The sequence below is a fragment of the Neltuma alba genome, unplaced genomic scaffold, assembly GCF_004799145.2.
Source record: "Neltuma alba isolate B1F8T4 unplaced genomic scaffold, ASM479914v2 tig00011740_pilon, whole genome shotgun sequence".
Classification (NCBI taxonomy): Eukaryota; Viridiplantae; Streptophyta; class Magnoliopsida; order Fabales; family Fabaceae; genus Neltuma; species Neltuma alba.
In genome coordinates, this window is record NW_021636368.1 from 1 (window position 1) to 64,939 (window position 64,939).

At 34.4% G+C, this 64,939-nt stretch overlaps 1 protein-coding gene, 1 long non-coding RNA gene and 1 pseudogene across 3 annotated transcripts; all 3 read right to left on the reverse strand.

The window, feature by feature from the left end:
- Positions 1–11,773: 11,773 nt before the first annotated feature.
- LOC114717508 (probable WRKY transcription factor 20) lies at positions 11,774–17,960 on the reverse strand (annotated as a pseudogene).
- A 9,719-nt stretch (positions 17,961–27,679) lies between these two features.
- On the reverse strand, positions 27,680–29,459 carry LOC114717509 (uncharacterized). Its single transcript, XR_003737717.1, has 2 exons — positions 28,470–29,459; positions 27,680–28,106 (listed from the first exon to the last, which is right to left on the reverse strand). It is a non-coding gene; the product is annotated as an uncharacterized LOC114717509 (long non-coding RNA).
- Positions 29,460–39,610: 10,151 nt separating this feature from the next.
- On the reverse strand, positions 39,611–42,979 carry LOC114717518 (truncated FRIGIDA-like protein 1). 2 transcript variants are annotated; one of them, XM_028902675.1, is made up of 4 exons: positions 41,801–42,979; positions 40,903–41,066; positions 40,473–40,824; positions 39,611–40,379 (listed from the first exon to the last, which is right to left on the reverse strand). In XM_028902675.1, exons 1-4 carry the CDS (start codon positions 42,720–42,722, stop codon positions 40,201–40,203), a joined length of 1,617 nt encoding a protein of 538 aa, XP_028758508.1. In that variant the 5' UTR covers positions 42,723–42,979; the 3' UTR covers positions 39,611–40,200. The 2 variants fall into 2 exon arrangements, with proteins under 2 accessions (XP_028758508.1, XP_028758507.1); XM_028902674.1 differs by having other exon boundaries at positions 39,611–40,824.
- Positions 42,980–64,939: the final 21,960 nt, after the last annotated feature.

Below are 64,939 nucleotides of genomic sequence, written 5' to 3' on the forward strand. Positions count from 1 at the left end.
TTTTTTATAACATACCTTATTTACAATTTGGCAATCTTTACAGTCTTTTTTTTAGCGGTTTTTCCATTTCATTTTCATGTCAAAGCTAATTACAACCATGATTTTGATGACATATGGTGTTACATACCATTCATCAACAAGTTAGCATTCGTATTAAGCACTAACATGCAATAAGCATCTACATGAAAATAGAATTTGTATTATGCAATAAACTCATATGTAAATAAGGATCCGTTATATGCAAGTAATCTTTTGTCATATGCAAATGAGCATCTATGTTACACAATAAACTCATATGTAGGTAGGGATTCATCTTATACAAGTAAGCATTCGTTATATGCAAATCAACATCTATATACACAACAAACTCATATGCAAGTAGAGATCTATCATATGCAAATGATAATCTATTATATGTAAGTGAACATTTGTTATATGTAAATGAGCATTTATATTATGTGATAAACAAATATCTATCATATGCAAGTGAGTATCCATTAAACATTAATGCAAGTAGACATCCGTCATATACAAGTGAGGATCCGTCATATGCAATTAGCATCTATTAGGGTAATATGACCTTTTCCTATCACACTTACTATTGCTTGAAAGGTTCATACTTTTACATTTATTGCAGGTCCCATTCCCAAATTTAACCAATTTTTTCCTTTTAAAATTTCAAATTTTAAATAATTAGTTATATGATAAAATACTAAAAATATTAAAATATTAAAAATCTAAGCATTTACAAAGAGGGATAGTTGTTATAAAGTTCAAAATAAGGAATATAATTGTTAAAAGTTTTAATGATAACAAAGTAGCCTTTAATGACAAGATTCAGGATAGATAGTAAATCATAACTGCTTATCAATTGCTCACTTGTTATTGGAATTTATTGGTAATCATTTTTTTTTCTTGGGACTTCATTGTAATTTTTTCTTACAAAAATGATTTAGTTAAAGAATTAATTAATTTATTCTCCATCTAATAGTGTGCTCCACTAGTTGGGCCTCTTGATCTTCTACTGGATTTTTACGGAGACTCTGCCAAGAAGCTCTAGAAATGCTCATGATACAAAACAAGGATCTCTAATTAAGTTCGTTAGCAACTACTGAGATGTCCATCTGAGTAGTTTATCGGGCTTATTAATCGTTCGAGGCAGTTTGCATATGTTTTTGGTACTTATTTTGCGCATGATTGCCTCACCCTCTACTCATGTTCGGCTCTTATATCTTGCAGTATCATGGCCCGAGTTATGTCATTCCAAGATCTTCTCTTTCTGGTTCAAGAGTTCATATTCTTGCGGTTGTTTTCTATTTTCTTCTTACATTTTTGTTGGGTTCTTGTATTTTTATCATATTTTATCATGTAAAGAGACCTACAAATTTACATATTGTTTTACTTAGTTTTTAATGGAGTGTCTTTTTATCCAAAAAAAGATTGAAGAATTAATAGAGAGTGTGGTTTATCTATTTAATTGCAATGTTAAATAGAGATAAAAAATACACTTCATAAATTTAGAGAACTAAACTAAAACCTGAAGTAAATTTAAAGAGAATTGTATATTTTAACTTCTTCTTGTTTTTTTTTTTTCAAAAGATGAGATAATCTTTCTCCTCCAACTCTAATTATTTCATTTAATTTAAAGCACTTTGAAATTAATTAAAAAAAATATTTTTTTATAACACATCATAAGCGGTACTGTATCATAAATTTATAATTCTTTTATCAAATAGTACTGCACATGCTCCAAGGATTTTTTTTTTAATGAGGATAATTTTCTATGCAAATGATTAGAGGAGGTGTTTCAGAGAGACCAACACACATTTATTATAAGCAATTAAGTTAGTTAATTCTTTTAATTTTTATAAATTAGTTATTAATCTCTTATATTTAAAACCAGAAGGGCTAGGTCTTATAGTTAAAAAAACAAATCTATACTAAGTACCAAAGCAAAAGTAACAATACGAAAGGTTAGTAATTCATGAACCCGAACAATGCATGCTTTCACAAGCATTTAGAGGGGTCCCCATTAACTGTATTTTTTTGAAAATCTTTTTGGCTGAGTCGTAACCATTATTTCACCCTTATGATGTGTATGGTTCAATATAAATACAATTAGGGCGATAAGAGCGAGATAAGAGCGAAATGGCATATCTTTCAAAATAAGCTCAAGGAAAATTTTCAAAAAAATACCTCTAAAATCTTAAAATCTCAAATTAAGAATGATTATAAAAATGTAGTCATTTACTTTCTAAATATTATCAATTATTAGTAAAGTGTAGTGACCGGATTTAAAATTTTGAAATTTAAAGATATATTTTTTTATTCTCCCTAAATTCCAACTGTTTAATGTTGTTTTTTTTTTTGATGATTCTCCCTAAATTCCAACCGTTTAATTTGTTGTTAGTTAAATACTTCTGAAAGATCATAACTTAAGAAGCAACCGAGTAGGTATCTTTCGTAACTGAAAATACTTGGTTTGTTTACTGAGTTAAGCACCTTAATTTCTAAGTAATAACACTGTAACTAAGGTACTGATTCGCAGGCAAGTTGGTGTTCTTTTTTACCCTTTTTTTTTTTTTAAATTAAGCAAGCACATTCCCAATATTAAGAATACATTTTAAGATTTTTTTTATATGACTATCGCAATCAGACTTAAGTATTGCCAAACCCAATAAAAATATCTTGTCCAAAGGCATTTTTTTATATGGACTTAACTCGAGACTTTGTACTTAAGCGGTCAAAATCTCTTCTATTAAAAATAATGCCTGTTGTTGGATAAAAAAAAACTGACTTTTGTTTTTGTTATTCTTTCTTCTGGATGAGGAATTTACCACCCGTTCTGTTTGGTATAAGAGAAATAGAGGGAAGGAGAGGGAGAAAGAATTTTAATGAGCTCAATTTAAAAAATTGAAGAAGTGGGGTCAAAAGCTTTTAATTTATTTTTATTACTCACTTATATTACTTCTTTTCTTTATCAAAATTTTAAAACCTCATTTCTCCAATTTTTTAAATAGAACTCTTAAAATTTTCCTCCCCTCCCCTCATACCAAACGTTACCAAAAAGTCTAACATGCAAATTTATGCTTAAGTATAATTTAAGAAGGTGCTAAGTGTCAGTTAAATCAAATAACCTCAAGATGAGGGATTAACTTAACGGATGCTACTATCTTATTATATTTTAGAGGAAAAAAAAAATACCTTAAGCGGATCATGTAAAGTTTGTTCATATAATGGGTCATATGGCCTTTGGCCAAAAAAAAAAGAGTTATATATCTAATTAGATTGAAGACTAAATATTTTTTGAAAAAACAATGTGGGTGTAAGAACAGCTTGTTACTAATCTTTTTAAACTCAAAATTTAATAATACTAGCTATGATAGAAAATAATCTTAATATAATTTATGAAAAGGCTACCATGGTTATAAAAGGAAATTTAATTTGCCAGAAATGTTAATCATGAGAGAAAAAGACTTGAACTAATCATTGAAAATCTATCATGATTTTAAGAGCTTTATTAAACAAATTGTATGAAAACCATAATTAATAATATTTCATAATAATTGGGTTTACGAAGCTTAGAATGTCACATTTAACTCTAAGCCCATAATATGATATTTCCTAAATAAAATTCTTCCAAAAAATAGTAATCAACCACTTTCAAAAGTCATTATGAATCCAATAACTCACAAACACAAGCAGACATCTGGAAGCCTCTAGCCTTCTACCAGCATGCGATCTAGCAACAAATATAACTAAGACAATCAGTCTTAGATAAATCAGCGTATGTAAAAAGAGCTATATGTGGCAATATGTAAATACTCATCACATGACAATAAGGAAGTTATACAAGATAAACTAGATAGCTAAACCTCTGCCGCCTTCCTTGATAGACCTGCTCTAGAGCTATTACCTGAAAATGTTAAACCATGGGGTGAGACAAAGACCTCAGTAACCAATAATCCTACTCATTAGGTATACAAGTAAGTGCTTGAGAGGTGTCAAATAGGACAGTTACAAAATTCATAACATTCACAATTGTCACATGATTACACATATATCAGAATATAATATCTCACTCTCAATTCTACCTTATTTCTCCACACCTTTTTTTCTCTGACTAAACCTATGGGCTAGTACTCACCCATGTGACTGGTAGCTCAACACAATAAGCTGACCGATCAAGTAATATGAACGGCCAAAATCTACAAAGTACAAGACCGGACCATGGGTTTCCCTCTAGATCACTAGTGAGTGTTATATGCCTTACAACACACAAAAAAGCCAAAGGATCAACCAGTGTATATTTGGCATCCTACCACCTTATTATCTTTATAATATGTACGAAACTCACCCCCTTATTTTCTCTATAATATGCCTCCCATCAATCAACATTCACTGTCCCCTCTCTTATTTATACTTATGAGATTTATAAAATAATTATTTACCAATAACATAATAACTTTCATATTTACCAAAGTCAAGATCTCTAAATTTCAATCATCAACATCAATTCTCAATAAATTCATGTCCCGCATGACAACTTTTTAAATTCATAATTTCATAACTATTTTTCAATAACATGAAGTATCCCAAGACAATTTTAACAATAATGCATTTCATTGCTCAAATTATAGTTCAATGGCATTTGAAGAATCTCATGTAGCTTGAAATGACTCACAAACACCATACAAGCATACATAATAAATGAAAAATGGTTACCTTTCACCAAAGCTATAAAAAAGATTACGACAAAGTCAATATCATGTTCAAACCAATAATTCAATAATTAATCTACACAATTAATATAACTACATATTAATATAAGCTAATTAATTAATTAATTAAGCTTGTATATATTAGTTAAATATCTAATTTAATCTTATTTTATTTTAAATTTTCACAACTCTCATAACCCAAAATTAAGTATTTTAAAACTAACTTATAAATTTTCTAACAAGTCAAATTATTTATTTACATCCTCCGGATTATTTACTTTAATAAAAAAATTTTCAAAAATTTCAAATATGAAATTATTATATTTTAAATTGTAAAAATCTCATTTGAAGTTTAAACCTTAAAACCAAACCATCATAAAATCAACAATGCCCCAAATATTTCTAAATAAATAATCTAACCAAAATTTTAATGATATAACTATCAGATTTTTTTTCCACAAATAATGATGTTTTAACTAAAATAGTTATTTTAAAACCTCCAGTCACCCAATAAATAAAACTAAACCAATAAAATCTTAATAATATATCAAACAACCCAAGTAAATTATTTAACTTAATTTTGATTGGTATAACTGTAATATATCTCATGAATAACATATTTTTTAACTAAAAATTTATTTTTAAATACTAAAACCAATAAATGGACAAATCCAAACCAATAGAAATGATCTATTATAATGGTTATAATATTGTGGTTAACACTCATCAAAACTCAACACTTACTCCAAACTCTAAATCAAAAAATTTTCTCTTAAGCAATAAAAATTACTATCATTAGATAGATCTAATTGAATAGAATAACTTTTATGAAGGAAGTTTGTAATTAGGAGTAGTTTTACTTACCAAGTGATCTACAATGATGGAGAAAGAAGTGGGAGAGACAGACACTATGAACAGGGAGAGAGAGGGAGAAGAGAAAAGAAAATCACGAGAGGTGATGGTAAAAATAAAAGATTTGGTTGTTTAAACTGAAGTTAAAGACCTTATTTAAAAATGAAAAAAAATAACAGTTTAAAACCTCATTTTTTTTCAATTTCCAAATATTTAATTGGGATAGGACGGGTGGGACAAGAAAAATTTTTTTTGGACGGGACAGTTCTTAGATGGGACAAGATATTGAATGGGATGGGACGGGTTGGGACGCGGGACGAGGTCGTCCCATCCTAGTCCCGTCCCAGGATATGTAATAATTAAAAAAAATTTGCAAACATAATTTAAAAAAAAAAAAAACAGAAGCCCTAAATTACCATGTCCCTCTCCAGTCTCCAGCCCTTTACATGAGTCACAAGCACACTCAGATTTAAGTCAGATTCCTTCGCTCTGAACTCTCCCTGCATTGCCATGACAAATTCCTTCATGCCTTCGCTTTGAATTCTCTCCCCGTGTTGCTATGACAGATTCCTTCTTGGCTTCTGCCTTTGCCCTAAACTTTCCCTGTGTCACCATGATAGGCCATCTCTGTACAAGTTCACTTGCTCAAATAGCAGTGACAACCCTTAGTTTGATTTGCCGTGGCCCACAATTTACCCCACTGTTGCCCTGCCTACAGACTTTGTCGTCGCCCTCTCCTTCAACTCTCTCCACCTACTGGCTTGCAGGCAAGTCAGCTTCTTCATTGAAATGGGCAGCGCACAGCGAGCCCTCAAAGTCCTCGACTGAAACCTAAATCATCATCTCAGCAGTCACAGCTTCACCTTGCAGGCTCGCAAGTATTTGCTCTCTCTAGTTTTCCATATACTCTGTTCCCAATCTCACCTACATGACTAAAATTATTCAATGTATAAGTGAATATCCTAAGCTAATTTAAATGTTATAAGTATATCATAGTTGGTGTGGTTTTATTCAAAATAAATGGATGATGATAGTTATTGATATGCATTATATTTGTACTCCACTTTACTGCTAGGAGGTAAATTGATTAGTGTGCAATTTGAATTATAAATTATTTATGCTCTTTTCCTATTTATGCAGAAAAGAAGTTTAATTTAATTTTAAGGATGTCTAATGCACAAGCTACTCAAGAAGATTGTGGTGAAACTGAAAGTAAAACTATGGAAACAAACTCTGTTAATGAAAAGGAAAAAGACAAAGGTTTGACAAGCATTGAGGGTGGAAGGAAGGAGGAAATGAGCCAAGAGGAAAGAGACATAAATCTATGATTTGGGATCACTTTGACAAACTTTAAGCCAAACAAACATAGAACTTCGAGCCAAGTGCAAGTATATCTAACAATAATTGCTTGTCACTCCTCATATGGGACGAGTGGATTACAAAAACATGCAAAGAGGTGTGTCTTGAATCCAAACCCAGTTAATAAGAGGACACAATCTTTGTTGTTAGGATCTCAACTAGGTTCCTCTAAAACATTGAGTCATTATGTATTTAATCAAGATAAATGTAGAAAATCTGTTGTATTATTTATTATATTAGATGAAATGCCTTTTCAAGTTATGGAAGGTGATGGGTTTTAAACAAATGATGAATAAGATAGAACCTCTTTTTCACTGCTTTGGACTGTATCTTGAAGAGGCAAGGAAGTTGAAAATGTATTTTAAAAGAACAAAAGTTCATGTTTCCTTCACTATAGATACATGGACTTCTTGTCAAAATTCCAACTTTATGTGCCTGACTGCTCACTGGATTGATAAGGAATGGACATAGCAAAAGCGAATTTTGAATTTTTGTGTAGTTGAAAACCATAAGGGTGATACAATTGTATCAAAAATAGAGAAATGCTTGTTAGCTTAGGATATTGAGAAAATGTTTACTATCATATTTGATAATGCATCTTCAAATGACAATGCAATAACAATATTGAAAGATGTTTTGAGCCACCGGAATGGTCTAGTATGTAATGGAGCCTTCTTGCACTTGAGGTGTTGTGCACATATTTTGAATTTGATTGTTTGTGATGGTGTGAAGGATATGCACAAATCTATTGAAGGCATTCAAATGCCATTGAATATGTGAGATCTTCTCAAGGAAGGTTGCTTAAATTCAAAGAGTTTGTTGAGAAAATAAAAGTTGACTCTAAGAGTCTACTAACCATGGATTGTCCAATTAGTGGAATTCAACTTAGATCATGTTGGAGAATGCCATTAAATTCAGTAGAGTCTTTCAAAGAATGGAGAAAGAAGATAATGATTATACAAACTATTTTATGGAGAAAGCATTAATTGTTCCTCCTGATGCTTCGAATTGGAAAGATGCTAAAGAATTTGTTGTGATTTTAAAAGTGTCTATGACATCATTTTGGAATTTTTAGGATCACCTCAAATATATGCTTCCAACACATAGTTGATGTGTTTGTTATCCTAGATACAAGGGAAAATAATCATAATTTTTTTGGCACCTGATATGGCTAAGAGGATGCAAGGTAAGTACGAAAAGTATTGGGCAAGGTTAGAAAATCTCAATCCTTTGTTGGTGATAGCAATGTTCTTGAGCCCTAGGTATAAAATGAAGTTTTTGAAGTTGGTTTTAATGAGATATTTCCTGATTCTACACAACCTGAAACTATGACAAATAAAGTTACAAATGCCTTGTATAGTTTGTATGATTTTTATTCAAGTGGGCATGAAACAAACACATCTGAATCTCAAAACCGAAGTTAGACACAAGCATCATGTGACCTGCTGGTTTAACTTAAGATCAGATGGCAATGTTGGAATCTAGGCCTCTACTACAACTATTTGTTGTCTAAACTAAGATTGAGGTTAAAACAGATAAGTATGCAGAAGTGGACATTTATCTTCAAGCTAAGTTAGTTGATGTGCTTCATCCTAATTTTGAAATTTTGGCATGGTGGAAACTAAATGGTTCCAAGTACAAAATCCTTTCATCGATTGCACGTAATATCTTGGCTATGCTTGTATCCACCGTGCCTTCAAAATCTATATTTAGTACGGGAGGTCTGTCATTGATGAATTCAAAAGTTCCCTATCATCAAAGATGGTTTAGGCACTAATTTGTGCACAAAATTGGTTATCTCCATCTACATCAAAACTAAAAGGACTTGATATTGATAGCTTCAACAATATTGACATTGGTAATTTCTATTCTTTATTTTATTTAATTTATTTTTTCGACTTGTTAAAATACTAATAACAAATTGTTCTTTTTCTTGTGTTTCTTTGCGGAAGAGCAATTAATAGCTTCAATTTCAAATCTCTTGGAATGTTAAATTGCTTTGTAGTTACTTTGATTTAACCTTAATGTCATGGATTTAAATTTTACATTATTGTGTTGTGCTTGTTTGGTTTTGGACCCAAACATTATGGATTGATACAATTGTGTTATGACTGTCTTGGACTGCTTGGATTGTTAGTTGTGACTTGTGATTGAGATTGGTAATGGTTGTCTTGGTTTTGACAACAATTGAGAGTTAAGTGTTGTGGTTTAAAATATTAGGGGTTTGAACTTTGATAATTGATTCTTTTCTTTTTTTTGGTACAAGTCTGGATGAAATGTGATGTTTAAGAGTTGAAACACAATTATCATATTTGCCACCAAATGATGATGTTGAAAGAGGCAGGGGATTACTTAATAAAAGTGTCCAATTGCATTTGTTACAAATTTTACATAAACTTGTTCACCAATTTCAAAGGCCCAAAGTAAACTTGTTCATATTTTTTTCCTGGCATCAATAGTGCTAGGCCCAAGAAAGACAAACAAGAAGAAATTTTTAATCATTTATTATTCAAGCTAAAAAAGATTGTTAGGCCCAAAATTAAATTTTTAAAAAAGGAACTGGACGAGATTGGACACAGGACAAAAATCCCGTCGTCCCGTCCTGTCAACATTCCTAATCCTGGGAATAAAATTTAGATATTATAGTGGGATAGTGAGTTGGCCCAAATAACTGAAACCCACGCTGTTTAATATGTTGTCTGACCCAACCCATTTTGTACGGCAACCTATATAAGCCAACTCATATATGATTCGAGTTGATCTGGATTACCACATCTATTAAATTTAAAAATAATAAACCATTTTTCATGAGAAAGCCTCTAATATGAGTGTTTATATTTCAAATAACAATACATAGCTCAAAGCCTCTAATATGAGTATGTTTATATTTCAAATAACAACACATAGCTCAAGGTGCTGAATTGCATGCAATATTTAGGGATAACTTTGAAAGTTTGTTTTGAGCTTTGATCGTAAAGTTTAAGTGTGATTTTTTCACTTGAGCATTTTAATCCTTTCCCATTCAGGAAGAGACCCACGCAATCACATATAGGGGTGCCACTGTAAATTGTACTTCTTTTGGTTTTTATTATAAGATATTTTTAATAAGAAATGACTGTTAAAGCGTTAAATATGTACTAAATTAATAATTATTTTTCAAATTTACTCCCAGCTTAAATGGACTAGATAGAGAAACACAAAGTTAGAAGAGCTTATTAACACTAAATCTTAATTGATAACAAGGGTAAAATTGAAAAGTAACAATTAAAGAATTAGTTGATAACTTACATTTAGGATCAAAAATTGCTTCTAGAACATGCTCTATGATAATGACCAAAGGGAGTAACACACTTGAGTGGAACACAGTATCAACTTTCAGCTAACAATTATAATACATCATACATACCAGACTTATTAATGAATCTATGTTTCAAAATTTATGTATTATGATATACTGTTCTGGTCCTATATTTAAGTCATTTGTACCTCATTATCGCATACTAAAAAATACATTAAATAGATAAAAAGTTTTACATTTGCCTTTATTGGAGAAAATGTACTTGGAAAAAAAATGTACATTTTTTGTCACCCGTTTTCTTTATTGTATTCAAGAGAGGTAAAATTGATTAAAAAATATTATTAATTACCTCACAAGTAACTTAGATATAGAATTAGAGTAGCATCAATTAATATAAAATTTATAAAAACTTAGAATTGAAGTTAGGCGCTTTTGAAGGTATGCACTCATTTTCATGATCACTGGCTTGAAAAAAGATTCCCCTGTTCTTCTTGTTTTTTTTTCCCCTTTTAATCTGTACTTTATTGAATTATCATACAGAAACCAGAGCTAGTAATTTTGAACATGAGATTCAATAAACATTTTTGCCTATGATATTTTCTTTTTGGGGAAAAGAAAGATGCGGGTCACTGTTGATTCATCAAAAGCTAGCTTATTTAGAGAATCTTGAATGCAGCTGCAGTTTTCTTTTTGTTAATATAATCTTTGGTCCTTTAATTTGCCTTCATTTTCTTTGATTTTTTAAATTTCAAACTATAAGTTTTAGTCCTCGAGGGGTAAAATGATCCAAATTTTTAGTGAATTATAGGAACCAATGTTATAAATAAATAAAAAAAATTGAGAAACTAAAATCTATGACTTAAAACTTAAAATATCAAAACTAAAATAAAAACAAACTTGATGAATCAAAATTTGTATTAACCCTCTTCTTCATTTTAATTGTTGAATGTTTTTTTTCCCTTTACTCAACCAGATCAATTGCATTATGAATCATCCCCTTGTCATTGTCTTCCATTTGACTTGTCAGTAAACTTGAGTCTGTGCTTCCATTAATATCAACGTCAGGTCCCATTTGGACTTAATGGTCAAAATGGAACTTAGCCATCTCCTTATCTCAGTGAATTTTTTGACATTTAACTAACGAGGGAAAGAATTACACACATTGACTTCAAAATTTTGCTTCATTTTGCCACTCAGAGTGTTATGCGCACAAAAATTGCTTATTTTGAATGAAATATAACATACAATAAGGAATAATCTTGTGGTTATCAAACTCTAAAAATAATGTTTGATTAAAAAATAACAATTTAAATCATATAAAACAAATATAAACAATCCAAGAGAATGGATATTCTACTGATCTCCTCATGAATGCTAAACTACACTTGTTTTCAAAAACCCTGATGTTCTTACCAATATTTTTGTAATTATAGAGAGAGAACCGAGTTCCAAGAGAATACAATGTTAGACCAACCAAATGTTCATTTTATCCATAATCACACAGACTGTTTAGCCATAGAGTGTATGCACCCTCTTAGGCAAAGCAATGAATGAGACTGAAGTCTCCAGCTTTGAACGTATAACAATCTCCAACGTTTTGATTGATTACATCATGAGATTCAGTATAACGCTAAATGTTATTTCTTATAAATAGTTCCATTCAAGCTCTATTACAAAAGGTATCCAGTGAAGCAACTTCAATATCAGCTTCATGTGTACAGAAGAATTACAATTACAGCTATTACAGAAAACGGCAATTAGATTTCAGTCAATCCCAAGAGACTCAGACTCCAGCAACTTACAGAGCGGGTCTCAGACGGTAATTTAAAGCATGAAAGAAGTATTTGCAGCTTTAGATTGAGAATGTGATGCTTTACCTTTTGGAGTTTTACCAGCTGAAAAGATGAAAACAAACTTGTACCCAGATTTTATTCCTGTTTCTTCCTGCTACACTCTGAACAACTTCACGGACCAGTTAGTATTCTTCCCATGTTGGGAGGGCACGGATAAGAGGAATGGTTCAAAGATGGGCCATCACTCAGATGTTCTCTAGAACCATATGGATTTGAGCTACTACTTAGAACACTGAAGTATGGTGGAGCAGGGGAATTGTGAACAAACTTGAGACTGGAATTGCTGGAGTGAGTTTGACTGTTCCCAAATTCAGAGAGCGTCAATTGCCCTTGTCTGTTTGATATATTTTCAGCAGCTGATCTAATGCCCATCCCAAGGTCGAGGCTAATAGAATCACTTTCTTCTGGTCTAATTCCTGTTGGCCCCCAGTAGCAACTGTGGGTCCTGCTGTGTCATGGCTAGTGCTCCTTGCAGTAGGCACGTCATGATTGTGTTTACCTTCGTAGGTGGTTATTACTGCTTTGGGATCATGAGATGCCCTCTCCACGTGTTTTCTAACGGGGCAACCAACATTTGTGCATTTGTAATAACTCCTGCATGCATCACAGCCCACATAAAAACACTTAATGTTCGTTCCATGCTTTCAAACTCTTGCACAAACAGACAAGCAATCGCAGTGTAATCATTACAAAGAACATCTCGAGATTCATCAGCCAAGTCAGTTATATCTTCAAACAGATTGAAATGTGGTTATAAAAAAAGGGAACAGATTGAGATGCATGAAGCTTGAACCAAGTATCAACTCTGCAAATTCTACTTATTCGTGCTGGAACAAGATAACTGGATGAGATATAGCTAAACTTATAACTACTTGCCCATAAGCAGTCAAGACCTTGAGGAAATGACATCAATAATTGACATATTTGGGGTCATCTACAACAATCCAAAACCAAGGCAATAAAAAATAACTTGAAGTCCCAAATAAGAATAGAAAGTATCCCAACTCATTCTGCTTTGTTATATGGAGATCTGGCATAATTTTATCACGTCATCGAAATTTGAGTAGACTGTAATAGTTTTGTGCCAAAAAGGACCAGATTACTTATAAAGAACAAGACTCTACGTGTTATTTTTGTTCCAGGATATCAGACAAGTAAAGCACTTCAGCATAAAGGTAAGCCAAAAGAAAGTATGACTTTCCATCGATAAGAAATGAGTGCATAAAAAATATTTTACAACATAAAGAAGTCCTAGATATTGTCCATTTTATAGCAAACTTCAATCATGTAAGTTGTCATCCTTTTCAGTGTTTCCTTCCAACTCAGTAAGCCTATATTCGTACCACCCATAATCATATATTCCTTTTTTGATCGAAGTGTATGTTTAGACATTTTTCTCAATATCTAACAGCCTAACATTGCTGTTTGATCCATCTTATTTCAACACTGTGTTTACTTCATTCTTATCTTACTTAAACAACCAATATGTGTTTTATTACTCTAGTCATAAGTTCTATTATTTTAGACATAACTCTTCTCTAATATCCCATATCACCACCTGCTTTTCATGCAAACACCATGGGCAAGTAGCATATACCAGCAATCTCGGTGATATCAACATTCCACCTTTTATAACTTCACAACTGTCTTGTATCTGATATATCAAAGCAAGGAAAACAGAAGACTCGTGAGTCGTATGAGGTGGAACTGCATGAAAGAGTCAGCTGGGGGATATCCTCTATGGCTCTGCCTAATCCTGGCATAAGCCAAACATTCGGAACATACACCACTTGAGAGTCCTACATACTCGCCACATTGTTATGTTAAACACACTATCTACAGAAATTCCCTACAAGTATATCCTACTACTTAGCATCCCTAACAATAAAAGCATCATCTACACTCTCCACGTGGTTATCATTAACATTATCTACTGAAAATCCTTACAAGATCCTTCCCCTATTTAGCATCTATCATCTATAACCAGTACCGCAAACTTTCTCAATTGAACCATTCATGCAATTGATGCTTGAACTCAGTACTTTGCTTAAAAACACCAACAAAGAAAGACACATACCAAAAGTTCAAAAGGGGAAAAATATTTTCAGCCGCTTTTATGTTGAAATCCACATATATACTAAATGCAATCATCTATGAAAATAAAATACTCCCTCCAGTCCTCATTATAAGTGACTTGTTAATATCTTTGCATTGATTAAGGAATTAAGTTAAAAGTAGTTGATGCATTTAAATTTCCAGAATAAAGGATAATGAATCAGTTGAGAGGTTTTCTTAGTTAGTTGGGAAATATCAAAGTAAAGGGCATTATTTAGGGGAAAAAATTTTAAACAAGTCACAATGGACCTTATTACTATAGAGAAGGATCTCATAATAAGGACTGGAGGGAGTACAAGTAGAACAAAGATTTCATTCAACTTTCACAATATAATCATGCAAAATCAATTACTGAGATTTCATACATAATGATGTCACAAAAGACACATCAAAATGACAGAATTGATTATAATTTATACATGCTTCAACAACACCAGATTATATTAATCCCTCACTTCCATTGTAGCTTAGACAGAGCAAAACATTGAAATTGTTTGCCAATTAACGTTAAAAATTCATTTGATGGATGGCATATTTCCATCTTGATTAGTCAAGCTTAAGCTGCCTACTCATTAAAATTAGGACATACCTAGGGTTAGGATTGCCTCTCACCACCTTCTGTCCATACTTACGCCAGCGGTAACCATCATCCAATATGTCAACCTCACTTAGTGTTTGCACAACAACCCGTGGTTCCCGGATTGGCTTAACTATAGGAGTGATGTCAGCATTTCCAATGTCCATTTTGCTGCCCAATGAAGTACTTAAAAGTCAGGAAGAGAGCACATGTTGCAGGAAAAAAGTATGGAACATTTGTCATAAAGGGGGGGGGGGGCATTGACCTTCCACCAAAATTATCATACCTTCTCTTTGAGAAGGGATCATCATCATCATCAACCTCATCATTGACCCTATTTGACACTAAGCCAGCACCCTCTGGGCTATCAGCAGGCATGGGAGATTGATCTGGGTTAGGGTTGGGTTCAGCTATGTGAGGCACCAGAGCATGCACATTGGATGATTTGTCTACAAAGCAAAAATCAGGGAGGGAAAAAACAGATTATTTTTTCCCAATATATAAAAACAAATTAATATCAATGAGAAGCATCTAGTTGGTATTACCATCTTGGCTGGCTGACAAAGCCTTGTCAGTTCTCTCTTCTTGTATAGACATCATAGTACCAGCAGAGTATCGGCGGCTTGGTTGAGGTTTAGGATGATCATGTTTTCCCTTATAAATTATCTCTGTTATTTGCCCATCATGAGAGCGTTCAAATAACTTTTTTACTTCACAATTCGGGTGTGTGCATTTGTAGTAGCTGCGTGGAAATTCACATCCTTTAACATGTTTCTGGCCATATTTCCGCCAATTGTATCCATCATCTGATATTCTCTCAGCTGCAGCTGGAAGGCTATTGCCTCTACCATCAACTAAAGATGCTTGAAGCCCAGGGACAACATTGCTTTTCTGGTTAAGTTTATCCAGATCAACTTCAACAGGAGCACTAGCACCAGAACTAACCATTTGAACAGTCGATGATAGACTCAATTTATTTGATGGTACTGCTGTCTCAGTTTTAACTGATGTTGATGAGGCATATGATTGAGCAAGGCCTAGACCATCCATTTGCCTGGACTGTTCATTTATTACATGGTTGCTAAAATCAGCAGGAACCTTGAAATAAGGGAATAGCACTAGATTAGGAAAATAAAACAAGAATTTTTAACAACATTGCTGGGATTAGAACATTATAAATGGAAACCAATCTTGGCTATTAACATGTGTGCCTAACAAGGAAACATTTGATTTAGTCTTTTCCGAAAACCTGTTGGGCAAAAATAATCTGTAATTAATCATTCCTTCTTGTTAAGCCTAGTATGCATGTTAGGCACAACTGAAAAAAATATAAGACAGAAATATCACAGGTAGGTAGGTCTACATGTCCGCCAAATTTAAAAAATTCATCACCATGCTTGTTAACATCAAAGCAATATATCATTACCATATCTGTGCTATGCCGTGGTTTGAACTCAAAGAAGCCAGATTTTCTGTCATCAACAGTATTGGTATGTGAGCATATCGTTGTCACAGGAAATGCAGCAGAAGCAACGGAACCAAACAATGCTGGAGGCTTAGTGAGGGATCCTGTCGTTGGTGAGGGCTCCACCTGCAAACCAAGGAAACAAAAAAATAATAAAAATATAGACCTTAACGTGCAGGAACAGCTGAATTAAATGTAAATATATATAAGTAAAATAAATATGGAGAAAAAAATTCGAATGAAAAGGTACATAAAAAAAGCAAAGATAAATCATAGAAAGTTTCTGAATTCTTACCAAGCCTAAGGTCCCTAACTGCAATCAATTTGCCAAAAATACAAGCAAGAATCTCAATTTAGGGATATCATGTTGACTTCTGGCGTACACAGATATCTTATCATAAGTGTCAAAAATGACAGGAGAACACACATACAATTGTCTTGAGATAAACAAACTTGTGAGCAGATTTCCCAGCCAGCTATAGAAAAAGATCAACTATAGCCCAGCTAAAGTCATTTTCTCCACTTTGTTGTTCTGATCATATTGCATATAGTTAACATTGTGTCCATACACAAAAGATAGGCCAATACCTGATCATCTGCTGAAGTTATATAAACTAAATTAAGACAAGCTATTCCCACGTGAATCTTGTGTAGAATTTTCCCACAGCCTAAAATCATCCAGATTGTTAATGTCTAGATAATCCTCTCCTTCCACAAAAACCTTCACCCACAATCTTTCTGACATTCCTTATGCTATTCCGATAGCACCCACAACATAAGTCAATCCACTAGCCCTTGGCAACGCATTTATTCGTTTGTTCCACATAATTATGAATGGAAAAAGCTTTTCAGGACACCCTACAACACTGTTAAAACAAAAAGAGCAAGCACCAACCGAAAGGAAGATTCATAATGTGAAAAAACAACACTTGCGTTAAAAAAAGAATACGGAGTGATTGTAAGAGAGAGCTATATTCCGACGGAACACCCTATTGGGAATAAAGCAGCCTATACAGAATTCATTAAGAGCAAGCATCCGAATCTAGCAGTCCCAACAAAAGCACTAACATAAAAAAATCTACACAACGAAAGATCACACATTAAAAGCCAACACCTTAAAACTATTGCCACGAGATGAAACAAGCATAATTAATAATGTAAAAAGAGCATCTTTAGCTCAAAAACGTTTAAGTCAGGCCCTTTAACTAATTCCTGCCAAAGCATGGCCCCTCAGAACAGATGAATAGACTCAGATAGGACACGTTACGTCGCTGAGTGTTCGCAGGAAAGTAAGGTGAAAATAACAAAATTTCAACATGAAAATTTCGCCATGAATCCACTTTCCCCAATTTTCCCCTTCAGCAACCAAACAGAACATTAAAACCGACCCAAATCCCCCTCTTTCAAATTCACCCAACAAACTAATTCCAAGACAAAGAAAAACACCACAATCCCCTGTAAAAAACCAAGAGAAGCTAACCTTCATGTTGGACAGAAGCACCGGCGACTCCAGAAACGACGTCGGACTCAACCCGGGAGGAATCGTAATACAGGGGGACCTCGAGATCGGAAGCTTAGCAGGCGACATCAGCTTGTACCTGGCGCCTCCACTGCCCGAGGCAGATGCTCCGTCGTCAGAATTTTGCCGCGATGCGAGCTGATTTAGATCGTTGAATGCCACATCGTCCGAATCCGAAGGCTGGAGCTGCGAACGGAGTGATTAGTAGGCTCCATTGCTGGTCGACACTGGCAAGAGAGTGAGCAGAAGGGGAGGGGAGGAGGAGGAGGAAGAGAGGGAGAGTCAAAGCAGAAAGAGCAGAGACTCGTTGTACGGAGCAGGGCGGAAGGGCAAAAAGGTCATTTCGGAGATTCTCTTGTCCGACCGTCCCTTTGGGAGGCTCGTTTGTGTTTTCCTCCTTTGTGTGTGTAAGAAGCTTGTGCGTCACAGAGGCGCATTTGACTTGTAACTTTGTGTTCCTTCTCTCTCTCCGCCTTTTTATGCAGCTTTTTTGAAGCTGCTTCTCCTGACACTAACTCAATCAATACATATATATGTGTGTTTACATCAAAAAAAAAAAATATATATATGTGTGTGTAGTTCATAAATAATACGATAAATAATTAGTTTAATATTTGATTTGGTGACAAATTTATTTTTTTTTTTTTAGTTTCTTATAAGGTGTAATAAAAATTATAAAAACATATGATATAGCAATATAAAAAGGGGTAAGAGTAAAAAGTCTATAAAAAATATGCTCAATACTATGAATTTTTTTTAATTCAAATTTATCAATCCAAATTTAAAAAAAAAAACTTAATAATGTCAACACCATTAAAATAAACCAACACCCATTTTTAAACTTGAGTAGGTAAAATTAAGACTAAAGAAATTTTATGGTATTTGTTGAATTTTTGGCATATTTTTATGAGTATTTGTACCCTTAACCCATATAAAAATTATGAAATTGTAGTTTAGATGGTTAATATAAAATATGCGCATAAGATTTAGAGAAAATGACGAAAAAGAAGCTACAAATTATTAAATGCCAAATAAGAAATGTGAATAAAAATTTGTTATCATCTGTGAATTCAGTATTGTCAATACCAAATAAAGTGTTGTTAACAAACCTAATTTAAATTTAGTAATTTTCAGTTTTTTTTTGTCATTTTTTCTAAAATTTATCTTTCACTAAGGGGTAGTTAGGCAACCTCCTATAGTTACTAAAAAAAATATTTTTATGTAAGTCGAGACAAAATTTATCTCACATACTTACCTTATATATTGTAAATTCATCTCTAAAAATTTAATCCAAAAACATAATAAATAAGCATTTAATCTAATTAATTTCTTCTAATTCTTCATAAATCCAAATATAGAGAGATAATATAAAAAAAAACTTTTTTGGGTGTTTTGGGCATTTTACTTTACTTTTTTCCAATCGTTTTCACATATTTCATTAGGTTTCTTATAATTTCTTAACACCATTTAAGTACTAAAAATAATGCAATTTTTCAAAAAATTTTAAGCCATTATCTGTCTTATCTAGTGCATGCAAAAAGTATTTATTTCTTTATAAAATTATTCAAAAAATAAATAATTGAGAAAAACACAAATTTATATGATTGTGTCCTAATTAACAATGATAAAGTTGGTTAATAAACAATTTAATACCCCCTAACTGAGATATTATTGAGGAGGTGTTTGGGAATCTAGAAAAGTGTTTTTCTGCAAAACGAGGCAAACTCCTTCATATATTTACTTCGTATATCATAAAAGTATTTTTAAAACTATAGTTTGGTTTCTATCCAAACAACCATGAATTTATGTCCTGTAGATTAAAAAACAAAAAACATGTTAAGAGAACTTCCCCTCACTATGCTTAAATTCAAGGTAATTGGCTGTGCCACATATCACATATATGGTTGAAAATTTGGATGCAAAAAGGAGAATTTTTTTTTTATATAAGAAACAATAAAAGTTCATTTCAACTGCTTGTTTGCTATTAAACAAGCGCTCCAATCTAGTGATCCATATAATCCAAAGCACATTCTTATTATTCTTCTTGTCCTATTTATAAGGTAGAGAGAAAAAATTTAGCCATATTTATAAGGCAAAGGGAGAAATTTTTCATATAAATGTACTACCTCAGTTTTTAATATAAGAGCTAGTTTGACTTTTAATTTTATTCTAACTATAAGACCTCAATCCACTTTGTCTCTCATATTTATCTATTTTTTTAAGGTAGCCCTTCTAGTTGTTGCACATATTAAATGTTTGATCAAATAACACTTGGTTAGCAAGGGTATTTTACAGAAGACAATACCTATTAATTATAAATAACTAACTTAATTAATTTTCTTAATCTACTTAAATTAATCAACTAGCTCATATATTAATGATTGGATGTAGTACTATTTTACCTTTTGTTTATTATTATGTATGTTGATTTTGTTATCATAGAGTATAATATATATTAAATAGAAACAAAGTTAGAAAGTTGTTGAATTTTAATAATCTAAGTTTAAAATTTTTCTTAATCCATGTTAAACACATTATAAATGACTTATAAATAGAACGAAATGAGTAATTCTCTTAAATTGCTTAATAAAGTTATTAAATAAGATCCTTTAGTTAATAATTTATCTAAAAATTTGATTGTTTAATTGATGGAGTACAACATTAATGGCATGCATACGTAGCTGATCTTAACTTATAGGATAAGACTTGCTACTGTTGTTGTACAGGCAGCAAACGACTAAAATGAGCATACACTCACAGCTTCCTTCTAAATCAGCCTCTTTCTAAATACTCTAACCCTCTTTTGCACTATCCGCTCACAGGTCATCATGTCATCGAATTATTAGGTGTTACCAATAATATTTCGGCTGAGGAGGAAGACTTGAGAATGAAAAGTGGTGGTGGCAAGTACAAAGTCTACGTAACTCATCAACACACGAGAATAATCAAAATCCAATGAAAGAATGCAGCAAATTAAATCTGCAAAAATCTTTTTCTGCAAGTTGGTTGAAGAAGAAACCAATATTAGGGTTAGATTCACATAATAAGTTGAGAAGCCGCAAAAATAGCAGAGTCATTCTGAAGCAATATCTGACTTTGCGTCCATGTTATATTAACTTTGATCATACATTCTAATCAGTCAGGTTTGTGTCTGCTCCTCCTTCTGCTATAAGTGTAAAACCAATTGAATCCATGATTGAAGCAGCCTATGTATATGATCCCATTTATCATTGTGAATACAATTCTCTCTCTCTCTCTCTCTCTCTCTCTCTATCTGTGTATTTGAATTCTCGAGAAAGAAGACGATATGTGGGCTTGTTAACTGATAATTAAATTGAACCCCTGTGGTTAATAAAATTGATTAGGGAAACTAAAAGATTGGTCGCTAAATTAATTTAATTGTGTATGGTGATTGAAATAATATGTGAACTAGTATGTTCATCATTTTAATTTGTCACCAGAAAAAGATTGTTTTAATTTAAAAAATATCATTTTTTTTATGTTGGTGAGCCTTCACAAATTTTACACCAAACTTCATATAGTGTGTTGAACACAAAATTTTTGAAGAAACAGATGAATTAATGGTTTTCATATTTGAGAAATATCACTTCAATGAATAGTAAATTAATGATGATATATGATTTAATTTCATTACTGATATCATATCAATAAATAATGAGCAAATAATTTTAATTGTGTGTCTATAATATATTAAGTATTGATGATGAAAAAAACGAACTTGTTCTTAATCCAACCAAAAGTAGTGTAAATTTAGTTCAAATCTTGCAAATAAATTAATTAGGCTTGACTTTATATTTTACCACACTGTTAGATTAAAAAAAGGTAATTTCAAATGTAACTAAAAGTGTTCCTCTATAATTTGGGGAAGTCATTGTAGTTGACTACAAAATTAACCACATTCACCTTAATAGTGAAATTTAAACATATTTTGACCCCTTCAGTGATTGAAAAACTCAAAATTAGGCGTTACTTCATCTTTCAATCACAATAAATAATTAGAATGTTGTCAATTTTTCTTGGATATGCTGTAAAGATCTCGGGGTTGGGGAGGAGCAAGTTGGTAAGTTGGCTTTCATATATTATTTGAACACCTTTAATTAGGATATTTAATAATTAATAATTTAATACTTCCTCAATAATGTCCTTTTTAAGTGTTACTACCTCCATTTTCAAACAACAGTAGCTTTGGGAGTAATGCATGTTGATGTTTTGAAAAAAATTTAATAAATAATTTAAATTTTAACAAAATGTAATAGTAGTATTTCACCAAAAAAATATCATTTCTATTATGTCTTGATTATTTTTTTATCCTAATGTCTCTCTTTCTCTCTCTCTCTCATGATTGAAGGGTAAAATTGTTAAATGAATAATCAATGCTTCCTTGAAAAATCTAAAGTGACAATTTCATGCCCCCTTAAGCTTTATATTTATATGCTATTGTAAAGTTTCAAAGATTAATGAGATTATTTACCTATAACATAAAATTTAGAGAGATTTTAATTTGTATAATTTATCCCCTTTTTTTTCCCCCCCAAAATGTTACGTTCCATTTTGATTTCTCCGGTGGATCGGAATTAATTGAATTGGCTTTTCTGAGTTGCACATGACATTAAATTTTTTGGTGAACATAAAAGAGAATGTGAATTAGTTAGAAGAGGATAAAAGGAAAAGTACAGTAAATCAAGTTTTGGTCCACACTATAGTCAATGAAGAGTAATAAAGTATGTGAAAGTTATTATATGAACAATGGAATCATTTCATTTAACGCTTTCTTTTTCTCATCCGGTTTAATCTTTCACCTCTTGAGAAAATCATTGTAATAAAGAAACAAAAGAAGGCTGCCCTTATGCCTTATTATTAGGTATGGACAAAAGATAAAAAATGGTTTATGTAAATTTTTTAATGTGATATATCACTTTCAACTTTCACTCCTCATTATTAGGATATTAAATTTTAACCACGTTGCATCTAGTAATCAATTCATGTTATGACTTATGAGTGCTCATTATAGTAAGTCACTCGTTTCAAACGAATAAATTCGAAAGGGAGAATTTCATTTAGTCTCCCTATAGGAAATTTATTTTAAAACGGCCCCATATAATTTTGAAATTTCACTACACCCCTTTGGGCGTAAAGCAAAATTAATTCCTAGGGTAAAAAGGCAATAATAACCTTACAAAGAGAGAAACAAGAAAAACTAATTCACAAGTGGAATATGAGAATTAATTTCTGATCAAGACAAGAGAATTCACAAGAGAAATATGACCATTTACAACTTGAATAATTCAAAATAAGTCAAGCATTTCAGATCATAAGTGGAATACGAGATTGTACAACAAATATAAGGTGATTTTTAAGAAGAATACGACCATATACAACTAAAATAAGATTATTTACAAGTGGAGTTAGAATTCACAGTAAGTCAAGAAATCAAAATTCATAAGTGGAATACTAAAATTTACAATGAAGATAAGAAAATTCATAAGAGGAGTATGACCATTTATAACTAAAATAATTCACAATAAGTGAGGGAGTTATAATTCACAAGTAAATTATGAAAATTAACAACCAATATAAGGTGATTCACAAGAGAAATATAACCATTTACAATTAGAGCAAGGGCATCTTTTCACCCACAAAATTTAATTTCATATACTCCTTTAGTCCTATTTATAAGGCAGAGAGAAGATATTTTTTGTCCTATTTATAGGACATTAAGAGAAATTTTTTTTATGGATACATAATTTTACCCTTTATTTATTATTGTGTTGACTTTATTTATATGAGGTATAATGTATATTAAACAGGGATAAAGTTAAAAATTTTGTTGAATTTTAAATGAGAGTTAATGAAATATAAAGTTTTTTTTTATCTATGTAAAATATGATGAAAATAACTTATAAATAAGACCAGAAGCATAAGTCCTTGGGTGCAGTGAAATTTTAGATTTTTTTTGGGGGCAAATAAAAATTAAGTACCCATGATCGGCTAAACTAAAATGTCCCCTTTTTTTGGAACAAATAACCTAAATTTTCCCTAAATTCAAATACTCCCCATATACCATCTTTAGTACAAAAACCTTCTAAATTTTTTTTGGCAAAAAAAAAACATTGTAATTATTTACAGTATTAAAATGTTTTGTAGGAGTTAGGTGATGCTTTTAAATTTGTTCAAATTTTAATAATTTTGTAATATTGTCTTTGAAGTTCATTAAATTATTGCTTTCTCGTCTTAATATTTCTACATTTAAATGAAAAATATATCAACGCAATAAAGGGTATTAATAAATTAATGAGTGGTTGGCAGAATAATTAGTAAAACAGTAAATTATTACGACAAATTGGAGAGGACTAAGCAACTCCTCAAGATAAAACTCTTTTTTTTTATAAAAGGTTTTATATAATATTATAAAAACAAATATCAGTAATGTCCCTTCAGTTCTATAAGAATATAAAACTCCCTTTGCTTTTTGGCAAAGGAAGGCACAATATATGGGATGAAGAACAAAAACATCTCTACTTCTAGTTCTTCTACGAAATTATTATTGATGGATCTTTCTCAAAGCTGAGAAAGGCAGCCATCAAATCTTTGTTCCTTTGGTTCTTCATCATCTGTTTTTGTCTGTGATAATAAAATATGTGTTTCTAACTTTGAGGTTTAAATGTGTAGGTTTTAATTTTGATTTTGATTTTAGTGGAGATGAAGTCCGGCATGTGTGTGTATCTGCAATTATCTTTGATTTTGTTTTGCTATTGGGAGGGAGAAAGAAGAAAGGGAGAGGGGAAAAGAAGACAATTTTCTATAGGGGCATTTCAATCTTTTTCAATTTTATTTGTGCTTTGTCAAATAGAAAATTTCATTTCAGTCTCCTTAATATTGTCCCTAGCATATTCCTGATGACCAGCATTACATTCCATTCCCAACCATTCACAATCATCATTTTGGTGATGAGACTCTAACGCTAACAAAATCAAGACATTTGGAAATTGATTTCTCTAAGGAGTTCAAGCTTTTTCATGCATATGTCATGATTGTACACATGGTACACCTCCAGCGCTAAAGTAAAAAACCTAGTCAGGATAATGGTTCTGGCCATGAATATAAGACCTTAATCTATTTGATTTCTAATATTTTAGGGAGATAATATCATATTTGTTAGAATTAAGTAATTTTCTTAACTTTTGTAATCTACACAAATAAGTAGCTCTTACATTAAGGATTAGATGAGTACCATAGACATCATAGCATTTTGCCCGGTGTATAGATGGATTAGCCTAGCAGTAAGTGCATGCGTGTTGTATGGATTTTGGTATGCCTTTCTTGATTTATTTTGGTATGGGTTTGAGATGTTGGGATAATTACATTGTGATGTAATGAGTCATGTCGTGAGTATACCAAATTAAAAACTAAGTTAAATGCAAAATATTGGCACTAACTTGTGGCATCTCACTTATTGGAGCATAAATGTGTCCTAGTAATTTAATGATAAATATCAAATTAACTAAGTGTAATGTGTGGAAAGTATTCATATGTGTAGGAATCAATTAAAGACTAAGCTAAACGATCTAATTTTTATAGTTTCCAAAACGAAATGAGTGAAGATGTGATGCAATGATATGAACATCCTAGGCAATTGAATTAACTAGCTAGCCTTCCTAGTTTAATTGGATGGAGTTCTTACTTAACTAACCACAAGCCAAGGATGTCTCCTCTGCTAACATTCCTAACTTCCAGAGTAAACCTAGACACCTAGAATTAACTTGTCCACTAGAATTGCTTTAAGTATTTAGCTTGTGTTCCCCTACAACCCTAGCAAGCTAAGTCAATTGATCTTAAGAAAACTAATAGGCGATCAATTGAATAACATATACAAGTGCTATTGTCCAATTGAATAACCAAAAGTACAAATTCAACACAAGTATATCACAGTTCAGATCATAGTAGAAATCTAGATACAATCCTCAATCCAATGTATAATCATTACAATTCGTAGTAACCTAGAAATCACAAGAAATACATAGAAATTAGTAGAAAGTGAAATTAAGATATTGAACTCCCCTATGAGCTTAATTAGGAACTCAGGCTAGCATCTCCAAGCACCCTTGGAAGGAGCTTCTAGCCACTGATGATCAAAAATCTAGCTACAAAACAGTTTAAGTGAACTTAAGCTATGGAAACCAAAGGAGTAGAGTGGGTTTGAGAGGAGAAGGTGAATGGAGAAGAATTAATCGATTGAATTATGAGAATCAGGGAAAGTTGGTGTAGGAATATGGTAAGTTGAGAGACAATGAGGGAATCAATCTGAAAGAGGAGAAAGTGAAAGCTAGAGGTCTCCCCATGAGTTCGCACATTTTGGAATTAAAATCTAAATTTTCGCTCGTTTGCCGTAGTGAATGCCATGATGAATGCTCCCAAAACAACATTGTTTGGTTAAGTGTTTCACTTCCTTCAGAAATGCTCTATTCGCTGTAGTAAAGAGCATAGAAAATACAACCGATGAGCGTTGTCCACATGGTACTTGCATATTGAAATTAAGCTCATAGTCAACCAAGCACAGGGGAGAATCATATGTTAATCACAGTTATACCTAAAATCTATCAAAGAACACAGTTATATGCTAAATAAACAATAATACCCCTAATGCACAATAACTTCTAACTTAGCCCATATTAGATAATTGCAAGTGACAAAAGACCAAGTTTAGATAGAAGAATATATGAAAATAATGAGACTTATCATGATGAAACGCAAGTATTTCAAATCCTTGATGTCTTTGAATCTATCCTGGCCTTTGCTTTCCTTATGGCATGCGCATGATTGGTCCATGGGTGCGTGTAAGCAAATATTTATCATAATGTCATTAGTTGTATGGATATATTTTGGTTTGTAGTAAAGAGTAACACGCACCCTTGTGTTAGTCTATGAGTTGTTACAATATTGGTAGCGTATAATTTTGGATTAAATTTGTAGGCAAATGACATTCTTGTGGTGATGCTTGGATTGAATTAATCCAAAAAAAAAAAGCCTTTTTTTTAATATTACTATCTACATTGAATTTTGAAAGGTGTAGATTGCATTATAGTGATGAGTACAGGATGCTCATCGTTATGCTCATGAATGAGGATCCTTATTTGAATTGGGAAAAGAAAACTCACTAATTACAAATTTAAGATCTCATATTTAATTATTTTTTTTAGTAATTTAATTATAGGCGTTGCTTCTTGAACCAACACCCGCTGGCTCTACTGGTATCACACAAATGGTGCGCTAGTATCCACATAAGTAAAATTCTTTAGTTTGAGGTTGGATCATTGATAAGATTTTTCACGTACCTCTCTAATTTTTTTTATAAGTCATAATAATATTTTTAAATGGTTTCACTTATTATTGTAGTGGAAACCATGATCTAATGTTTTTTTTTTTAATCGAAACAATGCAACTTTAAAAACTGGAATATGTTAGGGATCACATGCATGATATTATTTTGCTATTAAAGCTTTTGCATTGGTTATAGAGAGGACATTTTAAGCTTTAAATAAAGCTCTAATCCATGATTATTGGAGGTATAAATAATAAATTATTACTTTTTAAATTGTGCCTATATATGCATTCCAGTTCTTTATACATTGAGTATGTAATCTAATGTACAATTTTTTCTTCCCCTATGTAGGGAAGAAAAATAATGTAAGACAACATTTTCTTTTGTTTTTTTTTTTAAAAGAAAAAGGCAGTCTCACAATTTATGTATATAGATTATACAAAGATAATTTGATAAAGTAAAACTATTGCCATGAGATGAAAGGAGCATAATTTGTAAACAGAGAATCTTTAGCTCAAAAATGTTTAAGTCAGGCCCTTTAAGTTATTCTTGTCAAAACATCGCCCCCGACAACAAAAGCTTCAAGGAGAATAATCATTACTGAGAGATGAATAGACTCAAATATGACATGTTTGGTTGCTGAGTGTTTGCAGGAAAGTAAGGTGAAAATAACAAAATTTCAACATTAAATTTTCACCAGGAATCCACTTTTCCTAATTTCCCCATCAGCCACCAAACACAACATCAAAGCTGACCCAAATCCCCACTTTCAAATTCACTCAGCAAGCTACAGTTCGAGACAAAGAAATACACCAAAACCCCATGGAAAAAAACCAAGCTAACCTTCATGTTGGATAGAAGCACCAGTAACTCTATAAATGACTTTGAATTCAACTCGGGAGGAAACATAATACAGTGGGCCTTGAGATCGGAAGCTTAGCTGGTAACATCAGCTTGTACTTGGTGCCTCCACAAGCCAAAGGTAGATGCTCGATGTTAGAATTTTGCTGTGACATCAGTTTGCAGGAAAGGAAGGTGAAAATAACAAAAGTTTAACATGAAATTTTCGCCAAGAATCTACTTTCCCTAGTTTCCCCCTCAGGCACCAAACACAACATTAAAGCTGACACAAATCTGCCTATTTCAAATTCACCCAACCAACTGCATTTCGAGACAAAGAAATACACCAAAATCCCATGAAGAAAACCAAGACAAGCTTACCTTCATGTTGGACAGAAGCACTGGTAACTCTAGAAACAACCATGGACTCAACTTAGGACTCTAGAAACAACTTTGGACTCAACTCAGGAGGAATCGTAATACAGGGCGACCTCGAGATTAGAAGCTTAGCTAGCAACATCAACTTGTACCTGGTGCCTCCACTACCAGAGGTAGATGCTCTGCAGTCAAAATTGTGCCGTGATCCGGGCTGAGTTAGATAGTTAAATGCCACAATATCGAAATCTGAAGGTTGGAGCTATGAAGAGGAGTGATTAGCAGCCTTCGTTGTTGGTCGATACTAGTGAGAGAGCGAGAAGGAGGAGAGGGATAGTCAAAGCAGAAGGAGCAGGGGCTTGTCATACAAAGGAGGATGGTGACTTTCGTGGTGGCCAAGAAGCAATGGTGAGGATGACCAGGTGAATCAGTTAAGAAGGTCTTCAATGATTGCTTGTTCACACATTACACAAGTAATAACAACTTTGCAATATAATATTAACACAGTGAAGTTCATGTTACTAATAGACATTTAGATGATGGAATAACCTAATCAGTAATTAAGTCAACTTTCTTTTCATCATCGACTTCCTTGGGGATGGCAAATAATACAGCTAGAGGTACTATTCTATCTACTTCTTAATTAGCCTTTTCTTTTATTTACGTTTTTTCATACTTAGCTAATATTTGTTTCTGCTTCTTACGTTGCAAACTGAATTATAACTTCTCTCTGTGATCTTCATCATAACGGTGGTTTTAGTTCTTTTTTTCTGTAAATTTTAAGAAGCTTTTCTAGTTTTCAATGGGAACTTTATTTTTATGTTTCATTTAGGTTACTTATAGAAAATATTTTTATCTTAATATGTATGAAAATTTTTAATTAATTTTTATAATTGTAAAAAATAATTATGATTCTTATAAGTGGATTTTGAAGTGTGTAATTAAATATTTACATTTTAGTTATAGAAGCTCTCCGGGCAATTTACCGTGAAGCTCTAGTCAGTCTTTATATAGCTAGAAAAGTCTAGTCTAGAAGCTGCTTACGTGGATTCTACAAGGGCACATCATAATGTGTTGACAAATGGCATTCAGGGCACAGAGAAAATGAAACAACTAAATCCCACACACACACTCAAGAGGTGTACCTGAAAATTAAAACTATTTTTGACGCTTTCCAAGTTATTTTTGGCTAGATTTTTTAACTTATAATAAAAGAACTTACATTAATAAAAAATTAAAAAAACGATAAACAAAAAAGTAAAATTAGATCAGTTGGTTCCACGGTGAATTGATAAATTAAACACTAGCTCAATCCAAAAAAAAAACCTCAAAATCATAATATTCAAAAATGGGTAAAAAAATCAATAAAAAAAATCAACCCTAGTAAAAGTGATAAGGAACTAACAAATTGATAAGGAACAAATTATGAAAAAGTAAAAAAGAGATGAAAGTTCCAAGAAGCAAATCAAGGGTACAGCATGGAGAGAGAAAAAACTTCGTGGAGAGAAATGAGAGAGCCTACGTTGTTGGGTTTTGGACTCTTCCTATGTAGAGAAATGTCCACTATTTGAAACCCATTTGAGTCTCACTTCTTAAAGCGGAGAGGGGCAAACTAGGGTTAAGGGAGAGGGGTATTATTGAAAGAAAAAGAGCAGCCATTTGAGAGAAAAGAAGAGAGAAAGCTATTTTTGTATCTTCACAGGACAGTCTCAGTAAATAAGTACTTACATATTTGTTAACTGTTGGATCAATACTGAAATTTCATCAGGAGGTTCACAACATCCAATATGTCATTTTCAAGTGAGAGATATTGAGTTCTTCCCATAATGGAACTCAGGTTTTCTTTACTCTGGATGACCTGTGATTTTTACCATTACATTAAAGGGTTTTCCACATTAATAATTTTGGTGTCTCTGCCATATACTTACTTTGTTTCTTCAAAGATTTTTGCAAGTATTGAGAAAATATTCTCACTACCTATAAGCCATAGGCATAAGTTGTGTGTTTTTCTCATCACAAGAAAAAAGAATAGCTTCCGAAAAGATAACAAGTATTCCACCTTAGCCTGCTAACGATGAATCTTTTGAAGGACTCCTAGCTGATTAGTAGGAAGGGAAAAAAAAAAAAAGAGAGGAGAGAACAGACAAGTGAGGAAAGTGAATATTCAATAGACAACTCTAATTTAATTGAATTTTCAAAAGGATTTATCAAAACTCCATTGTCTTTGGATGGGAACATTGAACACTATGAATCTCATTTTTAATAGTTTAATATTTTAATGTGTAGATAATCTAAATAAATATTATCTCTTAACTGTGAGTTTTCGCCCAAAAAATTTTATTTAAAATCTATCAATTGAAAATTTTAAATTTAAACCACTGAAACTATTTTGGATGGTATAAATCTCACTACAATGATGCGAACCAAAAATGACTCCAACAAATATGTTGTCGTTATGGTAGTTCATGGGTTCAGTTAAGATTTTAAGAAGGATATAAGGGAGGTTTGTTTAAGTAGTTGATTATGTTCAAACATATATGGATTTTTTTTTTTAAGTAAACGATGACTTTCGAAGCTATTTATGGTTTTGAATAAGTGTCTCTGGATGAAGGAAGTATATATGTTTCAGTGGTTTATAATAATATTCAAAACTTAATGTTTATTTTCATTATTGGAAGTGTATAGCATAGTGTGGTTGAATGGCCAATGGTGGATGTATGAAGTTTTTGCTGGTTTGAACTGGTGCCTGTTTTTTTCTTTGGGTTTATTATAGTTGGTGTAAGGTCCAGGTGTGATTTTGCTGATCTAGGCTGGTGTCTTTATGCTATTATGCAACTCCAAATTATTATAAATCCTTTTCTGCTATCGTAATACTCCTCCGATCCTAAATATAAGACCCTTATACACTAATATAAGGGTCTTACATTTAAGACCGGAAGAGTATTATGTTACATTTTATTATTTTAAGATTGCATGGTTTCCTTTCCGTTAACATTGTATATCTTTTAATACTATCTATGATTTTTAATATATGAGTTAGTTGGTCATTTAACTTAGTCCTAAATAAGGCAATGACTAATGATTTAAAAGCCAAATCGGACCGGATGGTCAGACCGGTCTGGCCGGCAACTGCTAAGTTGAACGGCTCGTTTTTTATGTTTGGACCATTTGAGGGGTTGGACTGTGTTGACCCACTCAAAACTGGACTTTAGCTGGGAGCCGAATTTGAGCCGCGAACAGGAATGATTTTAACAAAACTGGACAGTTCATGCTTGTTTTGAAAAAAAAGCAAAATGGAATGGTTCAGCCTGTGAAGAGGAAGGAGATGGGGAAGAATGAAGGGGAGATAGTAAGAAAGAATATTACAGATCAACGATTATACCTCTTTTATCTTTCGTAATAGTGGAAAATGGATGATAGTTGATACTTGGCAAGCACTAATTAACATAACAGAAGTACAAAAACGGAACAGGGGTGGAGGCGGATGAACAACGTCGGCGGCCATAAATTGAAACCTGAAACAAAGAAGAAAACCCCTGTGAATCAAGTAAGATTTAGGTTAGGAAGCTGCTAGTAAATAAATGGGCTCTTTTTTGGGCCATCCACATCTTTTTTTTTGGGGGTGTTAAGAGAAATATAAAACAAAATCAATTAAACTAACAGGAAGAAAAAGCTTCGCAGCTTTTGTCCTACTCCTATCCTTTTTTCCCCATCATATGTCCTATGCCTATTCAGGTATTTTATCTTTAATAAGTAGAAGAATTATGTATTAGATAAATATTATACATATAAATACCTCAAAATTTCCACTCCCATATTTTGAAATTTTTGAAAAAATGTTCAACACGGTACAGAATGCTTGGCTTTGTTAATTTATTCTTTAATCTTTAATTTCTTTTTGAAATTTCATTATTATATTAGGAAATATTTGTTCATAATAATTATTTTTATTTATCTTTTAAATTCTATTTTAATTTCTTTTATGCAATATGTTGTTAATCTACTTTGTTTATTTTGTGTATGACTATTTATTTTTTAATTTATTGAACACTTTATTTTTACATGCATTATATACATATATAATATATTTTATTTACTTATTACATTACCGGTTCAACCATTGGTGCGACCATTCGAACCATAAAAACAGTGATCCGTTGACATTTCCGTCTCGATATCCAGTCCGGCTTTTAAAATATTGGCCATGACTCACTTTGTCTCCAATATTTATTCATTTTGCTCTCAAATAATTCTTATAGTAATACACATGTAAAGAGTTTTCAATAAGAGTAACTTCAATGCCCGTGATTAATAGGGGTATTTGGAGAAAAAATATTTTTTATTACAAATAACTAACTTATTTTCTTAATATTCACAAATTAGTTATCTAATTTTTATATTAAGAACCATAGATAGTACATATTGGGCTTTAATCTTTTTTATCCATTAAAATTAAGGGAGAATTACAATCAAGTCCCATATAAGAGAAATAAATACTAAAAAGTTTAATAACAACCTAAGCAGCCTGTAATAACAAGTTCTAGAGTGGAGAATAACAACTTTTAAAACTTGTTTTGTAATTTTTTTTTCTTACATGGGACCTCATTGTAATTCTTCCTAAATTAATGTCAAACTCTTCATGCCATGATATAGTTTTGTTTTAAGGGATTTAAATTGTTACATACCATGGTGTAGCGTAAAAGTATGTTAGAAAAATTGAGGTGTTACACAAAACTTCACACAATTGTAAACTGGATTCAAGGACTCTTTGGATGTCCAAAATGGAAAAAATTGGGGGAAAAAAGAATACAAATATAAACTTTTGGATGCAAAAAATGTTTAAAAGAACCATATAAGTTGACAAAGCCTCTCATGTTGGTGTATTAAAAAAAAAATTAGTTCAATACAAAGTAAATCAATAATGATATATGAATTGATTTTCTATTGATATCACATCAATTTTTAAATACTAAATGAATAATAATAAATTATTTTAATTTTATTTAACATATCGAGTTATTTATTATTAAAAAAAATTTATTGTGATCCAAGAAAAAATGTAAATTTAGTTTAGATGCCAAAAAAAAAAAGGAGCGTTGACATTATTTTTCAAAAACCTTTTAAAAAAACAAATAACCTCAAATACAACTAAAAGTTTGGATAAAAATAACCAAAAAGAGTAACTAAAGTTCTCCAAAGTTATGAATAATTGCAGTTTGCTAGAATGGTTGATTACTCAAGAAGAGTGAATTGGGTGTTGATTAAAAACAAAATTTTTTTTGCAGTATAATGAAAACCATAAGAAACTCAAGAGTATAAAAATAACGAACAAAAACAGCTTAATCAGATAAGTACAATAGTTTAGTTGAAAATATAAAGAGGTAAGAGAAGAGAAGATACAAACTGTGATTTATTCTGGTTTGGTCTCTCAATAGATCTACGTCCAGTCTCCACGCTCCACCTGAGATTTTCAATCCACTATCCCATCAACTTTTAGTCAGGTATTTGAAAAACACTACAACTCCCTCAAGTTTTCCACAGTTACTTAAAAACTACTACAATGCATAAAAATCTCACACAGTCCTCCCTTACACTTGTAAAGATTCACTTCCTCTTACATACCGTAAGATTACAATCCGATGATTAGAACGAAACTCAAATAATTCTTCTCTCAAAGAAGTGACAACTGACTCTCAGGCACATAGGAAACTCTCTTTTCTATCTCACAATTATATGTGCATAATCCCTGAAGCACAAGGAAAGAGAGTATTCTCTTGGAACTCTAAATAAAGATATGTTGATTCGGCATTTCAGCACTTTGACATTACAAGCTCAGGCTCTCTTCTTTACTCTGACTTCGAATGCTCTTTATATTTATAGTTGATATTGGGTATTTGATCATTGAGTATCTTTTTCTCGTTTAGCTTGAAGAATATAACTGTTGAAACTAACTATTGGAAACTTCTAATATAAAGTAGCTAACCATTGTCACTTTTTCCGTTGAGCCTTTAATCCTACAATAATCTTGCTCAAAGCATGTCATAAGTAGCTTATCAATTCATTAAAATCAAAGGATGATCATGGCCTTGAATTAAAATACAAAATCCTTAAGTTATCCAAGAGATTAAATTTGTCAGACTAAATAATCTTGATAAAGTTTTCAAGAAGCAGGCTTATCAATAAGGCATTCGAAAACTTCAAAAGAAAGTACTTGCTAAGCTAAGATCTGGAGAACTCAAAACTCGAAGCCATAATCGAGAAGATATTTCTAGAGAAGTTTATTAAAAAAAGCTTGTATAGAGTAAAGGGATTTCAAAACATTGCTCTCAAGAAGTCTATCGTTAATAAAAAGGAAGACTTAGATATATTAAAGCCAAGAACTCGGGTAGCTTATCAGGAGATGAATTTCTTAATAACTTGATCAATAAATAGATTTAGTGATAATGTTATCAAGAAAATCTCTTTAGAAAACTTTTAGTATTGAAAAGTAAGTTTGCAAGCAAGACATCACTTGAGTTCCTTATCGAAAAGGATTTTACTTGATAATTTTAGTGTGAGTTCTCTTGATAACTTTAGAGTAGACTACTCGAGAAGCTTATTGGTCTCTTGAATCAGATCCTTCAATTAAAGGTCCTTAACTCAAGTTGTTACTCAAGTAGACAGATTCTTAATAACATTTTTGAGTAAGGAATCTTGTAACAAAACTTCTGATGCAAACAAAATAAAGGTTAACTTTAAGTGATCAAAAATCTTTTAGTTCAACTCCAAATGTTACAAATCAGCTATTGCTAGAAAGCTCTTTGAATCTACTTTTCAACGCGACAAATTCCACTCTAAAATTTGTTGTAGTTTTCAAAGTTATCTTTACCATAATGACTAGAAGTCAAGAACAAATCGTGAAACCTTAGTACCATTTTTCGAGCAGCATATCCCCTTCATATGAAACTCACCGAAGTTGATCTTGGTGTCCATGAACCGTGTTGAGTCTAATTTCATATGAATCAAGCTTTACTTTAAACGGATTTGTAGTTTATGAGATATTTGAGAAATACTGAATATTTGTCAGAGCTGAATGAAGAACAGAGTATAATATATCATGTGATTTCTCGATAAAGTGCTGGAGAAGCATGAAACTCAAAAATGAACTCGAGAAATACATGTAAAAACTAAAGTTTATATTTGAGTTTAAATGAAAGGTGACTCAAGACTTCCAATTAGGCCTCATTAACTTCTAATTGAACATAGTAACCTTCAATATCAAATCTAAGAATTTAAATCTTGATATTCCTATTTGATCTTGCAAGTTTTTATTTCTCTATTTTTGTTCTTCTTCTTTTGAATCAATCTCATGATAACTCCTTTGTTTTTTTAAAACCAAACTACACAAGATAATCACATTAAGTACAGTAGTTAGTCAAAACACGGGATAAACATTTGATGTAAATTTTTTGGTTTAATATTTAACATCACCAACTAATCGTATCTAAAATAGTTGACTGGAAATTTAAGTGTATCAATCTAAATGTAATCATATTTTGACTCCTTCATTCATTGGAAATCCAAAATTAAGTGTTGCTTCACCTTTCAATCACAACTAAAAAGAATAAGAATGATGTCAATTTTTCTTGGTAATGCTGTAATGATCTTGGGAAAGAGTATGTTGACAAGTTTGCTTTCACATTATTAGAACATATTTTAATAACATTCTTTAAAATTAGATTCATCATAAAATTGATAGAGGTCCAAAATTTTTATTGAAAAACTCACAAATAAAGACCCTAAAAAATATAAAATTACAATTTGAGTTCTAAAATTTTAAAAAAATTGCAACCAGAAAATTTTAAATATGAATTAGTAAATATTATGTACAAAAACCAAATTGCCCTCCTATTTGAACTTATTATTTTTAGTTGCAGACTTGTTATTATAATAGTAACTTATAATTTAATTTGGTTTTTTATAAAACATTTGCTAACCTAATCCCTGAAAAATTATAAATTCCAATTTATAATTTTTCAGGGTCTTTATTTGAAAATTTTCTAATAAAGAGTTCGGACCTCTGCCAATTATTAACTAAATTAAGCCTAAATTACATAAAAATTTTCTCAACCATGTCCAAATAGCCACTTCTACTTTTAAAACTTGATGGTAAACCCTCCTAAATTTTCAAGTCGATGCATATAATCTCAAGGTATCAATTTTATATCCCTTAAACTTTCCTCTCTTCATCATTTTAACTCGTGCTTTTGTCTTAAAAAAAAAATCTGGGGGTTATTTATTATGCTTCCAATTGGCAAGAAAGTTGGAGACTGGCTTCAAGTATAAAATGAGTTCTTAGACACTAAATTGTTACATTCCAAATCATCAACAAGATATCATGAGCTACAAATAAAACACAAAGAATTGCTGTGAAGTCTCAAAAAATATAATTACTCAACAAATCCAATGACAACAAAACAGATTGCAACAACAGCCATTATTTACTGGTTTTTTTTTTTTTTTGAGATCTCATTGTAATAATCCCAAAAATAAAATCTTGAAACAAAGTCGCATCTTTTTCTATTACTCTGACACCAACTACATAAAAGTAGGGATATAACTAAAATGTGAAAATTCGATGCCTCTTAAGTGACCACAATACTGATTTTTCCCAGTAGATTTTTTGGCTACTTCCCCGTCCTAAACGGTCATAAATTAATGGAAAGGAGAAAGAAAAATCATGAGCCGACGAAGCATGTACAGAGCCAGTAAATTTCTCTGGTTAGAGCCCATGAAAGGAGATTCCAGATGCCAGAGAATAATAAATGAAGAAAAACTCCGGGAGTGGTCATGTCTATCAGAAGACTGGCATAGAATCAGACTGCTCTAAGCAGTAATATGAACTTCTATCACCTGTTCTACTAAGATAAGTAAACTGAACCAAACAGACAGCTACTTAAACATCTAAGAAGTTAAGTATCAGCAGCACACATGCACACTCAGATGTTTCCACATATTAAATCAATTTGTAAGCGGTGTTTGGATTAGCCTTTCAGAAATGATTTTATGGAGTTCAAGGTAACTATGTGAGAAGAATTTTGTTTCAACTTACATGAAACTTTTTTTTAGTGCTTATATGGAATGCCAAACTCCCCTTTAAGAAACTCTTGGTTCAATGGCACCTCACAACACTCACAATGACCAAAAATGGGGGTGGCCCCTAATAAAAAAATTGTATTACCCAATCATGATTTACTATCCACCTGCATAGAAAATGCAGTGAAGCTAATATGATGACATGATCAGGTGTAGGTCCGGCAGATTTGCTGTTTAAACGAGGCTATAAAATCGTATATCAGCAGACCATGTAAGTTTTTCATGGTAATGCTAGGTAACAAATTTGGAAACATCAAATGACTCAAGCTTCAGTTTTGCTCTTCTGTTGTAACCCCCGACTCCTAGGTGAAACATTAAACCTTGAGGCACACAAAATCCAAAAACTTTGAAACTACATTTGGATACAAAGGTATGGTGGTAAACTGTGTTCCAGTGCCTCTGAAGTGACTGCTAGAACAATCTTACAACATTCTAGTGGTTTAAACCAATGCAAAAAAGTGTGGAAGTTGAGTGATAAAGAGGCCTGATGTCCTGATCTAACTTCATCCAAGAAGTGATCATTTCCATGTAGGGGCATCAATAGACACAGGAATAGGATCATCTATGGAGACCAATCTCTGTTGGTTATTGCTGTTTTGAAGCATTATCAATAATAAGTGTGATAGTAAAATCAGAATAGCTTACTCCAAAAAGGAATACATATATAGAAGCCCATAATGGGGTGATGGAAAAACAACTTCAAGCAAAATGCGACTCAATTGCTGACTCTAGAAATCCAAATTGCCCCATGAAATTCACCTACGAACAAAGTTATACTTGAATGGGATAACAGCTATTAAAGAACAAACGATTGATAGCATGAACCAACAGACACTACAAGGGGTTATGACGTTTCATCAGTCACCGTCTATGTCTAAAAAAGCAGGTCTTTCAATTTGAGTTAGTTCTGCTCATCACTCAGAAGCCACGAGTGAAAAGTATCCATGTTCTACGTTGACAACCCGATTGTTGCATGCATTGTGATAACATAATCTGAGACAGAAATACGTATTGCTTACTCACATTCCCACAATGACACATTGAGTAGTATGGGTGCACTGAGATGTTCAGGTTGAGGCACCCTCACAGTCAGCTTTGGGCAACATATGATGAAAAAAGATAAGAAAATACTAATTATTCATAAATTAAGGATTACTATAAATATTATCAAAAATAAGATTTATATGAGATAAAGGGCATTTCAATTAATTAAATATAATTACAATATAATTTTAATATCTTAATACATTTTATGTTATTTAAATTGTTATATCTTATCTTGCTAGAATTTTATTTGTTTAATTGGTTTTGTTAGGATTGTAATGTGTTGTCAGGATTAGTAATTAGCATATCTCATTTTAAAAATATTATCTTTTGGGCTCCATCCAAAGCCCTAAGAAATTTAGGTTAGGGAACCTTCTTTGATCAATAGTTAATAAAAACTTTCTTGGCCTGTAAGCCATCTCTTTCCTCCTTATATATCTTCTTCCACCTCTCCCTTTATTCTTGCTACAGCTCCAATTTTTTACCCCAGTTCTACGCACATCAATTGAGAACAGGGTAATATGGATTCCTTAGCCTCACATTGAGTAGTATAGGCAACCCTATGAAGTACTTAAGTAGGTTAGTTATCCAACTTAACTTTTAAGGGAGAGCACTCTATCCTACTTGAGTACCCATCATACTCCCAGATAAAGTTGATAATTACAGAACTAAACATAACCTATATCAATCATGCTTCACTGTCAAAGCCGAGAATCTTGACATAAAAATGCTGGTCAAATCTTTTTAAATAAAAAAATCTCGACATAATTATGGATAAAATAATCATTTACAATGTCAAATTCTAAGACAGAAAATTATAGCAAAGGAAAAATTTATGCCACACAAACTCAAATGGAAAAAAGCACATTTCTTTTTTCAATTCAATAAAAATCCCAGTCCAAAATTAGGAGCATTCCAAGCAAACATGACCAGTAATAGAGAGAGACAGAGAGATGGTGAGAGAAGAAAGACAACTTCATGAGAGGACAGCAAGCAAGCAAGCAGCACAAAAGAACACCTTTGCCATCCTCAGATAGACAAGGTGCATAAGAATGAGAGAGAAGTGGGAATACCAAGCTGAAAGGAACATATAATACACAAAATGAAAGGTCTCGTGTTATAGGAAACAAATTACCATATTTCTTTTGGGAATTTGATGTCAAAGGAGGAAAATATAAAGGTAACCTATGTTTAAAGGCAGAGACAACCAAAGGAAGTCAAGAATAAAGGGAAGCAACATTCAGGTAGCTTCGAGCATAGATAGAAATTTTGACAAAGTTCTACCCTTGCTAGCCTTTAAACAAAATGATCTTTTTATACTTTTGGCCTTGCTGATGAAAATATATGTTACAGTGAGCCAGCGGGAGACTCACTTGGTAAGTGATTCTCAAGCAAAACTAGCTAATATAAATATAAAATGGTTCTATCCATGGAGCTCTTACTTTTAAAATCCTAGCGCCAATTTCCATTCAGAAAAGAGCAGAGAAGTTTGGCAGACCATAACTTAAAAGTAATCTACTAGATACAAACTGATTCAAGTAATCAAAATTGTGAAACTATGCATTCCCTCACAATTCTTAATTACTGAATCTAATTCCTGTCTTTTGATCACGGTGATACTGGTAACCAGACACCAGCAGTGCAAAGTCAGAAAGAGACTGTAATACCACCCCAAGAGTTCAGTGCAATTAGAAGCAAATCCCTGAACTATTGAGGATAGAGAGACTGGTAATATTGTTGAAGACCATAACCACTATAAGTAGTGGTTCTGTCATAATATGCAGACTGCAAATTTGGCTCTGAATATAGGTGTGAACCACCTGGAGTTGGATTGCCACTGGACCCCATTGGGACACCAGCAAAACCGTAAGGCCCAACAGAAGGACCTGTATAGGGAGAAACGGTGGAGGTTTGACCCACCATTCCATATGGCACAGCTTGTGAGCTCATGTATGAATTCAATTGTTCTGGCAACAAACCTGTAGGTTGGACCAGAGGCTGTTGGTACTGGTGCAATGCTGAATTGGCAACAGAAACAATCTTCTGGACAGCCATAGGACCAAGTTGGGCTGATGTCTGAGGATGAGGGTGCTTCTTTCCAATTTGCTGCTGCTGCTTCTGCTTCTTTGTCTTTTGCTGCTGTTGAGGCTTAGACTCAGGAGGAGGCTTTACAGAAGGTGGTGGAGCACGTTTCCTATCTGCCTTCTGCATGTTCAGTTGCACTATTTGCTGCTCAAGGATTGCCGGTGGATATTGAGATTCAAGGTTATGACTCTCAATAACCTTTATTACTGATTTCAGAGCATGAGTTTCTCTTGCTGTGGCCTCATTCTGCAAAAATGGATCAATAAATATTGGAATGACTCAGTTGACCCCCTGTTTGAGACACCAATCAGGAGACCTACATACCAGTGATTTCCCTTCCTGGAGAAGTCTTTTAGCAAGTTTATTAGCCTCGTCCACACAAGCTTTCAGGATGGGAACTGGTGGGATCTTCTCAGCAAGACTAAACTCAAAGATATACTTGACAGCCAAAACATGCTTGCCCTTATCAACAAGTTTCTGAACAAGATCTGTATAATTGAAATGATAATTGCCTTTCCAATAAAAGTAAGAAAAAATGACACCACTTATTACACCAACACTTTATCAACATAGAAAAGCGCTTCACAAAATGTTATGCTTGTAAATGGGAAAATTTTAAAGAGAAAAAATAACCAATGGTGACAGAACTTTTCAAGCTCATAATATATTACAGCACCTTTAGATGATACTCCCTCCGTCCTTTTTTACAAAAGACAATTGTGAAGTATGATATGTTCCTTTTCATAAGAAACATTTAGAAGTTGTCTCAAATTTTGTTTGGTGATTTCCCATTTCAACCCCTTCAATTACTCATATTACCCATGTCATTCTATTTAATTCTCACATGAATGAGGGTATTTTGTGCCGAAAAGTTACATTTTAACATATTTATTGTCTCTTAACTAATTTTAACCAGTTGTCTCTTATAAAAATAAACAGAAGGAGTACAATGCTAACCAATGTTTTCACCGCCTCCCCGCCGCGCCCACCTACACATTTTTTGTATTTCCTCTTTTAACACACCCGCTGCCATACTTAAAATCTCATATACTAATCAGACCCCGTGTCTCATGCAGAGACCATTGATCAGGAAAACTAATATTCCAACGTCAACATACACATCCATAAATCAGTGCTATTGCATACTAATGTTCAAATAATCGACCATAATTCTAGCTTATTATCCATATTTCTTCAAGAATGCAACTGAAACTTATCTTACCAGGAATTTTCTCTGTCAAACCAATAGTTCGGCATAGCTGGGGAACCTCATCGTTGTTAGCAGCCATAGCAGTGAAATCAACAAGTTCATCCATGCTGACTTCAGAAAGCAACCCATATGCCACCACAAAATGCAAAAAGCCCAATGCCTCTAACGTCTTTGCGCCATCGGTCCACAAACTTGCTTTCCACTCTGAGGCCACCATCTTGGCTCGTTCTCTCACTTTGAATCCTATATTTGGAGATAAAACCCTCAACTGTTCCATTAATACAATGCAGGCCCTCCTAAACTTACGTTGTTCCATATCCCTTGGGTCAGTTACCCCATAAAACCCATCAAGAGAATCCAGAACCATCGCAGCTGGGTCTGGAGCACAGCGTAAGGCCCCTGGAAGCTCGGCCTGAATGGCAGTCTTCTCTTTCGCATGAACAATAACATACTGCCTCAACCCCTTTCCATCCATCTTCTCGCACAGAGTACTCAACTCGTATCTAGGCATCACCGAACTCGATTCAATGAAGTTTTTGGGTACAACATTTGCTCCATTTTGATTCGGTGGATTCGGCGATGCAGATGGATCAACAGGGAGCTTTTGATTTTGACTTGACGGCCGTGAAGATGACGGTAACGGATCTTTGGTGGTCTGGGTCGGGTCATTTGGATTCTGCGCAGGCATGGGAATGGGTGAAGTTGATGAACTAGGTTGGCTACCCTGGCATTCGAGGGACTCGAGGAGATGAAAACGTTGAGTAAGAGAATTCTGGATAGAAGTGAAGTGAGAATCGATTTCAGACCATGAGAGGGAGAAGGAAGAGAGGAGCTGTGAGTGAGCATGGAGATCATCATAGGCCTTCCTGAGGTTATCCTTCTTTGTGTCGATGAGTTTGAGAGCGGCAGAGATTGTCTTCAATGTGGTGGCCATTGTTTTGTAATTACAAAAAAGTCGGGAAGATTGATCGAAACCTGAACTTGATTTTAAAACATGGGAATGTAATGTTGATCGGAGGCCATACTGACAACCCTAGAAGAAGAAAGAGGAGGCGCAGACGCAGACGCAGAAGCTTGAATTGCCACGATGCCGAGAATTTCCGGGGCAGCTGGATGTCGGATAGATCCATGCTCCCAACGCATTGGTGCCATGGTGGGTACATCGGGTGACTTCGGTTGATAAAGTTTTTTTTTCCCCTCTCAATTGTAAATTTATTTTAGAAATTAAAAAAAATAACTGTTAAATTCTAAAATTTCAAATTAGTATTGATTATTATTCTCGTAAAGAAAATGATTACACTTGAAAAGTAAATAATAACATAGTTTTACAGTAATTTCTTATTTAAAATTTTGAAATTCAACCGTAATTATCTTAGGATTTTCTCAATTTAAAATTGTAAGAATTTTTTCTTATTATCAAAAAAATAACATTAATGTTAAAATACTGTAATTGTAACATCCTAAGTTTGATCGGGTTTTAATGGCATCCTTTGGGTTGATTTTGAGGATAGATTAGTGATTTAATCTTGATCTTGGTGTTTGGGTTGGATTTGAGGTTTGTTGGAGGAATAGGTGAACGTACCCCTCTCAGGGTATGTAAACTTCGCCGCGGCGAACCGGGAGTTCCTAGTAGGCTATGTCTTTCGGGCAGGTTTGGCCGCGGCGAAGTTGTTCAGGTGAGCGAGGCTTCCCTCTCGGGAAGGTTTCGCCGCGGCGAAGGTAGGGTATGCCGCGGCGAAGGTTGTCTGGGCGAGCGAGAGTTTCCTCTCGGGAAGCTTTCGCCGCGGCGAAGATTGGGGTTCGCCGCGGCGAAGTCGGTTTTTCAGGCGAGTAATTCCTCTCGGGATTAGTTCGCCGCGGCGAAGATGGAGTTCGCCGCGGCGAAAGGTCGCGATTCTATATAATCGCTGGAGGGTTCAGATGTGCGAAAATTGGAAAATCTGAAGGAGGAGAGAGGAGCTCTGCTAGGGTTTCTGTTTTAAGGCTTGGGAAAGACATTTCTAAGGATCCATTACCTCAAGTAAGTGATTTTAACCTCTAATCTTCTTTCTTTCTTGAAATTCCATGGAATTTATGAGGATTTTTGGTGGAACCCTAGGAATTTCTAGGTTGTGATGGAATTGAGGTTTTTGACCGATTGTTTTGAGTTTAATTGATTGCATTGGGTTAGTTTAAGTATTTAATCGGTGTAGTTTCCTTGGATTTAAAGAATCTTGAATTTTGGAGTTAGGGTTTATGGAATTGGATGATTTGGGATTGAGGATGATAATGTAGAGATTGATTTTGAGTTTTGTGAATTGGGTTATGTTAAGGAGGGTTAAATTGGATGTTTAATCGGTTTAGAATTTGTTGTTGGAACCTTAATTGCTCAAATGGGTTGTTGGAGGTTGAATTCCTATAGTGGGTCCTTGAGGTTTGAACTCTAATTGATGCTTGGAAGGAGACTTGATGTTTTAATAGACTTTGAGGACTTTGGAGTGTTGTTTTGATAGATATACCCCTTGAGTTGGGTAGAGTTTTGATGGGAGATAGGAATTTTGTGTCCCCAAGTGTTGTTTTGGCCACATTATTAGTTTGAGAGCTAATATATGTTGGTTGTGTGTTTGTGTGCTTGTGTAGACCGGTTGTGAGTCTTGGTGGTGCGCGGGGCCACTTTGTTGGTTGTTATTCCTTGCTCAGGCGAGAGGTAACCACTTTCCAATCCTTAGTACTTGCTTTTGTGGTATTGTGAGTAGATTTGTGTTTTGTGCTCCAATTAGTAATTGTGTTCGAACTATATGTTGTATATAAAAAATGGAAAACCGTCTTGTGGGGTTTGGATTTATGATGAATGAATTTGCGGAATTGTGAAAGATATGCCACTGAATGAGGTTAATTGTGAAATGATTATTACTCTTGATTATGATTTGAGCATGATGCATTACTTGGGAAATTTGGTGAGAGTTCGATAGTTACTACCACGTGGTAAGGCCTCCATTAATGCATGATGGTTGGCTCTTTACGTCCCCCATAGTGAGGGATAGGCCTTCGGGCTCATTACGTCCCCCAGAGTGAGGGATAGGCCTTTATGGCTCCTTACGTCCCCCATAGTGAGGGATAGGCCGGGTTCGGCTCCTGAAAATCCCCCAAAGTGAGGGATTTGGTTGATGGGATTGCATCATTTCACTTGCATAAATTGTTGTGGCTATCAATGTATATATATATGATTTGTGAACTGCCCCACTTGACACCTCACGAGCACCTATTTAGTAGTACCTAGTATTGGAAAGGCTGGTTACTGGGACTTTGTCTCACCCCGTGGTTTACAATGTTTTCAGGTGAAGGTTCTAGGCGTGGGCTTTCGGGAAGAGACGCGGAGGCTTGAGCTTGGTTAGCTTTAGGCCTCTAGCTTTATTTATGTATGGATAGTTGTATATTGCCACAGCTAGGGTTTTCTTGAAATATTTTGATTCCCGGCCTTATTGTAAATTGGAGAATACATTATCTACTCGTTTTGTTGGCCGGAGGCCATTGCCATTATTTTATGGAACTTTGTTATATGGTTGAAAACGAATTGGATGGGCTGATTTTGATGTATGTGTTTACCCGGGCCGGAGGCTCGGAGGCCCAGTAGATATGAATGGATTATTATAGTTGCATGCAACGTCTATCGGGTTGACCCGAGTTTGAAAGTCAATTTCTAAAAATATGAATTTTTCCTTCTACTATGGTAGCTCGTATTAACAGCTTTCCTTTTCTACCATAGTAGAGGTTTTGTGATGGGTTAAAATGTCTTGAAGGTAGAGGGTTTTTTACAGTAATGATAATTGCCAAAAAAAAAATAATGCATTGATGGGGCAAAATTTGCACTCATGAAAGTCGCTTTGAGGTAGAAAGTTGACGAGCATATTTGCACTTTAACCCAAAAAAAATAACTATCGCAAATAATGCAATTTGAAATATTTTTTTAATTTATCTTTTTGTTTTGGGTAAATGACCAAAGAAAATACTTTCAAAATTTCTAAACCACAAATCAAATTCCATAAATCAAAATCTATGAGAACGATGAGTGAGAAACGTAGGGAGAGAAACGGTATGCAACCAAGTGATTCCTTCGAGCATGGCGAGCAACCGAGGGGCACTTCTGAATCAACTAAGGAGGAGGATGAGATTAAGGGATGCAATATTAAGAAAATGGAGGGAGATAAAATGAATGTTGATGCGAATGGAGAGAAACCGGAAGTGAGGATGCCAAAACCTTCGTAGAACCAAGAAAACAGAGCATCTCTCAGTGGTGATGGTGGAGCACAGGGGTCAAAACCAGAGATCAAAAACAGTGGAAAATCCCAAAATTTCTTACAAAGCTAAACTAATGGGGAAGGAAGAAACCCTAGTACAAGTACGGGATTTGGATAAGCTCATGAATGATTGGTTGGAGGAAGAAGAAGCAGCTCCTAACTTATCCAAAGAGCAGAAAATACTATACGATAGTCTCCCAAGACTTAACATCAGTGATGAATGTTGGAAAGAACTATGACTGTAACACCTCATGTTTAAATCAATTAACTTTCCTTGCGGAAGCATTTGGAATCACTTTTGAAGGCTACAATTGATGAAAAATCAACTTTGAAAATTTTCATTTACGGGTTACTATTCATTGTCACCTTAAAATGTGACAAACTTCGAAAAGTTATAACTAATTGTAGAAAAATCAAAATTGAGTGATTCCAAGTTCTACAGAAAGCTCTTTGGATAAAATTTTGAGGAAAAATAGTTTCTGAACTGATTGCCTTGAAATTCGAGCTCAATTTCCTTTGAAAAAGTTACTGTTCATTTGGTCATTTTCGAATTTTACTGTATTTTTGCCTAACTTTGGAAAGGCATAACTTTCTGCTCAGTTATTGGAATCGGGCAAACTATCCTTCACTTTAAAGAGAAACATCAGATCTCATTGCTTGCCAAATCTTATGACCTAACTCACTCGTTTGATAGGTCAAACTGGAGCTACAAACTCACTACTCCAGGACCTACGTTTTATCCCTTAACATCTCTTTACTATAATTCTTTTTATTTCTTTGACATACATAACTTGGGATTACTCTTTCCCATTCATTCTCATACATTTTCATTCATGCCGTAAACATTACAATTAAATACATGGCATCATAGGCATCCATAACATAAATTATATAATAGGAGAATTATACATTCATCAACAGTCTCATCCATTAACAAGAATAATTCTCCGCTTACTTCTCCTTGCTTCTCATGCCATTATTGCCCATCATTGATTGACCTAAATGGTTGGTTAGGGAGGGGTGAGATTCAGAAGAATCTCAGTAGCAAACACTACCCATAAGCATGCAAGACATAATGCACATGCATGACATGTTATAACATTAACACATGAATGCCATGGAAAGTAAGCTAAAGCATTTCATGCTTCCATAACATATTGCCAAGGCAAAACATAACATAAACTTGTAAACATAACTTTGCAAACATTTCATCATAGCTTAGTCACATCATGGCAACACAATCACATCATGCAAGCATACATATCAAGCACACAGTATAGGTAAGTTCACTATCTTGTAACATGGCTTTCCCCTTGCTTTTCGTGTGATTCCCTGGTCTTTCCAACCATGTGGACATTCGGTCAACATCGCCAAACATCCTCTTGGATGTTTCAAAGGTCCTAAACATAGTCACATTGATCATACAATCTATTAGGACTATTAGATTACATAAAGTTCAAGACTAGCTTTCTTGAACCTCAACCCTTTCTCTTAGTCTTAGGGTTTTCTTTCTAACTTTTCTAATATAAATCTTATCATTTCCCATCCTTAAGATCCATTTCTTGTCAATTAGGACCACTTTAGATGGCCTTAGATTCAAGAATACCAAATCTGGAAATTTTGCTTCGCGGGTACTGTTCATGCAGAATTTCCAGAATTTTTACTCAACTTTGAAAATTCATAATTAATTCTAGAAAAATCCAAATTGAGTGGTTCCAAGTCTCACTGAAAGCTCCTTAAGTTAAATTTAAGGGAAAAATAGTTTCAGGAACCAATTCTACACCTAACAGTACCGGAACTGTACGGAACTCGAAACTCTTCCAAAAGTTCAACACTGTTTCCAGATTTCAAACCCTAACTTTGAAAAATCACCATAAATCGTACACATATCCAAATGAAGTGTTATACCTATGGATGTAAAGCTCATAGAATGTACTTTAAGCATGCAAAATTTCAGAATCAGATACACACAGTAACTCATCCGAAATAGGCATGAAATCAGGTGCTATAACCATCACATACCTTGTTTTAGAGTTTGATCTGGCTTGGAACCACTTGGCCTTTCTTTCTCCCTCTTCTTTCTCTCTCTAGAAACCATTTTGCAAGAACTTCCCCATGGATTCCTTATGCTTGGATGAAATGGTAGGGAGGGGAGGGGGTATTTATAGAAAAACAGACTGAATCTGGACCGTTGATCTTAAAAATACGTGGCTCGATCTGGACCGTCCATTTTCTCTTTTGATCTTATGGTGACAAGTGTCCTATGACATCATGCTTACCTCATCATGATGACATCATGCTTACATCATCAAGCCACATGTCTTTAATCCGACCGCACACGTGTCTTGCATCCGACCGTACACGTGTCTTCCATCTAGCCGTACACGTAATATTTTCTTTTTCTCATCTAACCGTACACTTGTCACTTTCATGTCCTTTCATCATTTATGGCATTAAAATAGGGAGAAAATAAATAGAAATTCGTGCAAAAATATTTTCTTAATTATTTCTCCACCTATCAAGCCAATCTTGCACCGTATCGGATACTTTTCGGGTCCTGACTTACCCTGTACCACCAGGACATGTTCTGACACTATTTTCTCATCTTAATTAAGTACATATATGGTGCCACCTTAGAGGAGCAGAGGGAAAAATAATTAGCTCTACTGACGGGCTACTTAACCTTACTGAGTCATGCAGTAGAGATTTCACTATAACGGGTAGACAAAAGACTGTCTAAAATATTCCCATACTACGTTCTGATTTTTATGCTGTCCATAAATATCTTTTGGTGACTCAGCATGATGACTCGTAAGTGTCATGATTATGTTTGGTGACTCAGCACGCTGACTCAGCATCGTCATGATGGCTCTTAGATATTTTCTTTGGTTTTGTCTCCTATTTAGGGGACAAAATTATTTAATATTTGACTGGAGCATTTTATTCAATCCAGAGCTCCAAAAATTCATCCAAAATATCATAAAATTCCTCATATTCTAGAGAAAATCTGTGAATTTTCTCAGGTCATAACTCAACCTGTAGCCCCACTTAAAAATCATTCTTTAAAATGCCCTTTTTCGGCACAACTGGCTTTTAAGTATTCTTAAAGCCATCTTGCTGGTCTTCTGGGGATGAGACTAATTTTATAATTTTCTACAGTCTCTTAGATCATACATCCCTATTTTACCATAATTTTATGAGGTTTTCTTATGACTCAAACAATTAAATCTACCTCTACATCTCAAATTGAGCCATAAACTTATAAATTCTTTTTAAGTTACCTCAGGGGTATTTTCATCATCTCTCTTCACAAAAGAGTCTTAGAATATTATTTCCCATTTTCTGGGATTTTCTTAGAATTTTCTAAGTACTTTCCATTTTTACCCCTGATGGCCGTAACTTTCTGAATTTACGGTTTTACCCCTGCTTAGGCTCAACCTCATAAAACAATCTCTTTGAGGCTTCTAACTTAACCTTTGGTCTGTATCTAGCCTCTTTTCTCTTTCTGGGCCTTTGAGACTTTACCGGAGCCTCTAACTTTGATTACCCTTTAGCCCCTTAAAACATTCACTTTGCAGTTTAGTCCCTAAAACTGCTTTAACTTTCTTTCTCATCTTTAAGACCTCTACTAAAAAGGGGTCTGGTAGCCTATCCCATTCAGGCTATTTCTAGTACTTCTAGGCCCAAAAATCGGGATGTTACAATGCCTACCTTGGGTAGACTCTGTTATCATCACTCTGTTAGGAAGGAGAATGAGTCTGGAGATGATGAAAGACAGAGTGGGATGGATGCTAAAAGCTTCAAACTTTGAGCTTATTGACTTACCTAATGGGTTCTTTATCTTTCGTTTTGAGGATAAACAAGTGTGCAACCATATGCTTTTTGAAGGCCCCAGGGTAATTCAAGGTCATTACTAAGGAGCTCAGTAATGGAACCCAAACTTCAACCCGTATTGTAGCAAAGTAAGAAAAGTGGCAATATGGGTTTGAATACCAACTTTACCCATCCATGTTTATGCAGAAGATTGTATTTGGGAACTGGGGAACATGATAGGAAAAGCTCTTAAGGTTGATATGAACACCTTAGCCTACTGCCAGAATCAAAAGAATATTATTGAAAGGGGAAAATACGCTAGAGTTAGTGTGGAAATCGACCTGAACAAGAAACTACAGTCACGTTTTGTCTTGAGGACAATGATTTACAATGTGGAGTATGAAGGTTTGGATCATATTTGCTTCAAGTGTGGATGCTACGGGCATAACCAGGAAAAATGCTCTGCCAATGCTCCCACTGCCAAGCAAAGCCAACCACAGACCACAATGAATATGCCAACCATGAGCAATGCACTGGAAAATGATAATCAGAGGGCATCTCAACTGGAGAAGAAGCCCTTGTTTAGCATACCAGGTATTAACCTGAAGGAGGAATATGGTGACTGGATAAAACCAAAAAGGACCTTCAGACAAAGACCAGTGAGAGGCGAAATAGATAGTAGGGATCAGACGAGGTACGGTAGTGGAAAAAAGACAACAGGAAAAGAGGAAAAAGGTACCTCTTCTGGCCGATATGGAGTGCTCCATGAGTCCTCCAAGGATGACCCTCCTGCTGAGGCAAACCAAACTAGTAACAGAAAGAATAAGGTGAAAGTTTGGCAGAAGAAAGCTATGCCATCTGATCCTAAAAAGAAAGAAGTGTCTATGGAAGGTAGTAAGAAAGAGAAGGAAAATAGGGTCTTTGTGTTTGGTGAGAGCAGCACGACGGGACATGAAAAGATAGGGGAAAATGATGGTATCAAGGGAAACAAAACAAAGTGAATTTAGTTAAAAGTAAATTATTTGAACAAGGTAGACTTAATAGCCTAAATGGGCAGGAAAATAAAGCAAGCCCAACTGAAGGAAAAAGGAGGCAGTCAAGAGAAAGGCACTAGTGGGCCGAAAAAGACAACAAAATTCCAGACCCAAAATTATTTCCCCAGTAATGGAAAAAAAAAAGCATACACAAGCCCATCAACTAGTGTTTGGGTCACTATCTACCAAAGTGCAAATAAACTTAAATGCATAATTTGATGAGAAGGCACGACAAAATAGAGAGTATGCAAACATGTTACAGAATGCGGCAGAAAGTAGAGTTGAGAATGGGTGTCATACAACTGATCCAAGACAAAAGGAGTTAGAGAATGAATTGGTTTCAACTCCAAGAAGACCCCCAGACCTACCGGAATTATTACAGAAGGCATCCTGGGAAAATGAAGAAAATGAGAATAATGATTTGTGGTTTGAAACTAGAGATAATAGGGCAGAGGAACTGGTAGGGTATGAAAAAACCATGGAGCAGGAAACCTATTGAGATGCGGCACTGCTCTCTCCATCTTAATTCCTTTTATTATGAATATCATTTCCTGGAACTGCAGAGGCGCTGCCTCTAAAACTTTCCTCAGAAGGATCAAATATTTAATTAGAGGAAAAGATATCGATATTTTAGTCTTGTGTGAAACTCGTGTGTGTGGAAATAAAGCTGACAGAATCATCTGCAAACTCGGTTTTAATCAATGGATTAGGCTTGAGTGCACAGGTTATGCAGGAGGGATATGGCTACTTTGGAATGAGGAAATCTGCTCTATAAGGTACCTGTCCTTTACTACTCAATTGCTGCATGTTATGGTGAACTCCTTGAGGAGTAATCAGTCTTTCTGTCTTACCTATGTTTATGGTGAATCTAATTATTTGCTGCATAAGACCTTATAGAATGATTTGGTTCAGTTAAATAATAGCATTTGTGAAGCTTGGGTTGTGCTGGGAGATTTTAATGCTTACTTGTCAGTGAATGATAAATGTGGAGGCTCTTCACCGAATGGTTACTCCATGAGATAGTTCAATGAATGTGTTGAGAAAATAGATTTGATTGAGGTAGATTATGTGGGAGACATATTTACTTGGGAGAAAAACTTATTAAAGGAAAGAATTGATTGGGTGTTTGCTAACTCTTCCTGGCTTAATTTATTTCCCTTTACTAAGATCTACCACCTAAGCAAATTTGGCTATGATCATCGGCCTTTATTTCTTAAGAGCAACCCAGATAATCAGCCTAGAAAAGTTAATTCTCCTTTTAGGTGCCAAGCTACTTGGGTTCTTGAGGAAGATTTTATTGATGTGATAAAGAAATCCTGGAACTGTGGAAAATGGGAGGATAACATTAGTAATTTCTTAAGGGAGGTAGAAAAATGGAATAAGATGAAAGTTGGTAGCATCCCTCAAAAGAAGAATAGAATCATGAGAAGAATTGAAGGAGTGGAAAGAGCAAGAAGCTGAAGGGACAGTCAATATTTAGCCAAAACTGAGAATGACTTACGGAAGGAGTATAAAAAAGTCTTAGCATAAGAAGAATTGATTTGGTACCAAAAATCTAAATGTAATTGTTTGAAATAGGGGGATAAAAATAGTAAATTTTTTCATACCTCAACGATCAGGGAAGAAAGAGGAACAGGATTGAGAGTTTAAAGGACTCACAGGGAGTTTGGATTACAGACCAACATGCCATCAAGGATATGGCACTAGATTACTACAAAAGGTTGTTTAGCCAAGACCCAATTTGTCAGCTATGTCTTCAGACAACCAAATACTTCCCAAGAATGAATGAGGAAGACCGAGGAGTCTTATACGCAAATTTGGATGATGAGGAGATAAAACAGACAGTTTTTGATCTGGGTGCTTTTAAAGCCTAGGGCCTAGATAGTATTCAAGCTTTCTTCTACTAAGAGTACTGGAATATTATAGGAGTTGATATTTGCCAATTGGTGAAGGAAATCTTTAGGGAACCAAGGAGAATTGAGGCTATCAACAATACCAATCTGGTGTTGATTCCTAAATTGGAAAGACCAGAGACTATTAAAGATTTTAGACCGATTTCCCTTTGTAATGTTAGCTACAAGATTGTGACAAAGTTAATCAGCAGTAGACTCAAGGGAATCGTGAGTAAAATGGTGGGGAGCCATCAATGCAATTTCATTGCAGGGAGGCAGAGTAGTGACAATATAATAATTGCCTAAGAAGTCAGTCACTCCATGAAATCTAAGAGGAGTGGTAGAGGTTGGTTAGTAGTGAAAGTGGATATGAAAAAAGCTTACAACCACCTTGAGTGGACTTTCATTCATGACATGTTGAAAGAGGTGGGAATTGAAGAAGACCTGTGTAATTTAATCATGGCTTGCATCTCGTCTCCTTCTTTCAGAGTTTTGTGGAAAGGGGAAGCTTTTGATAGTTTTACTTCTTCTCGAGGAGTCCGGTAAGGTGACCCAATATCCTTATACATCTTTACTCTATGTATAGAAAGACTGAGTCACATTATTAATGATGCTGTTGAAGAAGGATATTGTACCCTGATCAACCTCAATTCTTAAGGACCTACGCTGTCACACTTGTTCTTTGCAGATGATTTGGTGCTTTTTGGAGAGGCTTCCTCTTATCAGGTGGATGTGATGATCCAGTGTGTGAATAAATTCTGCTCTTATTCGGGCCAAATGATGAACAAGTCAAATACAAAAGTTTGCTTCTCAAGGAATGTTCTTATTTCTAGGGCACCAGAGTTAAGTCAGCGTATGGGAGTGGGTTTAACATGTGACTTAGGAAAATATCTGGAATTCCTCTTATACATAAAAGACCATCTTATGTTCTTTTTGCTCCAATTCTGGAAAAGACCCACAAAAAGCTAGCAGGATGGAAAAGAAAGTGTTTAAATCTTGCAGGCAAAGCCACTCTTATCAAGGCAGTTCTATCAGCCCTACCTTCCTACCACATGCAAACCATGTTGTTACCTAAGCAGATGATACAAGACCTAGAGAAAACCAACAAGAATTTTCTTTGGGATGAAAAAGATAATACCAAGAAACTCCACTTGCTAGCTTGAGAGCAAATTACCTAGGAGAAGAGAGCTAGTGGTTTAGGGATCAAAAACCTCAAGAAGCAAAATGAGGCTTTCATAATGAAACTCTATTGGAAGATGATACAAGATAAAGGGGCTTTATGGGTCTAGGTTTTAAGAAGCAAGTACAATTACGGAAACCTGGAGCTACCAATTGTTAACAGAGTCTCCAACTAGTCTTTGACATGGAAGGGTATATGTGAAGTGTGGCAATTCTTCAAGAATGGTTTAGCAAAGAAAATTAGTAATGGTATGTCTACCTCTTTCTAGTTTGACAATTGGTCAGAGCTGAACAGACCCCTTATTGAAATGGCACCAGGATATGAAGGATGATGGGATAAGGAGGAACGTGTGATAGACTACATGACCCAGTTAGGGGAATGGAACTTATAGAAGCTCAATTATTGGTTTCCTTACCATGTCATGAATCGAATCACTTGTGCATACCTACCCCGTGAGGAGAGAGGAGAGGATAAATATTTTTGGCAGCCGTCTACTGATGGTCGTTTCACTATAAAATTTGCATATAGTTTTCTTATTGCAGGTCATTAAAGACAAAAGGACAACATTTGGAAGCTTTTATGGAGATGGCAAGTACCAAAGAAGATCTGCTCTTTCATGTGGCTATTTACTCACGGTAAAGCTTATACGGCATCCTTGAGATGCAAATTAGGGTTTACAGAATCAGCAGGATGCCCTTTTGGATGTGCCGAGCAGGAAGACTCCATGCACTTGGTGAGGAATTGCACCAACGCTATTCAAAGATGGAAATCAGTGGTCGATCTGCAATTATGGCCTAATTTCGAATCCCTACAGGGGTTGGAGTGGGTGAAGTGGAATCTAACTACAGAGGTAGGCTATGCATACACAAAGAAGATTCAATGGTCTATCCTTTTTGGATATATGGGTTTCTTAGTGTAATAAGCTTTTTGATGTTAGAGCAGCTGAGAACGTGGCTGATGCGCATGACAGCTTATTCCGTGCTTGTTGGGACAGAGACCTAATGACCAACTGCAACTTCTATTCCAACACTCTGAGCAGAAAGGACTACACCAACCAACTCCAAGATGACTTTATCAGACTGGAGGTGGATGGTTCAGTCTTACCAAACGAAAGAAGTGGTTGTGGGGGAAAGGCTTGGAACAATCAAGGGCAATAAATGGGGGGTTTTAGCTGTAAGATTATCACCGTACTGCCAGCTGTTGTAGAGCTCCTTAGCATGATTCATGGATTGGAACTCTATTGGAACAGAGGCTACATGAAGATAGCGATACATACTGACTATATAGAGGCCATGTCTATGTTTTGTAGAGGTTGTGATGAAAATTATCCATTTAAAGATATTGTTGAGGATGCTAGATTATTATTTCATAGGAACTGGACTGTTGTTCCGATTCATACCACTAGGGAATAGATCCCTATGGCTGATCATTTAGCTAAACTCTCTCATTTGATGGAGAGCAATTTTTGTATCCTAGATCAATCACCTTCTATGTGTGAGGGGAAAGGTAAGGGAGGAAACTAGGTTTTGTTGGACCTTGTTTGTAATGCTTTGTAATCTAGTATTGATTCAAAAAAAATCCCACAAATCAAATATTCTAAAATATAATAATCTAGCGTTGTCTTCCCTGCCCATTGCACCGGAAGCATCCTCTTCTCAAATATATTTATCTTATGTGAAAAAAAAATAATTAGATGCAAATCAACCTCATATTACAACAAAGTTGGACAAAATAAATTTGGGTCAGAGCTTATCCATCCGATTCACTTTCCAAGATTTCAACTCCTTTAAAACTTGGCTAATTACCACTTTACAGCTTTCCCATTCCTAGATCCATCAACAACATCTCTAGGCAATTATCGTTGTTATCAACACAATTGGGAGATGGAGAAACCAAGTTATTCATGAGTCTAAGACACTTAGCCCAATTAATTGCCTATAAGAGATTAAACCCACATATGAAACCCGAACAGGCTAGTTCAGACAAAAACGTGGCGAACTGGCTTGGTAACCAGTCCGGTTGAGCATCAAAACCAGAATTGAATTGACCTAGTGTAACCTAGATCAACCCAAGGTAAACCGATACTAACCCTAATAACTCAACTGATTTGGTGGGTTAACCCGGTTGCCTTTTTTTCTAAAAAAAAATATTTCAATTTTTTAAAAAATTTATTGATAATTAGGACTTGGTGATTGAATAACTATAGGGAAGAATATTTTGTTATCATATATTTATTTTGATATTTTGTTGGGATGAACATTTAGTGATTTTAGTAGTATGATATTATGATTTTTAATTTGTCAAAGGAATTACAAAAAAAGTTGAAAAGAAATTGTAAGTATATGATTAATTGATTATTTTTATTAGTGATTCAAGATATTAAATTGATATTTAGTTCTTAATGAAAATTTAAATTATTTTTTATTGCTCACCTGTTTGACTCTGATCTAACCCTCTTGATCGGTTCAATGACCGATCTGGTTTTCGGTACCTTAGATTAAACGGTCTTCCTCAATTATTTCCCTGGCTTTCAATATAGGAATAAGGACCAAATCTTGCTTGTAAGGGCAGATGAAATTTCCTAGGCTTCTACAACAACTAGTTTGGCCGCTCAACAAAGATTCATGGGTGATTTAATTTTCAAAGCTCATAGTGAGAAGAAAAACAACATTATGCGTGGATCACCTTACCCTGTCTTACTCAGGAAAAAAGACAACTTGTAACTAAGACCTCTCTCTTATTTTTTTTAATGTAAATTCAGAGTTTTTTCACGTCATTTTGGACTTGAGACTAATTTCTATCGGGTCAGGAGTGTTATTTGGGATTTGAATTTATGTTCTCTTCCTTATGGGCGTAAAACTGCTTACTATCTCAACCAACATCTTGTTGATAAGACCTTACTCTTTTATTATATATATATTTGATCATTTTACCCAAAGAAAAGCGACTTGAACAAATAATTTATTTTGTTACACATAAAATTCATTTTCAATAAGGAAGAATGTCATATATGTTAAAAGTTTGATGTCTAGCTTGAGTATGGTGCTCTATTTGTTGAGCTTTCTATTTAGGCTATTGTGTAGCATGCTTTGGTTATATGTGCATGCTCACAATAGCAAGCTAGTTAGGAAGAGTCTCACTTATATATAGACACCGGTGTTGGATTTTTTTCCAATGCAAGTTCTACATTTCTACATTAATATTTTTCGCTTAACAAATAGCCACTTTTGATGCATTTTGGTGATCCAAAATTTTAATTCATGCTAGATTAGACATTAAGTTTAGTTCAAAATAACAATGCTTTAAACATTATTTGTCTTTTTTTTTTGTCAAAAGAAAAACTATCTTAATATTGCTAGCAACTCCAAAAGTCTTTATAGGTTAACCTATACCAGATCTGTCCTCATTACCATCAGCACTAAGCCTATCAATTGCAAGAATTCGAGCAAGAGGGTTTGGGGGATTAGGAATCTAGCCTCCCCAAAACAAACCCTTTACAGATTCTTTGGCAAGCCAATTGGTAGCCAAATTACAAGACCTAGAGACAAAAGAAAGAGTAAATGTGGGATTAATATAAAAAAAAGCTGCTAGTTCCTCAACTAGAAAACTTGCATGCCAATCTGGGTAAACTTTTTGGCGCTCCATAGCTTCAACCAAACCTTTGCAATTTGATTCAATATGGATGAATCTTAAGTTTACCTCAGCCACACTTTTCACTGCTTCCGAAAGGGTAATATCTGCAACTACAAAAAGAGAGGTAGCATTGCTTTTTTGTGCATTTGCATTAATAACCTAACCTACATCATCACATAAAACAAACCCAAAGCCACCTATATCATTAGCATTTGAGAAAGCACCATTAACATTGAGCTTAAATTCACCCCCTAGCAGCAAACACCACTTAGGAGGAGGAACATTGGTGTTAGGACACTCTTGGTTAGTTCCAAACCATCCCTTCACTGTCCATAAGTCATTGACAGCCTTGATGGCTGAACTTAGAGTCCAAGAGATATCAATATTTTGCTGGTCATACAAAACAGAGCATCTACTCTTCCAAATAAACCAGAGAATATAAGCAACAAGCACTCGGGAAAAATCATCAAAATGCAAATAGGATAAAATCTTAGAGAACCAATCTTTAAGAGAGATAAAACTAGAATTATTTAAATTCAAGCACAAAGGACTAGCAAACCAAACTTGTTTCACCCAATCACAATATGGAAAGAGATAGTCAATCAATTCACTATTCAAACCACAATTAAAACAGGCAGGAGACTGGGAGCAATTTCTATTAAAAAGGGCTTCCATAGTGGGTAGAGCTTTATGACAAACTCTCCAAAGGAAATGACGAAATTTAGGTTGCACCTTCAAATGCCCAATCCCTTTCCACAAGCCTTTATTACTAGAATAAGAAGAACTAGGCCCTACCTTATTCCTTGCACTTGACTTTAAGCAGAGGCTACTATAACCCATTTTAAGTGAATAGATTCCATTAGAACTTCCCAACCAGTGGACTTTATCCCCAAAAGCATATCTTGAGCAGCTCAAGAATAGTGTTTTTAATATTGTTTGGAAGGGTAACTTGTTCCAAATTCTATACCCCATCCCTGAGAAAATCAACTACTTTCCAAGTCTTATCAAGGGGAGGGATAAGATCACTAGGAATCCTGGAACAAGGGAGAATAGGTAACCAATTATCTCTCCAAAAATCTATCCTAGATCCATTCCCAATTTGCCAAAAAATGCTATTATCTAATAGCTCCCTTCCTGCCAAAATACTAGTTCAGGCCCAAGAGGCCCTTCCTGCTTTCTTGGCCACCATAAAAGGACAATTTGGGAAATAAATCCCTTTTAGCAAGCAAACCCACAGAGCATCAGGTTCAGTTATGATTCTCCAGCACTGCTTTCCTAAAAGAGCAAGATTAAAGTTATGAAATTCTTTAAAACCCATACCCCCATCTATCTTGTTGCTAGTCATCACATCCTAGGCCCTCTAATGGATCTTTCTACCCCCTTCCATACTTCCCCACCAAAAGTTAGAAATAATTCTATCCAATTCTTGGCAAGACTTCTTTGGATAAAGAAAGCAAGCCATTGAATAAGTGGGAATTACATTAGCAATTGCTTTAATAAGGGTCTCTTTTCCTACTTGAGAAAGGAAATTTTTAGTCCACTGCATAATTTTTTTTTCTAACTCTATCTCTAACAAAAGCCAAGGCTTCGTGTTTTGATCTACCCCACAAAATAGGGAGACCTAGGTAGTTACTCAGAGAGCCTGCTTCTTTAATCCCTAGCCATTCCCCAATTGCCTTTCTTGTGTCCTCAGATGCCTTAACAAAAACAAAAACACAAGATTTTCCAGATTTATACACTGCCCTATCAGCAAACAATAATCCTCCCACAAAGTTCTCAGCACTGCATAGAATACCATTGAGATCTCCTCTCTCCACATGGGTGGTTACCATTCTGGATAGAACATCCGCTACTAGGATGAACAAATATAGGGATAGAGGATCCCATTGCCTAAGGCCCTTTTGAGGAGTGAAAGAATCCACTTTCCTTCCTTCAAGCTTGATATCAAATCTAACTGAAGTCACACATCTCATGATTTTGTCAACCTAAGAAGCTTTAAAATTTAAGAAGTAAGGCCTGTAAAAAAATCCCATTCCACCCTGTCATAGGCTTTATTCATATCAATCTTAATAGCAGTATCATAAGCATCACTCCTATTGCTCTTCAAATAATGAAAGGCCTCATGTACCATGAAAATATTATCCTGGATTAATCTCCTTGGTACAAAGGCCCTCTGTTGTTCAGAAATAATTTTAGGCAGAACCTTTTTCATCCTATTTGTGATAACTTTGGATGCCACTTTATAACAAAAGTTGCATAGACTAATAGGATAAAAATGGTTGATTGATTCGGGGGTATCTACCTTCAGGATCATGACCAAATTTGTATTATTTAGATAGCTCAAGCCAGATTCATTATTGAAAGAACTCTTTATCATTTGACAAAACAAAGGAGCTACCACTTCCCAGGAATACTAGTAAAAGAGACCAGGGAAGCCATCTGGCCCTGGGGCTTTCATTCCCCCTTAAAAGCTGCTGTTCTTATTTCCTCATTAGTAAGTGGCAGCAACAGATTTTGGCTATCCAGATCAGTTAGTAGGGGATCTGCATAGCTGAGAACAATTTGAAAATTTTGAGGACTTGAGCTTGTAAACAGGTTTCTATAAAAACTAGTAAAACAGTTACCAATAGCCTCCTGATCATCGATCTAGATATCATTGGCACCTTTGAGTCTCATAATTTTATTTCTAGCTCTATGATTCATAGTAGTACTATGAAAAAAATCGGTATTAGTATCCCCATACATTAACCACTTAACCCTAGACTGTTGGAACCAATATTTTTCCTCCCTATCCCACAGCACCTCCATCTTTTGGATGATATTATTGACTTATTAACCATAGCATCAATCCACTATTCCTCATAGCAAAATTTTAACTTAAAGAGCAAATTAGTTAACTCTTTATTATTATTCGGTAACTCTTTAATACTTTAATTTTTTAAGGTACACCTAACCTTTTCCAAGCTCCCAAGAAAAGCCCATTGCAGAAATATTACCCTCCCAATCATTAATCCAACTACTAGCAATCACACTATCATAATCACAGTGATCAAGCCAAAACATCTCAAAACGGAACTCTTTGGGACAGAAAATGCCAAAAAAAAAAGAGGATAAATCAAAAGAGGAGAATGATCAGAGCCTATAGGTTCAAGATTATGCACCTGAGCCAAGAGACAAGTTTCTTGCCAAGCTCTATTGCATATTGCTTGATCCAGTCTCTCCTTTACATGTGCCTCATTCTATCTCTTATTTGACCAAGTAAACTTCAAACCTTTATAGCCTAAGTCGAACATGCCACAAGCAGACATAAAGCTTTAAAAACCTTCAAAAGAAGCTAGTGGTCGTACTCTACCTCCTTCTTTCTCAAAAGAGAACAAGAGTTCGTTGAAATATCCATAGTAAATCCACGAAATATCACTCCTAGGGTTCAAACTGCACAACTTCCTCAACCACCAATTCTTATTATAATCCGTAGTGGGATCGTAAACCAACGTAATAAAGCCTACAATCAGATCCAGACCTCCAATACTTTTAATATGGATATAATTTCTATCTTCTTCAAACACCTCTAAATCCACACCTTCCTTCCACCATACAATAAGTCCCCCACTCAAACTAACTAGAGGAACATACTCCATATTAGGAAATTTTAAACTCCTCCTCAATTTGTCAACTTTTTTGAAATTAACCCTAGTTTCAGAAAAGAACACTAGGGTAGTGCTATACTTCTTACATAAAAACCTAAGATTCCTACCTATCAGGGTTGACCCCAACCCCTGACAGTTCCAAGCTAATAATGTCATGGCTCTTGGGTAGTCATTGTTGGATGACCAGCAGACCTCTTAGTAGTAGTGAAAACAAAATTCTTAGGAATATCAGTAAGGGGATCGAATGTGTTTCTATTTTTGAAAACTGAAACTGGGATATCAACTAATTTGTTAAGTTTTGCCTTTCCCTTACAACTCTTCTTCTTAGTTTTTCCCTTCCTACTCTTGACCTCAGACTTCAGTTGAGCTTCTAGCAAATCCTCAAAATCACCCTCTTTACGCCTTTTTGCCGAAGAAAGCTCCCACTCCTCATTTAGTTTCCTTTTTAGTGACACTTTCTCAAGCTCCTCAATTAATAACCCCTCATATGATTTCTATTTAGCAGTCACAATTGCCGTTGAAATGTCATTCTCATCTTTAGCTGGAAGTTCAACGATATAGGGTTTAATACTCCCCGTTTCTACTGACTTGTTCGGCACAGTAAACAATGTTCAGTGCACCGTCCCTAGTGAACTGAATGAGCCCTCTGTCGCATCGTTCTCCTTCTCAGTCTCCCTATTTTTAAATGTTATTGAGCATTTCAAAGTTATTTTCTTCACTGACTTACTTGAAGAGTTCCTCGTGCCACTGATTTCTTATCCAATTCCTCAAGTGGACTTTTATCTTTGGGCTCACTTCTCTTACTACTCTAGCCCATACTAGAAGCAAATTTAGTAGTAAGCCCTAACAACAAAGATTCTTTGATCTCCCCCTTAGCCAGACTTGTAACTTCCTCCTCCTCACATTGGGCTCCAAAGCTCAAATGGGCCTCCTCTCTAAAGTTATCAAAAATTTCCATCTCATCCTCCATGGTAGCCCTTTTTTTGCATGACCCTAAGTGATTACACAGGCCGTTACTCTGTTCATCCATGCTAACCACGTCTTTCATAGTAGCATCCCCCATGCTCTGTTTGCTTAAAGATGACTCACGTGCCACCTCAACTTCCACAGCACCACCCAATTCTGCAAAAAAATCTTATAATTGCTGCCATAGCTCTCATCAGCTTTACCCTTACCCTAGCATTGTACAAGGGTTGTGATTGATCAAATTCTAACATTACTGTTTCCAAGCCACAACCATTCTAAACATGATTTGCCTAGCTGGTTAGATTTTGAGACTAATTATATATATGATTAAATTTTGATGTGCAGATCTAGCAAATATAACCATTTTGTTCTTTTTGTCATATTTAGTTACTAAAATTTTAATATGGGTATTTCAATTGATTATCATAATTGGAAGATAAATTATTCCAATAATAATGCCTGAGGACCTAATTTACAAAAGCAACTCCATGATGTATGTGGATGTGCTCTTTATGATGTTGCTCAATATTAATTAATTTTGTTTATAGATATTTGTTAATGTTATTAATAATAGATAGGTAAGCCAAAATAATACAACATACAAGGGTCAATATAAGCAAGAAAGACTAATTAGCTTAGTAAAGTTTGCGAACCTCTTTGCACGTGCCCCATAGACATGGTATTGGAGTCTTCATGATTAAGAACCTGGAATTTCAATCTTTGCCAACCCCATTGTCTAAAATTAAATTAAGGGTTAAAGTACGTTTAACACCTTGAAGTATTTTCTCAGGTGCACCCTATGTCCTAGAATTATTTGTGATGTAATTTTACCATTAAACTATTTAAAATGGGGCAATTTCATCTAAATCATTATCATTACAAACGTCCATCAGTTCCTATTTTCAGCTAGGCCCTTTTCATAGTTTGAAAGCTACCACGTGTCTCACCCATTATTAGTATACCACTATTTTTTTAGCTCCTCCTCATTTGCCTCCTCGTGAGACTCACCAGCACCCACCGAGCACAATGGCTTTCCAACACCCATATCATCGTCAACCATTGATATGTTCTTCTTTAAGTCACTAGAATCATTATTGACTGGCATCTACAGGGAAGAAAAATGTCACTTTAGTGGAGAGAGACAATTCACCTATAGGAAAAGGAAAGAGGTTGATGTCTCTGACGCCACAAAAAGTTAGAAGCCAAAATATGAATTAAGTATTTGACTATTTCTACATCTAGGCCTCAATCAAAACTTTAAACTCAAGAAAACAAAAACAACAATGAATAAAATAAAGATTGCAACAATGATAAACCCCTTAAAATATAAATGGATTAGAGTAATGGGTAGTGGGATAATGATTGCCTCGTTTATGGCTAGCAGCACCTCTACCGACAAGGTCACATTGAGGGCAATTGGTCTAGAAGATTTTCTTGCCAACCTAAGGAGATAATGAGTGCCTTGCTTATGGCTAGCAATACCTCTACCGACAATGTGGCATTAAACGAAGGTGGTCTTGAAGATTTTCTTGTCATCCTGAGATTATCAGGAGATGCCTTATCGATGCCCTAGCTAGAGCTGTACTGTGTGGTGGTGATTCAAGAGAGAAAGCAAGGGACTGTGAAACTTGGAGAAGAATAGAGAGAGAAATGAAAGAGAAATACTAAGATAAGAAGAATATGAAAAAGGCAACTTGGGAAGTCTGGGGTAGTGGTAGAAGGAAATAGAGGAAGATCTGTCAAAACTTTTAAAATAAGGAGAGGTCCAGCTAGAAATAAGAACTAATGGACATTTTAATCTTAACACAACAAGTTTAGAATCTGCGCTATGCATGGGGTCAATAGCGTAATTAGAGTAATAAATACTCCAAATATATATATTGCGATATCTCTAGGTATATGCTAGTTACAATAAGATAGATAACTCAATCTATTCCCAATATGGATAAACAAAAGGGCCTAAAGTTTAACTAATGAGATGGTGTCAGCAATACTGTTGTAATGTACACATAAATATTGTGGAAAACCTCGTTATAAACAACATTATTTGTTCTATTAGTAGCTTTACCATTAGCATCCAAGATCAAAATTTTAAGCCCACTCTTTCTGCACACATGAGAGATTGCCACATAAAGCTATCCATTCCCTTAGTCATTTCTTACTTAATTTTTCATAAAGAATCCAAATATGAGCTTAAATTTATCAAAATCCAACTCCTTCCCCCATTTCTTGACTTGGCCAAGTGGCATGCCTTTAGCATCCAAAAATTTTATTTCCAATTCTAATGCTTCCAAACTTATTTTTTTCACCTTTATCATACACAATTTTCAAAATCATAAAAATTCAGCCCTAAGGCATAGAACTCCACTTGGCCCAACAGTTCCTTTAAGTAACACAATCATAAAATTCAACCAATTTCAACATAAAATCAATTGATTCTCATTCCTTTCAAGCCTTTAAATATTATTCTAACATCAATTTTATCTTCCCTTTAACTTAGGAATTTCGTGCAGCATACACCCCAGGGTTTCAAGCTCCCAAAAACCATCAAAACCCATAACCAAGCTCAATAACAACAAGAGTAATAGAAACTACATCAAAAACCATGAACATATCTTGTTTTGGAGCTTGATCTCGTATGGGATCACTTGAACTTCCTCCTCTCCTTCTCCCCTTTCTCAATTCAGTCTCCCCCCTTCTCTTTCTCAT

Coding starts and splice junctions, on each gene's coding strand:
- LOC114717518 (XM_028902674.1), bottom strand. CDS start 42,722: ATGGCCACCACATTGAAGACAATCTCTGCCGCTCTCAAACTCATCGAC. Junction 41,067..41,800: donor TTTGACAGAGAAAATTCCTG/GTAAGATAAGTT, acceptor TCAATTATACAG/ATCTTGTTCAGAAACTTGTT. Junction 40,825..40,902: donor TCCAGGAAGGGAAATCACTG/GTATGTAGGTCT, acceptor CCATTTTTGCAG/AATGAGGCCACAGCAAGAGA.